This window comes from Somniosus microcephalus, chromosome 14, assembly GCF_052327205.1.
Source record: "Somniosus microcephalus isolate GS21.2 chromosome 14, FLI_Smic_1.0, whole genome shotgun sequence".
NCBI lineage: Eukaryota > Metazoa > Chordata > Chondrichthyes > Squaliformes > Somniosidae > Somniosus > Somniosus microcephalus.
Genome location: NC_141000.1, coordinates 122,423,020 through 122,494,772, shown reverse-complemented (window position 1 = coordinate 122,494,772; position 71,753 = coordinate 122,423,020). Strand labels below are relative to the sequence as shown.

The window sequence follows — 71,753 nt, the reverse complement described above, 5'->3', positions numbered from 1 at the left end:
CCAGCCCTAATAAAGAGGAGCACATCTGCCATTTACGCACCCTCTTTAGACGCCTCAGTCAACACGGCTTGATCATCAACCCGGCCAAGTGCCAGTTCGGCCTGCAGCAGATTGATTTCTTAGGCCATCGCATCACATTGGACGGCGCAATTCCCCTGCAAATGAAGGTGGAGGCAGTTACTTCTTTCCCGCGCCCGCAGACTGTCAAGGCCCTGCAGGAGTTCCTCGGGATGGTAAATTTTTATCACTGGTTCGTCCCTAATGCAGCGCTGCTCATGCAGCCCCTGTACGAGGCCCTCAAGGGCAAGTCCGGCAAGGATCCGATTAGCTGGACAGTCGACATGGACCGGGCGTTCGTCGACACAAAAGGCGCCTTAGCCAACGCAACCGTGCTGGCGCACCCGCTGCCAGGTGCCACCATCGCCCTTATCACCGACGCGTCAGACTACGCCATCGGCGCAGTGCAGGAACAGTGGGTGAATGGGACGTGGCAACCGCTGGCGTTTTTCAGCCGTCAACTACGGCGAAACGAACGGAAGTACAGCACGTTCGACCGGGAGTTGCTGGCCCTTTTTCTGGCCATCCACCATTTCCGGTTCTTGCTAGAGGGACGTCCGTTCACGGCTTTTGTGGACCATAAGCCACTAACGTTCGCTATGGCCAAGACCACCGAACCGTGGTCAGCTTGGCAACAACGTCAGTTGATGTTTATCTCAGAATTCACCACTGACATTCAGCATGTATCCGGTAAGGACAACCTGGTGGCGGATTGCCTCTCCCGCGCGACCGTTCATGCAGTCCAGCTCGGCATCGACTATGCCCTCATGGCTGCGGATCAAACCTCGGATCCAAAAGTCCAATCTTACAGAATCAACCCCTCTAGCCTCCAAGCGGCCGACGTCAAATTCCATGCCGCGGGCACTACGCTACTCTGCGACGTCTCCGTAGGAGATCCTCGCCCTATCGTGCCGGTCGCCTGGCGCCGAAAAGTTTTTGACGCCATACACGGGTTGTCGCACCCTGGCATGAAGGTCTCGCAATGGCTGATGTCGTCCAAATTCGTGTGGCGGGGCATGCACATGGATGTCCGCGACTGGGCCAACACCTGCGTGGTCTGCCAAAAGGCCAAGGTGCAGCGTCACGTCAAGGCTCCATTGGCCACTTTCGCTGTTCCGGAACGTAGGTTTGATCACGTGCATGTGGACCTGGTGGGGCCACTTCCGCCTTCGCACGGGTTTACTCATCTTCTTACAATGGTGGACCGCACCACTAGATGGCCTGAGGCGGTTCCTTTGTCATCCACCACTTCCGCAGACGTCGCCAGGGCATTCATCTTCTCTTGGGTCGCCCGTTTCGGGGTACCGGCGGACATCTCGTCTGAGCGTGGGCCGCAGTTTTCTTCTGAGCTCTGGAACGCTGTGGCTCAGGGGCTCGGCGTCAAGCTACATCGCACCACTGCCTACCATCCACAGGCGAACGGCCTGTGCGAACGATTCCACAGGTCGCTCAAAGCCGCACTGCGAGCCAGCCTTCAAGGCGCAAGCTGGGTGGACAGGCTTCCATGGGTCCTTTTGGGTCTTTGTACGGCACCTAAAGAAGATCTTCAATCGTCCTTGGCGGAGCTCGTATATGGCCAGCCGCTACGCGTACCAGGGGATTTCCTTCCGACTCCAACAGAGCCATGGTCCGCATCCCAGCAGCTCATCAGCCACCAGGAGGCAGCCAGAAGTTTTGCTCCAGTGCCTACGTCGCATCACGGCTTGCAGAGCTCCCACGTCCCAGCTGAGCTGAAGAACGCCGACTATGTGTTTATCCGCCACGACGCTCATCGGGATCCGCTCAAACCCCATTACACTGGTCCTTTCCGCGTGCTAGAGCCGGGAGACAAAACTTTTTCGGTCGATATCGGAGGTAAACCAGACCACATTTCGGTTGACTGGTTGAAGCCGGCACACTTGGACCTTGACCGCCCAGTCGAGATTGCACAACCGGCAAAACGTGGCCGACCGCCCACAGTCACCGTGCCAGATCAAACGCAACCGCCCGCCAGCTCGCCCGCTGTCCATCAGCTTCCACTTCAAGGCTACAGAAGTCGCTCTGACAGGCTTGTCAGGCCTCCTCGCCGTTTTACTTATGCTGTTAAAGACAATTCTGGGGGGACGCATGTGGCAGAGCCACTAAGGGACCCTGATCAATTGTATATAACTCCCTTTAATAATATGTTAGCTACAGCCTGAGTCTGTATCTTTGTTTTCACTGTTTACATGTACAGAGCGCGATCACTTTAATAGCGCAGGTAAACGCGATGACGTCACGCCGTTCATCACGTGATCCCCCACCGGCGGGGAAAAACGTGATGACGTCATGACATCAGCCATGGGACCGCCCAAGCTGTCCTCGTGGAGCCTCCGAACTGACTAGAGCTATTGATGGGCCTTCAATAACCACAAAACTAGAAGTTATAGACTTAAACAAGTTGGCTTTTAATCACTAAGATCAGAGCTAACATCTCAACACGCCGACTGGTTCACAGGAATGAGTCATACAGATCCTGGGATCTTTATGTAAGAGAAGTCAGGGGCAGAGCCAAGAGCCAAGACCTGGAACCTCCCAGGTTAGTCGGAAAAGAGGAAGTGAAACTATACACAGTGGGGGAGGGTAATATACATGAGTGCAAAACGAATACAGGATCAAGACAAACAGATTTCATTACATTCACCCCTTCTATAGATTTAGTCCATCGGAGTGATGTTTCTTAAAAGTTGGTATAAGTGATTCTGTCAGGAGGTTTTGCAGTACTCAGTGATCGGCGCAAAGCCGGTTGGGGTGCCTCTAGGGGAGTGGATTCTGGTTCCTCCACTGTCCGGGCCTCCGCAGTGTCTTCCAGGTTATCTGCAGTGTCCTCCAGGTTAAAGTTGGGTATTGATACCTCTGGGCGTCCTGTCTCTTTGTAGTGTAGGTCTTCATCGGGTAGTCTCCCATCGTTCTCTCCGCTCCCCGAGGGAGCGAGGTCTTTTATGGAAACAGTGTCCTCTCGCCCGTCAGAGTATTCGATATAGGCGTACTGAGGGTTTGCATGGAGAAGCTGTACCTTTTCCACAAGGGGGTCCGTTTTATGGCCTCTCACGTGCTTCCGCAATAGTACTGTCCCCGGAGACGTCAGCCACGCGGGTAGAGATATGCCTGAGGTGGATTTCCGGGGGAAAACGAACATCTTTTCGTGAGGGGTAGCGTTAGTGGCAGTACATAACAGAGACCTTATGGAGTGGAGCACGTCTGGGAGGACTTCCTGCCAGCGGGAGGTCGGAAGGCCTTTTGACTTTAAGGCTAACGTGACAGCCTTCCAAACAGTAGCATTCTCCCTTTCCACTTGCCCATTTCCCCGGGGGTTGTAGCTAGTGGTTCTGCTAGTGGCTATCCCCTTTGAGAGCAAGAACTGGCGCAGCTCGTCACTCATGAATGACGTCCCCCTATCGCTGTGTATGTAGTTTGGCATGCCAAACATGCAGAATAGATTACAGAGACACTTGATGACCGTGGCACTGGTCATGTCTGGGCAGGGAATGGCGAAGGGGAAGCGGGAATATTCATCAATGATATTGAGGAAGTATACGTTACGGTCGGCAGAGGGAAGGGGTCCCTTGAAGTCCAGACTTAGGCGCTCGAATGGCCGTGTGGCTTTGATAAGGTGTGCACGGTCAGGCCTGTAAAAACGAGGCTTGCATTCCGCACAGATGCGGCAGGCTCTGGTCATTGCCCTGACCTCCTCGATGGAGTGAGGCAGATTGCGGGACTTTATAAAATGGTATAGTCGGGTGACCCCTGGGTGACAGAGGTCGTTGTGGAGACCCTGTAATTTGTCCGTATGAATGCTGGCACACATTCCCCACGATAGGGCGTCTGGGGGTTCATTAAGGGCTCCCGGCCTGTACATAATATCATAGTCGAATGTGGATAGTTCGATCCTCCACCTGAGTATTTTGTCATTCTTGATTTTCCCCCTTTGTTTGTTATTAAACATGAAAGCCACCAACCGCTGGTCGGTGAGCAGGGTGAAACGTTTGCCGGCTAGGTAGTGTCTCCAGTGCCGCACTGCCTCCACTATAGCCTGTGCCTCCTTCTCGACAGAAGAGTGCCTGATTTCAGGTCCCTGAAGGGTTCAGGAGAAGAAGGCCACAGGTCTCCCAGCCTGATTGAGGGTCGCAGCTAAGGCAAAGTCTGACACATCGCTTTCGACTTGACAGGGAATGCATTCGTCCACTGCACACACTGCAGCCCTTTCAATGTCCTGTTTAATACTGGTGAAAGCCTCCCGAGCTTCAGCTGATAGTGGGAAGGACGTCGATTTAATGAGGGGTCGGGCCTTATCAGAGTAATTGGGCACCCATTGGGCATAATACGAAAAAAATCCCAGGCACCTTTTTAAAGCTTTGGGATTGTGTGGCAGGGGCAGTTCCTTTAGGGGGCGTAATCGGTCAGGGTCCGGTCCAATTACCCCATCTTCCACCACACAGCCGAGGATACAGAGACGGGTTGTGTTGAAGACACATTTGTCTTCGTTGTAGGTTAGATTCAGCTTTAGGGCAGTTTTTAAAAATCTCGCAAGATTTAGATCGTGGTCTTGCTGGTTGTGCCCATAGATAGTGACATTGTCCAGATAGGGGTAGGTAGCTTGTAGTTTATTCTCATCAACCATGCGGTGCATCTCACGTTGGAAGACCGAGACCCCATTTGTTACCCCGAAGGGCACTCTGAGAAAATGGTAGAGGTGCCCATTCGCCTCGAAGGCGGTGTATGGGCGGTCCTCCGTTCTAATGGGGAGCTGGTGATACGCGGATTTGAGGTCGATAGTCGAGAAGACTCGGTATTGCGCAATCTGGTTGACCATTTCTGATATGCGGGGTAAAGGGTAGGCGTCCAGCTGGGTATAAATATTAACAGTCTGGCTGTAGTCAATTACCATCCGTTTCTTTTCGCTATTTTTAACTATGACTACTTGGGCACGCCACGGGCTGGTACTGCATTCAATAATGCCTTCCCGCAGGAGTCTGTCCACTTCCGCCTTGATAAAGTGTCTGTCTTCCAGACTGTACCATCTACTTTTGGTCGCTATGGGCCTACAGTTCAGAGCGAGATTAGCGAATAAAGAGGGCGGGCTGATTTTTAAGGTTGATAGGCCACAGACTGTGAGTGGCGGCTGGGACCCGCCATATGCTAGCGTGACACTTTCGTGGTGGCACTGGAAGTCCAGGCCCAAGATTACATTAACACAGAGTTCTGGCATCACAAGGAGTTTAAAATCCTTGTAGTCCGTGCCTTTTACAGTCAGTGTTACCACACGGTAGCCCAAAATGTCCGAAGTGTGGGGTTTAGCAGCCATAGCAATTCTGCTCCGTGTAGGGGTTACCGTTTGTAGGGGGTTTCTCTTGCTCGTTCTGGTCTCCTACCAGGCTTCGTGCAATAATTACCCTTGAGTGGTTCGACCCACTCTCCCCTACGGTTCTAGACCTTGGACTTAGGTGCAGGGAACTGTAGTGCAGAGAAAGACTCAATAGACCAGGTTGAATAGCACGAAATGGATGCTTTTATTATTAAACAGTTTGCAACATTACAAAATACACATCATAAGCACAAATCAAAGCGACTACAAGCATGCACATATCTATAAACTTGATTCCATGGAAATGGGAAACACACGGCACATCGAAAAAGGGGAAACACATTACGATTACCCTTACCCTCTCCCTCCCCTTATACCTAAACTAAGTTTCGACTTGAGGAACTCGGGATCATGCTCACCACTTTCAAACTCGCGAAAAGGAGGGGTTCGCAGCCTTTTTGGCACAGCTTCCCGTCGTCACGTGGATTTGGAAACTTCTGGCGCAGCTTGTTTTTCTCTCTCTCTCAGGCGATGAGGCAGTGGACACAGCCTCGGTGAGCGCTCGTCATGGCTGAAATCCGCTACGTCTGTTGTGGATTTGGATTCATGGAGCAGTTTCTGCCACTGATGTGATATTGAATAACTGGATGCACATGGGAGAGTCCAGTGAGGAAAACATCCCGAGAATGGGATGTTGAGGCACGGGAGTGCTAGGGCGGAATGTCCTTTCCCTCCGGCCTGGATCGTCGGTTTTCCTGAGGGTGTCTTCTTCTTCGGCCTGGGTCGTCGATGATCTCCCGACAACGGTACCCGGGCCACCCTCGTCGTCTTCTCGTCGTGGCCGAGCCTTGTCTGGCTGAACGCCGACCACGTTGTCCTTTTCCGAAATGTCCGTCCGAAACGTCCTGATCGAATTCCGAAGCTACCGAGGTAGAAGAGGCGCTGATGGACTTTTCAAAATCCATAGTTACACCCTTTTGGGACAGCCTTATCTCCCGCCAGATCATAGTCCAGTCTTTGTAATATTTTTGGCGGGCAGAAATCTCTGCAGGGGCGCTTTGTCTTGTAACGGGAGCTGGTGATAGCTTTAACTGGCCTTCCTGGCCGATAATGTCTTTTACTTTGTCACCGTAACTCGGTTCGCATATTGACCAGTCTGGAGATTTCCCTTGATGGCTGTTAAACAGTTTTTCCTTTGTACATTAAATGGGTTTAAGTGTTCATTCATTGTCCGCCCATATCTTGATGGGCCCCATCCTGTTGCCTGAAACTGTCTTGTACTTAGAATCCAATTGAATATGTATGCCCATTTCCCTGAGTTTCGGTTTCCCGATACTGGCTTTCGCGGGCTTACTGTTCTCAATCCACAAGCCTGTCTGGCTTGCAGTAACAGAAATCAAATGGTCCAAGAAACTGATCACGAGGTCCGGCGGCCATTTTGTGTGCCCTTTTATCAAAGGTTTTATCTGTACAAGCTTCTTTTGGTCAATAAAGCTGTGTTATTAATCCTGTTGTCTCGTGTGATTATATAATGAAAAATTTCGAATCTTACACCGTTAATGAGTGCCGCCGTACCAGGCTAGGGTGGATAAAACTCTCGGTACTCCCACAGTCAATTAAACATTTCGTTAAATTCCCATTTACCTGTATGTCCATCAGGATTTTGCCAACGGGTGTGGCCTGGATTGATCCACCGTGATCGAAGCCACTGTTGGGCCCTGGGCGGCCGTTGAGTCGGGAAAAGATGGCGGATCCCAAGATGGCGGCCCGCACAGCACGCACGAGGCAGTGACGGAGTTGGAAATCGGATTCCCCCTGCAGACTTTGCTAAAATGCCCCTTTTTCTTACATTTGAAGCATGTAGCGTCTTTCGCTGGGCATCGTTGTCTGGGGTGCTTGGCCTGGCCGCAGAAGTAGCATTTCGGGCCTCGAGACATTGCCGCTGTAGTAGGACTCCTGGGTGAACTTCTGTGTGGGGACTCCGGCGGCGTAGAGCTGGTCTGAGACCTGGATGGGGAAGATGGCTGATTCCAAGATGGCAGCCCCCTCGGCGCGCACGAGGCGGTGAGGGCCGCATGGCCGGAAGAATAAGAGTCAGAGTTTCTCTGGGCCACGTCCAGCGATCGCGCAGTGGCCACTGCCTTTTTTAAGTCCAGGACCTCCTTCTCCAGCAGTCTCTGCCGGATATAATTCGATTTGAGGCCCGTGATGAAGGAATCACGGACCAATTCGTCAGAGTACGCGTTGGCCGTCATGGCCTTGCAGTTACAGTCCCGGACCAGGTCCTTTAGGCCCTGTAAGAAATCGTCCATTGATTCCTCTGGTCACTGCCTGCGTGTAGCCAGCAGATGTCTGGCGTACACTTCGTTTACCAGCCTCTGGTATTGGGTCTTCAGGATAGTGATGGCCTCCGTGTAAGAGGTGGCGTCCCGGATGAACGAATAAATCCGATGACTTACGCGAGTAGTCAGTAGACTCAGTTTATCTACCTTGCTAGCGGATGAGGCCCCCGCGAAGAGTTCGAAGCATTTGAGCCAGTGTCCAAATTGATTTGATGCTTCAGCAGAATGTGGATCCAAGTCCAGACGCTCTGGTTTTAGGAGTCGATCCATCCTAGTGTTCTTTAGTGATTAAAATTGATGGGCCTTCAATAACCACAAAACTAGAAGTTATAGACTTAAACAAGTTGGCTTTTAATCACTAAGATCAGAGCTAACATCTCAACACGCCGACTGGTTCACAGGAATGAGTCATACAGATCCTGGGATCTTTATGTAAGAGAAGTCAGGGGCGCAGCCAAGAGCCAAGACCTGGAACCTCCCAGGTTAGTCGGGAAAGAGGAAGTGAAACTATACACAGTGGGGGAGGGTAATATACATGAGTGCAAAACGAATACAGGATCAAGACAAACAGATTTCATTACACCTATATTCGATGTTCTCCTGTAGTTATCCGTTAAACTCTGTTAGTTTTCATTAAACCTCGTTTATTTGATCGCCTGAGTGGACCTCAGTCTTTTGATAGGAACTAGATATTCGTACACATTGACCTTTAGTCAGAACTGGAAAAAGTTAGAGATGTAACAAGTTTTAAGCAGGTGCAGAGGCGGGGAAAGGGGGGGGGAGGGGAACAAAAGGAAGGTCTGTGATAGGGTGGAAGGCAGGAGAGATTAAACGACAAAAGGTTTGATGGTGCGAGGCGAAAGGAGATGGTAATGGGACAAGTAAAGAAACAAAAGATGGGTGTAGAAGAGGTGTAAATGGGAATGACAGAATCATCAACAGCTGCCATGTGAAAAAATAGGGGCAAAGGTTCTGGTCTGAAATTGTTGAACTCGATGTTGAGTCCGGCAGGCTGTAAAGTGCCTCATCGAAAGATGAGGTGCCATTCCTCGAGCTTATGTTGAGCTTCAGTGGAACGGTGTAATAGGCCGAGGTGGGAGTGGAGCGGAGAATTAACTCCATTTACTCTGTTCCATATTGATACCCGTGCTTAACAAAAACCTATCCATCTCAGTCGTGAAGGCTCCAATTGTCCCCCAACATCCATAGCCTTTCGGGGGAAGAGAATTCCAGATTTCTACCGTCCTGTGTGTGGAAAAAGTGCTTCCTTATCTCGCTCCTGAATAGCCACGCTCTAAACTTTAAGACGATGCCCCCTTCGTGCCCTGCTCCTTTTGTTGCAAACTTACCCTTTACTATTTTTTATGAATCATCTAGATGTAGGCGTTGGGGGCACGATCTGCAAATTTGCAGATGATACCACGATATGTGTGAGTGTTAGGACTGTAACAACAACAACAGCTTGTATTTATACAGCACCTTTAACGGAGTACAACATCCAAAGGCGCTTCACAGGAGTGTTACGAAACAAAATTTGACACAGAGCCACCTAAGGAGAAATGAGGGCAGGTGACCAAAAGCTTGGTCAAAGAAGTAGGTTTTAATTAGCATCTTAAAGGAGGAGAGAGAGAGGTGGAGAGGCAGAAAGGTTTAGGGACATAAGGGCCTTGGCAGCTGAAGGCTCGGCCACCAATGGTTGAGCGATTAAAATCAGGGATGCTCAAGAGATTAGAATTAGAGGAGCGCAGATATCTTGGGAGATTGTGGGGCTGGAGGAGATTACAGAGATAGGGAGGGGCGAGGCCATGGAGGTATTTTAAAACAAGGATGAGAATTTTGAATTCGAGGTGCTGCTTTACCAGGAGCCAATGTAGGTCAGTGAGCACAGGCGTGATGGGTGAACGGGACTTGGTGCGAGTTAGGTCATGGGCAGCAGAGCTTTGGATGATCTCAAGTTTACGTAAGGTGGCATGTGGGAGGCCAGCCAGGAGTGCGTTGGAACAGTCAATTCTAGAGGTAACAAAGGCCTGGATGAGGGTTTCAGCAATTATGGTGCAGATACGTGGTCAGAAGCTCACTTCAGCATCACATATGACACCAAGGTTGCGAACAGTCTGGTTCAGCCTCGGACAGATGCGAGGACACCTGAATTTTTAAAAAATTCATTCATGGAATCTGGTGTCACTGGCTAAGCCAGCATTTATTGCCCATCCCTAATTGCCCTTGAGAAGGTGGTGGTGAGCCGCCGCCTTGAACCACTGCAGTCTGTGTGGTACTCCCACAGTGCTGTTCGGGAGGGAGTTCCAGGATTTTGACCCAGCGATGATGGAGGAACGGCGATGGTGTGTGATTTGGAGGGGAACTTGGAGGTGGTGGTGTTCCCATGCATCTGCTGCCCTTGTCCTTCTAGGTGGAAGAGGTCGCGGGTTTGGGAGGTGCTGCCAAAGGGGCCTTGGCGAGTTGCTACCGTGCATCTTGTAGATGGTACACACTGCAGCCACGGTACGCCGGTGGTGAAGGGAGTGAATGTTTAAGGTGGTGGATGGGGTGCCATTAAGCGGGCTGCTTTGTCCTGGATGGTGTCGAGCTTCTTGAGTGTTGTTGGAGCTGCACTCATCCAGGCAAGTGGACAGTATTCCATCACACTCCTGACCTGTGCTTTGTAGATGGTGGAAAGGCTTTGGGGAGTCAGGAGGTGAGACACTCGCTGCAGAATACATAGCCTCTGATTTGCTCTTGTTGCCACAGTATTTATGTGGCTGGTCCTGTTAAGTTTTTGGTCAATGGTGACCCCCAGGATGTTGATGGTGGGGGATTCAGTGATGGTAATGCTGTTGAATGTCAAGGGGTGGTGGTTAGCCTCTCGTTTGTTGGAAATAGTCATTGCCTGGCACTTGTGTGGCACGAATGTTACCTGCCACTTATCAGCCCAAGCCTGAATGTTGTCCAGGTCTTGTTATCTGAGGAGTTGCGACTGGCACTGAACACTGTGCAATCATCAGCAAACATCCCTTTTCTGACCTTATGTTGGAGGGAAGGTCATTGATGAAGCAGCTGAAGATGGTTGGGCCTAGGACACTGCCCTGAGGAACTCCTGCAGTGATGTCCTGGGGCTGTGAAGATTGACCTCCAACCACCACAACCATCATTAGCACTGTCGACGACACCTTCCATCATTTTGCTGATGATTGAGAGTAGACTGATGGGGCGATAACTGGTCGGATTGGATTTGTCCTGCTTTTTGATGACAGGACATACCTGGGCAGTTTTCCACATTGTCGGATAGATGCCAGTGTTGTAGCTGTACTGGAACAGCTTGGCTAGAGGTGCAGCTAGTTCTGGAGCACAAGTCTTCAGCCCGGCACAAGTCTCCAGCACGACAGCTGGGATATTGTCGGGCCCATAGCCTTTGCTGTACCCAGTGTGCTCAGCCATTTCTTGATATCACGTGGAGTAAATCGAATTGGCTGAAGACTGGCTTCTGTGATGGTGGGGACCGCAGGAGGAGGCCGATATGGGTCATCCACTCGGCACTTCTGGCTGAAGATGTTTGCAAACGCTTTAGCCTTGTCTTTTGCACTAATGTGCTGGGCTCCACCATCATTGAGAATGGTGTTATTCATGGAGCCTCTTCCTCCCATTAGTTGTTTAATGGTCTACCACCATTCACGACTGGATGTGGCAGGACTGCAGAGCTTTGATCTGATCCATTGATTGTGGGATCACTTAGCCCTGTCTATAGCATGCTGCTTCCACTTTTTAGCATGCATGTAGTCCTGTGTTGCAGCTCCCCAGGTTGGCATCTCATTTTTAGGTACGCCTGGTGCTGCTCCTGGCATGCTCTTCTGCACTCCTTATTGAACCAGGGTTGGTCCCCTGGCTTGATGGTAATGGTAGAGTGAGGGATATGCCGGACCATGAGGTTACAGATTGTGGTGGAATACAATTCTGCTGCTGCTGATGGCCCACAGCGCCTCATGGATGCCCAGTTTTGAGCTGTTAGATCTGTTCTGAATCTACCCCATTTAGCACAGTAGTAGTGCCACACAACACGATGGGGGGATATCCTCAGTGTGAAGATGGGACTTTGTCTCCACAATAACTGTGGTGGTCACTGCTACTAATGCTGTCATGGGCAGATGCATCTGCGACAGGTAGATTGGTGAGGACGAGGTCAAGTAGGTTTTTCCCTCGTGTTGGTTCGCTCACCACCTGTCGCAGGCCCAGACTGGCAACTATGTCCTTCAAGACTCGGCCAGCTCGGTCAGTAGTGGTGCTACCGAACCACTCTTGGTGAAATCCCCCACCCAGAGTACATTCTGTACTTTTGCTACTCTCAGTGCTTCTTCCAAGTGATGCTCAACATGGAGGAGTACTGATTCATCAGCTGAGGGAGGGCGGTAGGTGGCAATCAGCAGGAGGTTTCCTTACTTATGCTTAACCTGAAGCCATGAGACTTCATGGGATCCGGAGTTAATGTTGAGAACTCCCAGGGCCACTCCTTCCCGACTGTATACCACTGTGCCACCACCCCTGGTGGGTCTGTCCTGCTGGTGCGACAGGACATACCCAGGGACAGTGATGGAGGAGTTTGGGACATTGGCTGAAAGGTATGATTCTGTGAGTATGACTTTGTCAGGCTGTTGCTTGACTAGTCTGTGGGACAGCTCTCCCAATTTTGGCACAATTCCCCAGATGTTGGTGAGGGGGACTTTGCAGGGACTTTGCACGTTCGATGTCATCACCGTGCGCAGTGCCCCGTTTTCACCCCACCTGCAAAATTTGCCTGCACCCCCTGAATCCGTGCCGAGTGATGACAGCGACCGATTCAGGGGGCAGGAATGGAACAGCAGGCGGCTCACGGGGTGGTAATTAAAGGGGAGGTGACGGGGGGGGGGAAAAAATGGCCGACTTACTTGTCACGGCCCGTTGCCTCTTTGAACATGGGGCTCGCCCCGCTCCGCTGGTGATGATGACATCATCACCGTGCGCAGCGCCCCGTTTTCGCCCCTCCTTCAAAATCTGGCAGCCCGGCACTCCTCTTGTGTGCTGGGCTGCTGGCATGGCACCCGCTCCCCGGTAGTCCAGGTAGGGCTCCGCAGAGTTAAAAGAAAGACTTGCATTTATATGGTGCCTTTCACGACCACCGGACGTCTCAAAGCACTTTACAGCCAATTAAGTACTTTTGGAATGTAGTCACTGTTGTAATGTGGGAAACGTGGCAACCAATTTGCGCACAGCAAGCTCCCACAAACAGCAATGCGATAATGACCTGATAAACTGTATGTTATGTTGAGTTGTGGTCTTGGGCCTTCCCCTTTAATGAGGGGAGGAGCCCTTCCATGTGGCAGTGCTACGTGGCCCAGTGCGTAGCGCTGCAGAACGCACCGCCCTGATATTTGGGGTTAGCGCTCTAAGAAGGAAGTGGAGTGCTTGAATTAGCTCCACCTCCCTCTTGGGGCGCTAAAACTGAATTTAGCGATCGACGGTGCTATTTTTCGCCGGGTGCTAAGTTTAGCACCCAGGCAATGTTAGTGACCCAATGGACACTAAAAAAGTTTTCCCCTGGGATCTATGATAATCAACTTTTCATGCTTACGGTGAGGGTATTGGTGGAGGGGCACAAAAGTCCCAGGAAATTATGGTGCATCGTGAATAATGGCAAAACTCACTTACGCTGTCATTTCCTGGGACTTTTACAGTGTTAGACAAACCCAACGTCATAGGTGCGTGTTCCAATGGTCCAAGTCTTTAGGTAATTCTGGGCCATTGTATTTTCCATTTATTACAAACTTCTGGCTATCCTTCTCCATTCAGCAGTATGTTTTACATAGAAACATAGAAGATAGGAGCAGGAGTAGGCCATTCGGCCCCTCGAGCCTGCTCCGCCATTCAATGAGATCATGGCTGATCATCCAAATTCAGTACCCTGTCCCTGCCTTCTCCCCATATCCCTTGATCCCTTTAGCCTTAAGAAATATATCTAACTCCTTCTTGAATATATTTAATGAATTGGCCTCTACTGCCTTCTGTGGTAGAGAATTCCACAGGTTCACTACTCTCTGGGTGAAGAAATTCCTCCTCATCTCTGTCTTAAATGGCTTACCCCTTATCCTTAGACTGTGACCCGTGGTTCTGGACTCCCCGGCCATCGGTAACATCCCTTCTGCATCTAGTCTGTCTAGTCCTGTTAGAATTTTATAAGTTTCAATGAGATCCCCTCTCATTCTTCTAAACTCCAGCGAGTATAAGCCCAATCGACCCAATCTCTCCTCATACGTCATTCCTGCCATCCCAGGTATCAGCCTGGTGAATCTTCGCTGCACTCCCTCCATGGCAAGAACATCCTTCCTCAGATAAGGCGACCAAAACTGCACACAATACTCAAGATGTGGTCTCACCAAGGCCCTGTACAACTGCAGCAAGACATCCTTGTTCCTGTACTCGAACCCTCTCGCTACGAAGGCCAACATACCATTTGCCTTCTTAACCGCCTGCTGCACCTGCATGCTTACCTTCAGCGACTGGTGCACAAGGGCACCCAGGTCTCGTTGCACTTCCCCCTTCTCCCAATCTATTGCCATTCAGATAATAATCTGCCTTCTTGTTTTTGACACCAAAGTGGATAACCTCGCATTTATCCACGTTATATTGCATCTGCTATGCTTCTGCGCAATCACCCAACCTGTCCAAATCATACTGGAGTTTCTCGGCACCCTCCTCACAGCACACACGCCCAACCCAGCTTTGTGTCATCTGCAAACTTGGAGATATTACATCTAACTTGCTATCCCGTTAAAGTATATCAAGCCTAGGTAGCGTGTGAAATATTGGGAGGAAGCAGAAATGTGGTGGAGCAGGATTTCTGCCCGCTGCTTTGGCCTCACTATGAGCCTGTCCCAAATTCCGGGTATGGGGGTCATTAGAATATTTGGGTCAGCTGACCCGTGCTTGCAGCAGTAAAACAGAGGGGCTCATCCTGCTTTAGTGCTGGAATCTTGGAGCTGCTCCGATGGGAGCAACCCAAGGCCCTTAGAAGGCTGAAGTTCAAAGTAAATGAAACATTTTTAATGTCACTGCCAGGAAGTTTGCCCTGCCTTTTTGTAGACTGACCATGGAATCCATACCTGCTCTCAGCAGAAGTGGAATCCACAGGAAGGAAGAGGGGTGAAAGGGTAGAATTCTAGGGGGATCAATTCATAATGCTCGCTTTCCTCTGAGTTCACTAGCCTCCTATCCTCCCTTAATCTCTCCCTCCATGTAAACTCCACAACCCGGATTTAGGGCCACCCCCTCGAGCTTGCCATCTCTCATGGTGTTGCTACTCCCATTCGTGCCCATTCGTGTCAATCGCAGATAAAACCATCTCTGACCACCTTCTCGTATCGCTCTCCACCCACATCCCCGACTCCCCCTGCCAACCCTACTTCCTTCTGTGTCCGCCCCTGGAAAAAATTCTCTCCCAACTCTCTTACAACTTCACTTATGAAATCCCCTGTCCAGCCTTTGGCCCTCCATTCACCATATTTCTGCAGCTACCAATCTGCTCAACCACACTTCCACCACCACCTTTGATGCCCTAGTCCCTATTAAAACAATTACCCTCTTTCACCCTGGCCGTTCCCCCCCAGTATAGCCCTCATCTTTGCTCCCTTAAGTCCAAGGGACGCAGACTTCAACGGATATGGCAGACAACTGGTTTAGCCATTCACTGCCAGATCTGGCAGGACCACATAAAGCATCATCGGGTCCTGCTCACGACTGCCAAAATTGCTCACTATTCCCGAATCATTCTGGAATGCAAAGATAAACCCCGGCTTCTATTCTCCACAGCTAACTCTCTTCTTAAACCCTTCTCCTCCACCCTCACCTCCGACAACAAGTGTGAGGAGCTTGTGGACTTCTTTGTCTCTAAGATTGAGACCATCCATTGAGCTGCCTCCACCACTCCCTTCCTTTACCTAGCCCACTGGGCCAAACTTCCTCTAAGGTTCCCCAATTCCCCAGCCCTGAATTCGCATCTTTCTCCGATCTCCCCTCATGACCACTCTGCGCTCATCTTGTCCATGAGAACAACTTCCTGCTCCCTCGACCCTATTTCCACCAAATTGCTGACCACCCAACTTCCTTTTCTGTCTCCTATGTTAGCTGATATTGTTAACGGTTCACTCTCCTCAGGTTCTCTCTCCCTCTCCCTCAAATCTGTCATCATCACCCCCTCCATAAAAAAAACAACCCTTGATCCCTCTGTCCTTGCAAACTACAGCCCCATCTCCAACCTCCCTTCCCTCTCCAAAGTCCTTGAACGTGTTGTTGCCTCCCAAATCCGTGCCCCTCTTTCCCGCAACTCCATGTTTGAATCCCTCCAATCAGATTTCCGCTCCTGACAGCACCGAAACGGCTCTCATCAAAGTCACAAATGACATCCTTTGTGACTGTGACAAAGGTAAACGATCCCTCCTCGTCCTTCTTGACTTGTCTGCAGCCTTTGACATGGTTGACCACTCCATCCTTCTCCATCGCCTCTCCACCGTCGTCCAGCTGGGTGGGACTGCACTCGCCTGGTTCCATTCTTAACTATCTAATCGTAGCCAATCACCTGCAATGGCTTCTCTTCCCGCTCCCGCATTGTTACCTCTGGTGTCCCCCAAGGATCTATCCTTGGCCCCCTCCTATTTCTCATCTACTTGCTGCCCCTTGACGTTATCATCCGGAAACACAGCGTCAGTTTCCTCATGTATGCCGATGACACCCAGCTCTACCTCACCACCACTTCTCTCGACCTCTCCACGGTCTCTAAATTGTCATCCTGCTTGTCCGACATCCAGTTCTGGATGAGCAAACATTTTCTCCAACTAAATAGCGGCAGTTTTTTTGCTATGACCTTACACAGATGCTGCAATTCAAAAATCAACATGTTGGTATTTTGTTACATAATTTTAACAAAATGCTGATATATGAAATGTTGGGGTGAAAATAAATTCACATCTAAACCATGTAAAAGTAAAAAGATGCAGTTTATTATCAGAGCTCTGGGAGAAGTGCCTTAGACCCCGCGGTCTGTGTGAGCACCTTCTCAACTTTACATAGCTGTTAGGCTCCTTTTATACACTTCAAGGAGCTGAAAAAATACAGAAGATACATAAATTCACGTGGTTATTACATCACTGCTTAAGCAACAATTGTTCTCCAGTTAAAATCTTTAAGAAAAAAAGTTGATTGATTACAAAACCTAGTCTTTTAATTAATTCGACATTGTGTATTAGTTAATTAACCATATCTTATAATGATTCAGGCATCTAAGCCCTCGTGACCCATCTTGGTCTGCAATACTGGGCTGCAGGTCATAGGTTACTTACAAACAGTCTGTTTGTAACTGAGCCCCTTCTTTCTGTTTTGCTCCTTATCTCTGCCATTTGAACCATGAATGCAGTTCTACAAGCTGCCAGACCAGTTGATGTTTCTTTTCCTCTACCTTTCTAAAACTCAGAACCACATATATATATTTTTATTTCTTTATATTACTACTTCTAAGTTTAGCTGACATTTTATTAAATCTTTCTCACACTTTAGCATTGGCTGCGTGTAGCCTGGTGGCTACACCTTAACTTATTCTTGTACGGCTCCATTGTGCAAAGTCCTCGAATTGTACAGACTTTTTATCGCCACCTGGCTTCTCCGTAGCTTTAGTGAATTCGCACGTAACCTCTTTCGCTTTCTCTGTATTTTAAACACAAAGGATTTGCTTGCTTTTTAACCCTTTCAGAAATAAGTCCAAGTATCAGTTTAATTTAAAGTTTTTAAAATTAGTAAAAGTTAAAAAAAAAAATTTAATGTAATTTCAACGCAAGAGACAGAAAGAAGTTTCTGTGGGCGTGGCATAGATGTTGTGGGCATGTCTTCCCTTATGCATAGGCTGTCCACTGAGCTCACGAGCTGATGTAATATGCTGTGCACAGCTCCGCAGCACCGAACAGCAAGTCTACATGTGGGGTCTCGCACAAGGTAAGTTTGAATTCTTTGCGGAGGTCGGCAGCGTACTCCGTAGCTACGCCGCCGAATGCAATTTTTGGGCCATGGTATGAACTGGTGGAGCAAGTCAACTCTGGTAGCACTGTACACTACACATAGGAATTGCTCGACCAAGAAAGAGCAAGGTCCATCTAATTTGCCTTCCACCATCTTGGTTCGTCGCATGATACAATGATAATGGAGTTGTTGACTAATAATAACAATCAATCTATTTCAATTAGTCTACAAGCAGCAGAGACGCAGGTTTAAAATGGACAAGCCGAAAGCAAGATCAGAGATTAGAAGAACCTTTTCCCTCCAAGTATTGGATGCATGAATGTTTTCCTGAACAAATTATCTTCTGCATGAAAACGCTGGATAAATATCTAACTGTGAAAGGGAGTGAAGGTTTTGGGACAAGTGTAAACCAAACCCTCCATGGAACACAATGGGTACTCTGCTTTTATGGCTTGAGTGTTGCAAGAATATGTGGCGGGCAGTGGGCGAAGGTTGAAAAGTGGAGATGTAGAATCGATGAATACTCTGGATATTTTCATAACCTTTGGGATTGGGAAGTACTTACATAGAACTTTCCCTCTTGAGATTAAAATGGATGGGAAGGAATTCATGAGAGAGTAAATTTTATAGGATCTGTGGAGTAGGGCAGTGGTTTGAATGGGCTATTTAAATTTCACAAGTTATTGGCCCAGAAATTCGGGTCGGAGGCTTCCCGCGGGTGCAAGCCCCCGACTGGCACTTACCTAGCGCGCCGGCCGTTGAGCTGTGGGCCCACGTGGGATTCCGATCCTGGGCCTCCTCCAACTGCCGGTGCGCAGTGCTTGCGTATCCCAGGGGCGCAGTTAATTCGAAGCGTCCCCTGGGATCACGTGGGCCATGGAGAGCCAATCGTAGCAGGGAATCTCTAATCATAGATTTGACAGGAAGACCTGTCAAACCTATGAATACAGTTTGGCCCCAAAACATAACTAAAACTTCAAATAAATTTTTTTTAAATCACATTTTTAAAATAACTATAAATTACATTAAAACTATTTTAAACAATAATTTAAATTTTTGAAAAAATTAATTAGTTTTTAACAGGGCTAAAAATAAACTTACCTTTCTTTAAAGTATTTAAAAATAATAAACCTGTGGAAAAAATGTTTTAATTTTACTTAATTCACCACTTACCTTGTTAAAAGCAGGCCCTGCGACTGCTTTTTACAAGCGTAGCTGCTGGAGACTTACCCTCCCGGAGAAACCTGCAAAAAAAAACAGAAGTTCCAGGCGTACGCGCTGCCTCTCCGGCGCACGCGTTCGACCTGTGAACCCCTTCCTTTAAGGGAACGGAAGTTCCGGTTTCCTGCGCATGCGCAGTGCATGCACGAAACCGGCACTTTCGTTGGGCCTGTGTGTGAGTACCCAGCGCGTACTCACCCGTGGGGACCCGAATTTCTGGCCCATTATGTTCCCTGTGTATTTGTGATTCTGCCTCTCTGTGTCTGTATTTTCCCTTAAGTGCTCTTGGATACTTTCAGGTCACTGAACATGACTAAACAATCTTGCTGTAAATTCCTGATTAGATAAATGCTGAATTTTCTTACTTATTATTGTCAATATGGCTGACTGGTACTTTTCTGATTCCATCATCCTCTTCTGGATAAGTTGAGATACATTGGTCAGGTTTAGGGTGATATTCTGAGTGTCCCTGTAAGGGAAGAGGGAACAATGTTTTTATTAGTGGGAACATTTCAGATCAGAAACCCAAAGAATGAGTGATGACTGCAACAATTGATGCTTGTGCTGACATTGACCAGCAAATCATCTTGGAAGTGTGAAAATCCAGGGATTTTCAGCTATGCAGTTGAATCCAGGTTTGGTGCTGTTTCAGCTCAATCTGGGATTTTCAAAGCAGTCGGCATTCCAGTTCAGTCCTTCTGTTCTGGAGTCATCAGGGAGAATTTTAACCTACAAAAACAGGTGGGTTTGGGTCGGGTGGGATGTTAAAATGTTAAAAATCTCAAACCAGAACCCAACCCGCCTTGAACCAGCCCACTTCCGTGAGGGGGAGGTGGAGGTGACCAATCCACTCCCAGGAGGTGTGTTGCTCATTTAATTATTTTAATGGGGGCTGCGTGCCTCAGATTTTACCTCCATTTTAAATTCAACACTGGCCGGCCGTGTTTGCCGGGCCTCGGGAAACCCAGCAGCTGAATCGAGGCGAGGACTGCTGGATCCAGCAGGTAAGTGGCTTTCCAGCATTGCTTGTGGGCCAGGAGGAGCAGAAGTGCCTCCTCCCCAGCCCACCAGGCTAACCGGTTTCGCCCCCCGGCAATCGGCCATTCGCCTTTCCCCCCCGCGATCCGATCTCCCCCACAAGCCACGATCTCCCCTTGCCCCCCCATGCAGTATTTCCGATCACTCCCTTCCTCCTCTGTGCTCCCCGCCGAATCTTCCGATCTTCGCCTCCCCGGCCTTTCCGATCTCCCCCGCCACCGGCCTCCGATCTCCCCCGCCACCGGCCTGCGATTTCCTCCCCCGTCCTTTCCTATCACTCCCTCTGTCCTCCGCTCCCCGGCTACGGCCTGGTGCTGAAGGCCTACCCACCGACAGGCAGCCAGCCTTTCAATCTGATCCAATCCGATTTGGCCGGAAAAAGGAGCCAAAAAAGTGAATCAGTTCATGCAGTTAAATTCAGCAGGACCCGAGGGTAACCCATTCTTCCGGGATTCCCTCAGGTCTTGGAGTCATCGGGAAGAATTTTAACCCACAAAAATGGGTAGATTTGGGTTGGGTGTGATGTTAAAATGTTAAAAATTACAAACCCGAACCGCCTCGAACCAGCCTGGAAATATCGGGGCCATTGTCTTTTTATTAATATTATCCTATGAGTTTGCAGACTGGGCTCGCCCGTCTACATATATAGCGAGGGGAGGAGAAGGAACAGGTTCAGTCTGTGGAACATCCAACACTGGCATTACAGGGAAGTTTCAGGTTTGAATCATTTCAGAACTGGAAGAAGATGGAGATTCTGATGAAATATCATCACCCTGAAACGTTAACTGTTTCCCTCTCCACAGGCTGCCTGATCTGTAGAGCAATGTTCCCATCTAATTTTTTTTTCCGTGCACAGTCCCTTTAACTGGCTGCGCGGGCCATTCAAATTTTCATGCATACACGGTTTCTTCCATGTAAAAGATGGTGAGCGGGTCCTCCAGACCGGGGTGGAAGGGTGGTCTGTCTGTCTGTCTTAATTATATATTTAAAAGCTTTGCACTTAGCGCATGTCTGTCACTTCAAATGTTACACAGATACAATAAAATGTTATAAAAGGGAAAGCTGGTCACTTTGTGATGAGCTTAGAGAGAAACCAGGGACGTACACTAGCTGTAAATCTGAAGAATAACAACCAGTCATGCTCTAATTTAGGAGTGTCCAAGCCCTGGCAATCTGGCCCTCAAAGCTGAGACAACGCAAACTTAATATTTCTTATTTGCTGGTTTGTCTTGAAATCTCACTCTCCTCGAAATCACTGGAATAGTTCCTACAGGAGAGAGACTGCAGTCCTGAGGCAGGAGATGGTCTGCCACGTAATAGGGGAGAGTCAATCATGCACTGATCCATTTGTAATCAGGATGACATTGTCAATGACAATTTTATTCAAAATATAATAAAGACATTCAGAATAGAAACCCGTCCGGTCCCAGTAAAACCGGCAGAGCAGATTAAATCCGAGGCTTCCAGCCTCGTAACATATTTAAAATGCCAACCGCTTCCTGGGAGCGGGTTGGCTGCCCGCCCCTTGTCCCACCTCAGTAAAACCCAGAAATCGGTGGGTTGGAGTCAACTTCCCGACATGCTCGGAACTTTTGCCCATTTAACACCCACACCCAATCCTGCCACCCGCTCGCCCCTATAGAGCATCCAACATCTCTAAGCAGATACACAATATAATTACATCTTCCTTTCCAGAAAAAAACTTAGGCATCATGCCTAAGTCATTACATCTTTTTCAATAAAATTATCTGAAACATTCACATTTTACTGAATGGATACATTGGGGCAGGTTAGCGGTGTCTATGAAGAGAGAGGCACCCATGTTTTTTTTGGATTCTTGTTCATTTGCATGCCCTCCCCTGGGTGCAGACATACCCCTAGGAATTGGTGGATACCCAAAGAAAGAAAGAACTTGCATTTATATAACGCCTTTCCCAACCGCAGGACATCACAAAGTGTTTTACAGACAATGAAGTATTTTTTGAAGTGTCGTCATAGAAACATAGAAGATAGGAGCAGGAGTAGGCCATTCGGCCCCTCGAGCCTGCTCCGCCATTCAATGCGATCATGGCTGATCATCCAAACTCAGTACCCGGTCATTGTTGTAATGCAGGAAATGTGGCAGCCAATTTGCGCACAGCAAGCTCCCACAAATGGCAATGTGATAATGACCAGAAAATCTAATCTGTTTTAGTGGTGTTGGTTGAGGTATAAATATTGGCCAGGACATCGGGGAAAACTTATTCAAAATAGTGCCTTGGGATCTTGGGAGCCACTGGTTTGATCCAACGTAGATCAGAGGTTGGAATTGTCCTGCTGCTGTGGACCTTCCAGGCCTGCAACACTGATAAATAATGTCCACCGCCCATCAAATACAGCAGCTAGATGGGCCTCCATTTGGTTGTAATCTACCAAAATTCTCTGGATTCTGGAGAGGTCCCAGCGGATTGGGAAACACAAAGGGGGCAATATTGCCAGCCCTGGGGAGGCGGGTATGGAGGCGGGACTGCCAGGAAAATGGCAGAATCTGGGAGCGGGTACCCATCCCGCCTCCGTACCATCTTCCCAGGAGGTGGGTACCCGACCCACACCGTGTCCCGTCTTCGAGGTGGAAAGGGGATTACTGCCAATTAACAGGTAGTTAACAGGCAGTTTTTTGGCAAATCCCTATTTTGAGACCCAAAGTGTGGGCTTCCCGATGGCTCCGAACCTCGCCAGGGTCAGCGAGGCGAGGCAGGGGTCGGAGGGGCCGAAATGTCCGTTGTGCAAGTGAGTGACGAGGGTAAGTGTGTGAGGTGACTCTAAAGTATTTTAATAAGGTTACTTACCTTTGCTTCTTCCTCCAGGCTTCATCCCTTTAGGCTGCGGAGCTGCCTCATCTCACCGGCAGAGAAAGCAGAATGGCCGCTACATTCTTAAACGCAGCAGCCTCTGCTTTCTGCTCAGGAAGGCTTTCTAATTGAGTCTTGAGTAAAGGACTCAACTTAGAAGACAGATTGTCAGTGTTTGACAGCTTCACAGAGCCGTCAAACGATGACAATGCATCTGTCAAAAAGTCTTGACAGATGAAACGTCAATCGCTGACGTCATCCGTCACCGGCTTTCCCTTAATTGGCTGGTTAAGCCCACTGGGCAGGCTAATCAAGGGAAAATAGCGTGGGTTGGCCAGACGTCGATGCAGGCGGGAGTAAAACCCAACAAGCAGCAGTCCTGCCTCCATCACGTCCCCATTGACAAAATCACCCCCAAAGAGTCTGCAAAGGGATATAGATAGACTGAGTGAGTGGGCAGTGAGGTGGCAGATGGAGCATAATGTAGGGAAATGTGAGGTTATTGACTTTGGTAGGAAGAATAGAAAACCAAATGTTGGTGTTCAGAGAGATTTGGGTGTCCTCGTGCAAGAAACACAGAAAGCGAGCATGCAGGTACAGCAAGCAATAAGGAAGGCAAATGGCATGTTGGCCTTTATTGCAAGGGGGTTGGAGTATAAGAGTAAGGAAGTCTTGCTACAATTGTACAGGGCCTTGGTGAGACCACACCTAGAGTACTGGGCACAGTTTTGGTCTCCTTATCTGAGGAAGGATATACTTGCCTTGGAGGTGGTGTAACGAAGGTTCACTAGATTGATTCCTGGGACAAGAGGGCTGTCCTATGATGAGAGATTGTGTAGAATGGGCCTATACTCTCTGGAGTTTAGAAGTTTAGCGCCCCAAAAGAATTAGCACCCCCGCGGCCGTAATTCATCGGTAGCGCCCCAACAGGGAAGCGGGGCGATACTGGAAGCACCCCGCCTCAATCTTGGGGCACTGCGAGGGAATATCGCGGCACTACGTGCTGCAGCCCTTCCTCCCCTTCTTAAAGGGGAGGGGACTAGTGCAGCACGACCTGGGGCCCAGCTAGGCCACCAGGGATTGGAGTGCCAGCAAAAGAGCCCGGCCCTCAAGAGAAGTGCTGGGCTCACGGAGCGCAGCCAGCACTCCGCGGGGGAGCTGAAGAGGAGGCGGGGGTCGGCAATGGGGGCAGGTGCTGGCAGGCAAGCAGCAACAAAAGTGGCCGCCCTGCACCTCGCCTTTAATTAGCGCTGCCCCGGCTGCAGGTAGGCCCCCCTGACCCCGTTGGACATAGCGTCCGGCAGTAAGTCAGGGGGCGCTACCGAAGATCGCAGCTGGGGTGCAAGCGGGGTGCTGCGCACGGCGATGACGTCATTGCCGTGCCGCAGGGCGCTAGCAGTTACCGCCGCCGCTAACCTCCCGCTGAATTTCGCGGGAGGCATTGGCGGCACCGCGCCCAGGCGCTAGTTGCTTTGCGCCCCATTAGGGCACTCACGGGAGGCGCAAAGCAACCGAATTTTTCCCCCAAGTTGTTGTTTAAAAGTACCAATTAACCCTGAATTGACCTTCTCTGGTTCTCTCTCCACCATTCAATATCCTATGGAGAAAAATGTTTTTTCTCTAATCTCCAACTTTGCTTGAGTGAATTTTGTACTTATGTTCTCTAGTCCTATACTCATTCTCCAATTAGTTAAATAGTTTGTTTACAAGTCCTGTATCACAACGCTTCTCAGTCTTTTCACTGATGAAAATATCTTTAGTTGCTTGAGCCTTTCTTCATAACTTAGTCCTCTTTTTAGTAGGGTAGCCAAAAATACCCACCACACTCCAAACCAGACCCCATCATTCATCCATACAATGTCACTATAAATTCTTCGCACTTAAAATTTCATGTCCTTAATTTCTGTAGGTCCAGTTACCAATTGATCTAACTATATCTTAATAACCTCTGCAATGTGACAAAAGGAGTACTACTTTTGAGGGCTAAGGTTTTCTTTATGAAGGGTAACTCTGATTTGGACATCTGTGATGCTTAACATAATGCTGTCTTGTTGAGGGTCTAACACAATTCATGATACTCACAGGATTTAGGTTTCCTTTTCAAGTCCATTACAAATGAGTTAATTGACTCTCCTAGTGTTGGATTTTCCGATTATATATATGTTCCCTTCATATTTCACATTTTCATGCAGGGTCGAATGGTCTTCTTCAATATTTATAGCACCTCAAGCTTTTACCCTGATGGAAATGTTTTGTGCACACCAGGGGGGAAAAGTTCAGTTGCTTTGCGTCTCCCGTTAGCTCCTTAAGAGGGCGCTAATGGGGCGCAAAGCAACTAGCACCCGAGCGCGGCGATGTTTGCGCCACTCGCGAAATTGACCAGACATTTTGCGGCGGCACTAAACACTACCGCCACGATCTCCTGCACCCGCAGATTGTGACGTCAGTCGAACGTGCGGACCGGCTATTGAGTGGCGCCCCCTGCCTTACCGCCTGCCGCTAGCAATGACAGGTTAAGGGGAGCGTTTCGCAGTCGGGAAGGGACTGGGGGAGCGCTATTTAAAGGCGACCGCTTCCTGCCTTTTTTTGTCGGTGACATTTTTGCACCACGTATTCTGAGAGAGACTTCTGGAGAGATTCAACGCTGTGTGAAGGAGTTTTGGGTACTGAGCAGACTTTGCAGGTTCATTTTGATTTGACCTTCCTTGCATCGATTTAGAAGAGACTATGGGGGCTGCACTCGGAGCTCTTTCCCTGGACCTCTCCATTGTTCTTTCCAGCAGATTTGATGTACAGGTCTCTCCAGGCCGAGATTCAAGGCTGCAATGAGCAGGGTGTGGATGGAGAGCAAGATCGACCCTCCCCTTTAAGAACTGGCTGGCGCCATTGTGTCTGTGTTCCATTGCTGACTGACATCACATGAGCTTCACCAGCGCTCTGAGGTAGCGCCTCGCTCCTTGGTGTTAGTGCCTTGAGAGGTGTGTAGCACCTGATTTAGCGCTCCAATCACCTCCGGGGCGATAGAAGCCGAGTTTGCAGTCGGAGGCGATAATTAGCGCCAGGCACTAAACTTTGCGCCTGGTCGATAATTGCGCCCCAGACGGGGCGATAGCGAATTTCTCCCCCCCCCCCCCCAAGTGTCTCATCATTGAACACGTGATTGTTATTTATATGTTTACAGATTGTATCAGGGGTTTAGGTCTGAATTTTAATATGGCGGCGGGTTGGGGTGGGGAGGCTATAACACGGTGGGGAAACCTGGGAGAACGGGTCTCCCGCAGGCCCTGCCGAATTTAACGGCAGGGTCTGATTTGCATTTCAAACCTCTGTTTCCCACCCGCAGCCAGCCAAATGGAGCGGCTGGCTGGCTGCGGGCGTGTAGGCCTGTGGCACTAGGCCACAGCGAGGAGGGAGGGTTCGGGTGTGGGCAGGGGGCTGGTCAGGAGCCAGGGAAGGGAAGGGATGGGGCTGGAGCATCGGGGGGGATCATCAGTGACGTGGTGGGGAGGGCGGCGGCGAAGCTTTGGGGTCGGGCTGAGCATCATTAGGTGGGGGTGGGGAGGGAAGTCAGGGAAGACGATCGGAGGCCTAGGGGTGGCGGAGGCAATGTGGGGGGGGGGGGGGGAATCAGAGGCCTCGTGGGAGGTGACCGGCAGGGACGTGGTTCCAGGAGTTAAGTGCAAGTCCCCAATCCATATTCACGACCGCCCCCTCGACCTTGCCATCTCTTATGGCCTTGCTACTCCCATCGTGTCATCTTTGACCACTTCCTTGTATTGCACTCCACCCACAGTCCCCTTCCCTGCCCCCCGCAGCCCTTCTTCCTTCTGTGTCTGCCCCTGGAAAAAACTCACTCCCAACTCTCTTACAACTGCACTTACAAAATCCCAACTGTCCAGCCTTTGGCCCTCCATTCACCACGACATTTCTGCAGTTACCGATCTGCTCAACCACAACCTCACCACCACCTTTGATAGCCCAGTCCCTATTAAAACCATTACTCACTCTCATCCCGGCCGTTCCCCCTGGTACAGCCCTTATCTACGCTTCCTTAAGTCCAAGGGACGCAGACTTGAACAGATATGGCGGATAGCTGATTCAGCCATTCGCCACCAGATCTGGCTGGACCACATAAAGCAATATTGGGTCCTGCTCTCGTCTGCCAAAACTGCACTATTCCAGAATCATTCTAGAATGCAAAGATAAACCCCGGCTTCTATTCTCCACTGCTAACCATCTTCTTAAACCCCTCTCCCCTCACCTCTGACAACAAGTGCGAGGAGCTCATGGACTTCTTTGTCTCTAAGATTGAGACCATCCGTTCAGCTGCCTCTGCCACTTCCCTTCCTTCCCCTAGCCCACCGGCCCAAACTTCCTCAAAAGTTCCCCTCTGCCCTAGCTCGGAACTCGCATCTTTCTCCAGTTTCTCTCCGATCTCCCCTCATGACCTCTCCACGCTCATCTTGTCTGAGACACCCACTTCCTGCTCCCTCAACCCTATTCCCACCAAACTACTGACCACCCAACTTCCTTTTCTGGCTCCCATATTAGCTGACATTGTTAACGGTTCTCTCTGCTCAGGTACTGTCCCCCTCTCCTTCAAATCTGCCATCCAGCGGCAAGAGTGGGATCTGAGGAGCGACACCAGCGGGGATAAAAGGAGCTAGCCGGGAGCTGCGCGTACCAACCCGAGAGTGGGGGTGGGATCAAAGTGTGACATCACAGGAAAGCAGGTTGCTGATTATTTCTCTTTTTTCTAAACTTGGGCATTGGTTTAAATTAAGAGCCGGAATTAAAAACTAAACATAGATCATTGATATTTCAAAACTTGAAAACCTAATTAATTAAATAAAATATAACAGAGATGGCAGGGCAGGCGATGTGTTGCAGCTGTTGCATGTGGGAGCTGGTGGACCCCAGTGTGATCCACAGCGACCACATCTGCTGTAAGTGTTGGCGGCTCGAGGAACTTCGGCTCAGAGTTGATGAGCTGGAGTCCGAGCTTCGGGTACTGTGATACATCAGGGAGGGAGAGAGTTACCTGGACACTGTTCCAGGAGGCAGTCACACCCCTTAGGTTAAATCATTCAAATTTGGTCCGTGGTCAGGGACAGGAGGGTGTGACTATGAGTGAGGCAGGTATGGGGATCCAGAAGGTAGCATTGGAGGAGTCTCAGCCCTTGCACTTGTCCAACAGGTATGAGGTTCTCACTCCCTGTGTGGATGAGAGCAAGGACTGCAGGGAGGATGAGCAAACTGACCACAGCACCGTGGTACAGGGGGCCATTCAAGTTGGGGAAGTAAAAAGAAATGTAGTAGTGGTCGGGGACAGTATCGTGAGGGGGATAGATACTGTTCTCAGCAGCCGAGAGCGTGAGTCCCGAAGGCTGTGTTGCCTGCCAGGGTTAAGGACATCTCCTCTGGGCTGGAGAGGGAGTGGGAGGGGGAAAGGGAAAGATCCAGTTGTCGTGGTCCACGTAGGTACCAATGACATAGGTAGAACAGAGAAAGAGGTTCTGCTGAGGGAATATGAGCAACTAGGGGTTAAATTAAAAAGCAGAACCACAAAGGTAATAATCTCTGGATTACTACCTGAGCCACGAGCAAATTTGCATAGGGTAAATAAGATCAGAGAGATGAACGTGTGGCTCAAAGACTGGTGTGTGAGAAATGGGTTTCGATTCATGGGGTATTGGCACCAGTACTGGGGTAAGAGGGAGCTGTTCCGTTGGGACGGGCTTCACTTGAACCAGTGTCCTGGCAAATCGAATAACTAGGCCTGTAGAGAGGGCTTTAAACTAAATAGTGGGGGGGAGGGTTCAGGTGAGCGGGAATTTAAAAAGTCAAAGAGAAAGGAGAAGGCAATAGAGCAGGATAGCGATGGGGGTAATGGTAACCAGAGTGTGACAGGAAGGGACAGAACGTATAAAAATAAGAGTGCATCAGAAAGTGGGGTCAAAGCACGGAAAATAGTAAAAAGACAAAATTAAAAGCTCTTTATCTGAATGCACGCAGCATTCGTAACAAGATAGATGAGTTGACAGCACAAATAGATATAAATGGGTATGATCTGATAGCCATTACAGAGACGTGGTTGCAAGGTGACCAAGGCTGGGAACTGAATATTCAGGGGTATGAGACATTTTGGAAGGATAGACAGAAAGGAAAAGGAGGTGGGGTAGCTCTGTTAATAAAGGATGAGATCAGTGCTGTAGTGAGAAATGATATTGGCTCAGAAGAGCAAGATGTAGAATCAGTTTGGGTGGAGATAAGAAATAATAAGGGAAAGAAATCACTGGTGGGCAAAGTCTATAGGCCCCCTAACAGTAGCTGTTGGACAGAGTATAAATCAAGAAATAATGGAGGCTTGTAAGAAAGGTACAGCAATAATCATGGGTGATTTTAATCTTTATATTTATTGGCCAAATCAAATTGGCCAAGGTAGTCTCGAGGAAGAGGTCATAGCGTGTATCCGGGATGGTTTCCTAGAACAATACAGAACCAGGGAGCAGGCTATCTTAGATCGGGTACTGTGTAATGAGACAGGATTAATAAATGATCTCATAGTAAAAGATCCTCTAGGAAAGAGTGATCATAGCATGGTTGAATTTCAAATTCAATTGGAGGGGGAGAAAGTTGGGTCTCAAACCAGTGTCCTGATCTTAAATAAAGGCAATTACAAAGGTATGAAGGCAGAGTTGGCTAAAGTGGACTGGGAAAATAGATTAAAGGGTAAGACGGTTGATAAGCAATGGCAGACATTTAAGGAGATATTTCATAACTCTCAACAAAAATATATTCCAGTGAGAAGGAAAGACTTTAAGAGAAGGGAGAACCATCCATGGCTAACTAAGGAAGTAAAGGATGGTATCAAATTGAAAACAAAGGCATACAATGTTGCCAAGATTAGTGGAGGGCCAGAGGATTGGGAAATTTAAAAAAAACAGCAAAGGACGACAAAAAAATAAAGAGAGAGAAGATGGATTATGAGAGTAAACTAGCAAGAGCTTCTACAGGTATATAAAAAGGAAGAGAGTAGCTAAAGTAAATGTTGGTACCTTAGAGGATGAGGCTGGGAAATTAATAATGGGGAACAGGGAAATGGCAGAGACTTTGAACAAATATTTTGTATCAGTCTTCACAGTAGAAGACACTAAAATCATTCCAATAATACATAATCAAGGGGCTATAGGGAGGGGGGAACTTAAAACAATCACTATCACTAAAGAAAAAGCACTCAGTAAAATAATGGGACTAAAGGTGAACAAGATGGCCTGCATCCTAGGGTCTTAAAAAAAAGTGGCTGTAGAGATAGTGAATGCATTGGTTGCAATCTACCAAAATTCCCTGGATTCTGGCGAGATCCCAGTGGATTGGAAAACCGCAAATGTAACGCCCCTGTTTAAGAAAGGAGGGAGACAGAAAGCAGGAGATTATAGACCAGTTAGCCTAACATCTGTCATTGGGAAAATGCTGGAGTCCATTATTAAGGAAGCAGTAGCAGGGTATTTAGAAAATCATAATATGGTCAAGCAGAGTCAACATGGTTTTATGAAAGTGAAATCATGTTTGACAAATTTGCTGGAGTTCTTCGAGGATGTAACGAGCAGCGTGGATAAAGGGGAACCAGTAGATGTGGTGCATTTGGATTTCCAGAAGGCATTCGATAAGGTGCCACATAAAAGGTTACTACACAAGATAAGAGCTCACGGGGTTGGGGGGAATATATTAGCATGGATAGAGGATTGGCTAACTAACAGAAAACAGAGTGTCGGGATAAATGGGTCATTTTCCGGTTGGCAAACGTTAACTAGTGGGGTGCCACAGGGATCGGTGCTGGGGCCTCAACTATTTACAATCTGTATTAATGACTTGGATGAAGGGACCAAGTGTAATGTAGCTAAATTTGCTGATGATACAAAGCTAGGTGGGAAAGCAAGTTGTGAGGAGGACACAAAGTATCTGCAAAGGGATATAGACAGGCTAAGTGAGTGGGCAAACATTTGGCAGATGGAGTATAATGTGGGAAAGTGTGAGGTTATTCACTTTGGTAAGAAAAATAAAAAAGCAATTATTTAAATGGAGATTATAAAATGCTGCAGTACAGAGGGATCTGGGGGACCTTGTGCATGAAACACAAAAAGTTAGCATGCAGGTACAGCAAGTAATCAGGAAGGCAAATGGAATGTTGGCCTTTATTCCAAGGACGATGGAGTATAAAAGCAGGGAAGTCCTGCTCCAACTGTACAGGGTATTGGTGAGAGCACATCTGGAGCACTGCGTACAGTTTTGGTCTCCTTATTTAAAGGAGGGATATACTTGCATTGGAGGCAGTTCAGAGAAGGTTCACGAGGTTGATTCCGGAGATGAAGGGGTTGTCTTATGAAGAAAGGTTGAGCAGGTTGGGCCTATACTCATTGGAGTTTAAAAGAATGAGAGGTGATCTTATTGAAACATAAGATACTAAGGGGGTTCGACAAGGTAGATGCAGAAGATGTTTCCCCCCATGGGGGAATCTAGCACTAGGGGGCATAGTCTCAGAATAAGGGGTCGCCCACTTAAAACTGAGATGAGGAGGAATTTCTTCTCTGAGGGTCGTAAATCTGTGGAATTCTCTGCCCCAGAGAGCTGTGGAGGCGGAGTCATTGAATATATTTAAGGTGGAGATACAGGAAACTTTCTGGTATCCGGCACTGACGGGACCGAGCTGGTGCTGTCCCATCAAAACTGCCGTAGAAACCAGCGCTAATGTTAAAACATACGGAGCTTTTGAGCTCCGTGTGAATCAACAAACCCTGTTGCTTAGCAACAGCTTCAAAACAGTCGGCCGCAGCTTAAAAGCGTCTCTGTAGCTAAGCAACAGCTTCAGCTAGACCTTGCAGAGCCTGACTGGAGGGAAAAAAAAGCAACGAGAAGTAAAGAAACTTATAGGAAACGGCTCTTGAATTTTGCCGGTAGATAGAGCTTCCCGGACTTTTAACCTCTGGATAAACTAAAGTTTCCTGTAGACAGATTTTTGTACAATAAGGGAGTGATGGGATATGGGGAGCGGGCAGGGAAATGGAGCTGAGCCCAAGATCAGATCAGCCATGATCTCATTAAATGGCGGAGCAGGCTCGAGGGGCCAAATGACCTACTCTTGCTCCTATTTCTTATGTTCTTATCATCACCCCTCTCAAAAAACCAAACCTTAACCATTACGTCCTTGCAAACTACTGCCCCATCTCCAACCTCCCTTTCCTCTCCAAAGTCCTTAAACGTGTTGTCGCCTCCCAAATCCGTGCCCATCTTTCCCGGAACTCCATGTTTGAATCCCTCCAATCAGGTTTCCGCCCCTGCCACAGTACCGTAACGGCTGTTATCAAAGTCACAAATGACCTCCTTTGTTACAGTGACAAAGGTAAACTATCCCTCCTCATCCTTCTTGACTTGTCCGCAGCCTTGGACACAGTTGACTACAGCATCCTTCTCCAACGCCTCTCCACTGTCGTCCAGCTGGGTGGGACTGCACTCACCTGGATCCATTCTTATTTATGTAATCGTAGCCAGAGAATCACCTGCAATGACTTCTCTTCCCGCTCTCGCATTGTTACCTCTATCCTTGGCCCCCCTCCTATTTCTCATCTACATGCTGCCCCTTGGCGACATCATCCGAAAACAGTGTGTCAGTTTCCACATGTACGCTGACAACACCCAGCTCTACCTCACCACCACTTCACTGGACCCCTCCACGGTCTCTAAATTGTCAGACTGCTCCAGTACCGGATGAGCAGAAATTTTCGCCAATTAAATATTGGGAAGACCGAAGCCATTGTTTTCGGTCCCCACCACAAACTCCGTTCCCTAGCCACTGACTCCATCCCTCTCCCTAACATCTGACTGAGGCTGAACCACACTGTTCGCAACCTTGAATTTGACCCTGAAATGAGCTTCCGACCACATATCCGCGACATAACTAAGACCGCCTATTTCCACCTCCGTAACATTGCCCGTCCTTGCCCCTGCCTCAGCTCATCCGCTGCTAAAACCCTCATTCATGCCTTTGTTACCTCTAGACTTGACTATTCTAACACACTCCTGGCTGGCCTCCCAAGTTCTTTCCGAAGTAATCTTGAGGCTGCCCGTGTCCTAACTCGCACCAAGTCGCGTTTATCCATCACCCCTGTGCTCGCTGACCTGTATTGGCTCCCGGTTAAGTAGCGCCTCGATTTCAAAATTCTCATCCTTGTTTTCAATTCCCTCCATGGCCTCGCCCCTCCCCATCTCTGTAATCTCCTCCAGCCCCACAACCCTCCGATATATCTGCGCTCCTCCAATTCTGCCTTCTTGTGCATCCCTGATTATAATCGCTCAACCATTGGTGGTCGTGCCTTCAACTGCCTGGGCTCGAAGCACTGGAATTCCCTTCCTAAACCTCTCCACCTCTCTACCTCCTTTGAGACGCTCCTTAAAACCTACCTCTGACCAAGCTATAGGTCATCTGCCCTAATTTCTTCTTATGTGACTCGGTGCCAAATTTTTGTTTGATAACACTCCTGTGAAGCGCCTTGGGATGTTTTACAACATTAAAGACGCTATATAAATACAACTTGTTGTTGTAAAGGCACTTACCTCCTGGATCCACCGGCCCTTGCCTTATTTTAGCCGGCCGGTTGTCTGAGGCCTGAGAAACCCGACCAGCCACAGTTAAATTTGAATTGGTGGTTAAATCTGAGGCACACCAGCCTCATTATAATATTTAAATGGACAACCAGCCTCCTGACAGTGGGTTGGCTGCCCGCCCCCGTTCTGCCTCCGTTAAGGAATCAAGGGATATGGGGAGAAGGCAGGGACAGGGTACTGAATTTGGATGATCAGCCATGATCTCATTGAATGGCGGAGCAGGCTCGAGGGGCCGAATCCTGCTCCTATCTTCTATGTTTCTATGTAAAACCAGGAGGTGGGTTGGGGTTGGGATTCAGTGTTTTAACACTTTAACCTCCCACCCAACCCCAACCCACCCGTTTCTTTGGGTTAAAATTCTCCCCTTAGAAACTCCGCTTTGGTTTAAATTTTCTGAAATGAGAGTTGATATCCCTTGGCATTGCTTATGGCGAGTCGGAGGATATAGGTTGTCAGTCACATGTACCTGCGGGCCTGCTGGACCTGTCGCTGATCATTCATTTTCTTGCTTCCACTGTGGATAAATTTCCTGACGGACTCCTTCGCACGTGCATCCGCGGTATCTTGGGGAGATGGAAAAAAATATCTAAAATGATAAAATAATGAATACTGTTATCCACAATAACGAATGAATGAAAAATTGAAATAATGATTAACCAAGTTAGAATCAGCAAAGTATTAAAAATTAAGTTACATTAATAATTAGTACATAAATTAAAAATGTACAGATAATTAGGAATTGAAAATCTAAAAATGGTACAACTTACTAATGAGTAAATATTGATGAATTGAAATTTTAAAAATTGTACACAAATGTTAAAAATGATTAAAAGAATGAATATTTCGGAATTGAAATAAGTAAGTAGAAGAGGCCAACTGGGTACAAGGAAGCGCAGGTTCACTAGTTTCATCCCTTATGATGAACTTTAGAAGTTTACTCACAACAGAGGTAACACTAATTGGCCTATCAAGTCCCAGCTTGTATCTTTCCCCATTTTTGAATAGTGGTATAACATTTTTCACCCTCCAGTCTTTTGGCACAATTCATGTTTCTAAAGACCTTTGATAAATTATGGTTAGTGCCTCAAAGAACTCCTCCCCAGCCTCCTTTAGTATTCTGGGATGTAAACGATATGTGCTTTTATCTACTTTTAGTTTCATTACATTTTCAAAAACAGCTTCCTTTTGAATATTTTATCTCGAGTAGTGGCTCTTTCACGTTCTCCTCAGGTACTTTTACAAATCCACTTTCAGTATCCACTGTAAAAACTTCTAGCTTTTACCTGGATGCAAATATTTTGTGCACACCAAGTGACCACATGTAATAGTTATTTATACGGAGTGATGATTTGGCCCTCTCTGCGCACCAGTTTGGTACTGTGCATGCGCACTCGATCCGGTCGCACATGCGCAGTACCCAATGATGCAGCGGCTGCAGCCTGCACCGCCATGCTTACTTTGTGTGGAGACGGTCAGGGAATCGCATTGTGGGCAGGGGATGCTGGGGGAAAGAGGGGATCCAAGGCGGGTGGGGGGGGAGCGGGGAGAGAGGAGATCGAAGGGAGTGGAGAGAGGATCGCAGGGAGCGGAGATGGGGGGGGAGAGAGGAGATCGGAGAGAGGATCGCAGGGAGCGGAGATGGGGGGGAAGAGAGGAGATCGCAGGGGAGAGCTCGATGCTCGGAGAGGGGTGAGAAGCTCGGGGGGGGGGGGGGGTCAGGAGCTCGAAGTGAGGTCAGGAACTTGTTGGGGGGAGAGCACAGTGAGAACACTGCGGGGGGGGGGGGGGGCGGAGAAATGTGATCCAGGTTTAAAGGGGGGGCGGGGGTGGAATGAGTGCAAGAACGTGATCCAGATGGGAAGATAGATCATGTTCTCGCACCCTCTGTTAGGCCTGAATCACAGTCTTCCACCCCTACCCCATTTACACCTGCACCACATTCACCCTCTCCTCACCCCAGGCCGTAGCAGTTCAAGAAAGCAGCTCACTACCACACTTCTCAAGGGCAAGTAGGGATGGGCAATAAATAAATGAATTTTTAAAAATGTGACAGTATTCTGTGTTGGTCTCACAACATGCATAACATGATATTTGTGTGTTATTTGCCAGACTCGACTTATTCCAATGTCCTCCTGGCCCGCCTCCCATCTTCCACCCTCAATGAACTTGAGCTCATCCAAAACACCTCCTGCACCTCTCCTAAACACGCAGCAAGTCCCACTCACCCATCACCCCTGTGCTCGCTAAGCTGTTTGGCTGCACAGCTGTCTGGAGGTCCCGCGCAGCTCGTTAAAGCAACTGCACACCCCCCAAAAAAATTAGGTGGATCATTCAAATAAAATCAGCAAGTGCTGGAAATACTCAGCAGCATCTGTGGAGAGAGAAACAGTTCGGGGTCGATTTTAACTCAGGTGTGGGGAATTGGCGGGTTCCCTGAATTTAGTGTTTCCCACACGAATCTAAATGGGTCTGTGAGATTGATGCAATTTTAACTCAATTGGCCAATTGATTTCCAACGTGTGGGAAGCCTTGGCAATTGAGTATTTCCAGTCAGAAAGTCGCAGAATATGACGTCATCATTGCTGCTGCTTTTAAGGTCCACAGCAAGCCTTGCTTCTTCTGCAGGCTTCCAAACTTCACCATTGAGATGGCACAGGAGCCTGCAGGAGCAACGGCCAGCGGGAGGGCAAGAGCTGCCCCCAAATTTGATGAGGCTTCACTCCAGGCATTGCTGGATGGTGCTAGGGCCCACAGGGAGGTCCTGTTCCCTTCTTCAGGGAGGAAGAGGCCTCCCAGTCAGAGCAAGGCTGTGTGGCTACAGGTGGCAGGTCAAGTCAACTCCTTGGGGCTCACACGGCGCACCTGGATGCAGTGCAGGAAAAGATTCCATGACCTTCATCGCACTGGAAAAGTAAGTACTGTATGAAGTTTCCATCACCCTCAATCTGATCCCCATTGCCTTTCCTCACCAGCACTCAGCTTTAGCAATCTCTTCCTCCACAACCCACTAGACACTCACATCCATGCACCCTTACCCATTCCCTCTCTATGCTCACATTCACATAACTATTCCACCATGCTGCCCTCACACTCCCTCTGATGCTTTGAACACAACTGACAACACACAGGGAGGGCTCTTGGACTTGTAACCTCACTCCATCTTTGTCTCCTTCTAAGTATCTATGCTATGCAATCTCTGCACTCACTCCTTCATTCTCACTCAACCTCCACTTGTCTCCCTCATTGCAGGAAAAGAGAGCTCACAACAGGAGAGAGCGAGCCAGGTCAGGAGGAGAGCCACCCTCATTAGCCCAGCTCACCCCCTGGGAGGAAGGTGTCCTGGAGATTGTCAGGGCTGACAGAGATGCGGAAGTTGGGGAAGGACAGACAGGTGCAGCCCCGCAAGCTGGTGACAGAATAGTTTTCCATCTCTCTCATTGGCATTGCATGAGTCGCTGATAATGATTCTGAAGCTACATCATATGGACTTATGATCATCTGCAAAATGCAATGTGCATGTAACCTTGGCATCACATCTCTAACTTTTTCCTTGATCCCCCACAGGACCATCGAGAGCCCCCGTCCCCAGTGTGCAGGTGGAAGAGCCCGAGATGCCAGACTCCTCAGAGAAATCTGCAACCTCTGAGGGCGCAGGGTCAGCAGAAATAAGCGCACCCAGCACCAGCGCAGACACTCACCTCGGTGGGGCCTTTGGGACATAGAGTAGTTGTCACCTGGTGTATCACAGCTCACAAGTGAGCATCAGCAGATTGTGGAGACAGGGACAGCAGTGGAGAGTCCTCGTCGGAGGGCGCAGGACTCTGCCAGCTCGGCTCAGCTGCATGTCGACCCTCTGCCTCTGGGTCCATCCGTAAGATCAGAGGTGATGGAACTCCATGCACAGATGCAGCAGTCTCTGGCAGGTTTTGTCTCCAGGGTTGCTGCGAGTGTGGAGAGAATGGAGGAGCCATAGCGAACATGAGCAGAGCCTTTGTGGAGTCAGTGGCGCATGAATGCATCAACACGGAAAGGATGGCTACCTACGTGGAAATGATTGCTGCCTCCGTGGTAAGGCTGGCTACTGTAGAGGAGAGGATGGCTACGGCCATGGAGGTTAGTCGCCAGGGTATGGAAAACATGGTGAGTGTTCAGAATAGAATGACATCTCTTGAGGAGCGATGGGCATCTATTGAACAGAGAAACCAGACCTTCATGGAAGTCCTTCTGAGTAGGACTGCCATTGCAGATACGGGTCCCCATGCCCCCCCTGATGTGCAGCAAGGTGCTCTCAAGCCACTTGCAGGCACTGAGGGGGACCTGACTCATGAGAGGGAGGTTGGTGGCAGACCTCAAAGAAGTGGGGGCTCCTCTCCAAGCGCTCACACTTCCATGCCACTGCAGAGCCCTCGGTCAGAGCCCCGCCGGAGTCCACACCCAACTGAGATAGACGTCTCAACTCTTGCACAACCGCAGGAGCAGCAGACTGCCAAGCGAGCCCTCACAGCTTCGCAACCCCAGAGGACGCCCGCCAAAGGTGTCGAGACAGGAGCAGCAGGGAAGTGAGCAAGGGGCCGCCACATCTGCTGAAGCCACAGGGGAACCACTATGTAGGAGCACGCGTAAGAGGAAAATAAAGCACAAGGGTAGTCACTTGGGTGAAATGTTGTATATTTTGTAGAAATGCCATCAGTTATTTGTTTTGCATAAAAATTCTGATGGCAACTTCTGCAGTTGTGGCGTGTGTCATTTCGCGAATGGGGCTGAAGGTCCTCTAATGCCAAGAAGAGAAGGAAAAAAAGGCCTCCCAAGGGCCTGTTAAAATGGGATTACAAAGGCCAATGAGTGCTGTTTAAGGGCCCTAAAGACCAGTCCCACCTGTTGCAGGCAGGACTGATTTGGGACCATCAGACACGCCTGGGTTAAAATGGCTAGGTGTCGGGAACCAGGCGGGGGGGGTCCCGACCCACAGGATTTGCGATTTTAACCCCCCCCCACACGCCTCAAAGCCCACCTGGCGGCTGAGTTAAAATTGAGCCCATTAACTCTATTTTTCTCTGCACAGATGCTGGCTGACCTGCTGAGTATTTCCAGCATTTTCTGTTTTTAAGATTTCCAGTATTAGGGGGAACATTGTACACCAACACCTTGATGTTAAAATCCCTCCATGGCCTCACCCCTTTCTATCTGAACTCGGCAGTGTGAGTGCTCCTAAACGCACTGTTGAGCTCCGGAGCTGGCCGTCACAATGAATGGATCATATTACACATTACAAAGACCTTAATTACCCAGGCACAAAGGATCTAATTACACATTCCAGACAAACTGCTGGGTGTGTCTTGACCTCCAAGGGGACCAATCAGAAATCTGGTCTTGCAATCTGAACTTTGGTGTTACAAATAGTTGCAGACTTATTTATATGTTTACAACCCATCAGAGATTTAGGCCTGAATTTTAATATGTAGGCGGGTTGGGAGCATGGTTGGAGGGGGCTAGAAAGCGGTCTGGAAACCTGGGAGAACAGGTTTCCCGCAGGCCCAGCCAAATTTAGCGGCAGAGCCTGATTTGCATTTCAAACCTCTGTTTCCCACCCGCTGGCTGGCTGTGGGTAAGTAAGCCTGCGGCACTAGGCCGCAGAGAGGGAGGAGGGAGGGATCGGGTGTGAGCCAGGGGGTGGTCGGGGGCTGGAAGTCGGGGGGGAAAGGATCGGGGCCGGAGCATCGGGGGGATCATATGGAGAGGGGGGGCAAAGCATCCGGGCCAGCCTGAGGATCATGGGTGGTGGGAGGATGTGGGGGAAGCATCGTGGCCGGCCTGAGGATCATTGGTGGTGGGGTGAGCTTTGGAGCCGGCATGAGGGTCATCGGGGGGGGGGGGGGGGGGTGGGTGGAAGGGGAGCATCGGGGCCAGCCTGAGGATCATCAGGTGGGGCAGGGGCGAGGAAACATCGGGGCCAGCCTGAGGATCATCAGGTGGGGCAGGGGCGAGGAAACATCGGGGCCAGCCTGAGGATCATCAGGTGGGGCAGGGACGAGGAAACATCAGGGCCAGCCTGAGGATCATCAGGTGGGGCAGGGACGAGGAAACATCGGGGCCAGCCTGAGGATCATCAGGTGGGGCAGGGGCGAGGAAACATCGGGGCCAGCCTGAGGATCATTGGTCCGGGGTGATGGGGGAGGAAGCATCACGGCCAGCATGAGGATCGTCAGGTTAGGGGGGTGGGGGGGGACATTGGGGCCGGCCTGAGGAACATCGGTGTGGGGAGGGATGGGGGTTGGAGGCCTCGTGGAGGGTGTCCGATCGTGGGGGGTGGGTGAGGCAGGGATGCTAGATCCAGGAGGGAAGTGTAAAGGCACTTACATCCTGGATCAACCAGCCCTTGCCTTAATTTAGCTGGCGGGTTGTCCGAGGCCTGAGAAACATGACCAGCCAGAGTTAAATTTGAATTGGTGGTTAAATCTGAGGTACGTCGACCTCATTATAATATTTAAATGAGTGACCCGTTTCCTGGCAGCGGGTTGGCGGCCCGCCCCCCGTTCCGCCTCTGTTAAAACCAGGAGGTGGGTTGGGGTCGGGATTCAGCGTTTTAACACTTTAACCTCCCACCCAACCCCAACCCACCCGTTTCTTTGGGTTAAAATTCTCCCCATAGAAACTCTGCTTTGGTTCAAATTTTCTGAAATGCTAGTTGATATCCCTTGGCATTGCTTATGGTGAGTCGGAGGATATAAGTTGTCAGTCACATGTACCTGGGGTCCTTCTGGACCTGTCGCTGATAATTCATTTCCCTGGCTGCATGCCAGTTAAATGCCGTGAAGGGATCATTCGCATGTGGTGCCACGGTATCTTGGAAAACTGAAAATGGTGAAAATCTAAAATGATAGAAATAATGAATACTGTTAGCTAGAATAAAGAATGAATGAAAAATTGAAAATGATTTACCAAATAATTGAGTAAAATGTGGAAATGATTAATTAATGAAATGTTATAAAGAAAATATAGAAATGATGTTATGTAATGGGACAAAGTAGAATGTTAAAATTATCATTTTCAAAATGAATTGCAACCGAGTACAGTTCAATATGTGTGTAAAATAAAATGAACAGATATTTAGGAATTGAAAATCTAAGAATGATATAAATTAATGAGTAAATAGTGATGAATCAATTTTTTAAAAATTATATGAAAATGTTAATGATTAAATGAATATTTCCAAATTCAAAAAAGAATGTGAAGACACCAAATGGGTGCAAGGGAAGGTCCCGGAGCCTCGGTCTGGAATGTTCTGGAAAGCAGCTGTGCAGCGGGAACAGTCCAGATTCTAGAACTTGGGCAGGTGAATTTAAAGAAGTGAGTAAAAATAGAGATACAGGAAACTTTCGTTTAAATATCCGGAATGCTCTATCCACCGGCAAAATTCAGGAGTCGGTTCAGATAACTTTTTTTACTTTTCGTTGCTTTTTTTCTCCATTCGTGGCTCTGCGAGCGTCTAGCTGAAGCTGTTGCTTAGCTACAGAGACGCTTGCAAGCTGCGTCGACTGTTTTGAGGCAACAGGGTTTGTTGCTTCAGACGGAGCTCAGAAGCTCCGTATGTTTTAACATTAGCACTCGTTTTTCTGGCAGTGTTGATCGACCGGCACCAGCTCGGTCCCGTCAGTGCCGGATACCAGAAAGTTTCCTGTATGTTGATGTAATTCAATAATATTGTACAAATTGATGAATAAAGGTTTGGTGCGTGGCTGGGCCTGGATCCCCATTGCGAGTAATTACAATATTGTGGGAACAGCGTTACCTCCAAGTCACACACCTGGCGGATGTATATCACAGTTCCTTCATCGTCACTGAGTCACTGCATGGAATTCCCTACCTAATTTCCTTCCTAATTGCTTGCTGTACCTGCATGCTAACCTTTTGTGTTTCATGTACGAGGACCCCCAGATCCCTCTGTACTGCAGCGTTTTGTAGTCTCCATTTAAATAATAATAATTTGCTGTTGAAACTCCTGAAAGGCTTGGGTCCAGCAGGCCAAAAGGACATAAAAAAATTGGGGGGAAAATACACTCCAAAGGGGCTAACATAATAGAAGCAACCAACTGTTATCCCAGAGAAAGATTAGAACGTTAGAACCATGTACCTGTCTATATAATGGTGGTCTAGCTCTTGAGGACTTAAGCTTCACATACTGGTAAGAAGTGGAACATGACTAGGAGCCTGTGACCACGAGTAGCTGCTCACTTAATAATGGGGAAAACTATCCAGGCACTACTAGAGGCACAGCAGAAGTGGTGCATCTCACATGTAGCAAATTTAACATCTCGATATCGGTTTATAAGTGGCTGAAATTTTTTTTCTGGATATTCAGGAAATTATCCATTTTTGTTCAAGCTACAATTCCCAAGAACAGTTTTATTCAACAGTGAACAAGGTTTAATTCAGTCAAGAAGAAAAAATCAAACCATCTGTTGTATCCCCATGGTCAGTACTCCATCTAGTAGTTAGCAATGTCATTACAGGTAGGCCTGGTTCTAACCCAGGTTTCCTCCTTTAACTCATCTCCCAGATACTAATGAAGGTTCCCCAGCAGCAGCACTCACTATATAACTGAAGAAAACTTACCTGGAAAGGAGTTGCTTAGAATCCTGTGAATAAAAAGAGAGGACATCATTCAACACACAATCGAATAAAACAAAGGGAATGAGATTCAACGTAAAGAGTTGAGGGTCTGAGAGCAGGTAGAGTGAGTCACAGTAATTGAATAATGCGACATTTCTCCACAGGACATTCTGAGGCAGGTGTGAGCCAGCAGCAATGCTGGGGGCAGCAACAATGTGCAAATAATTAACATAAAAACATTTCAGGTCCTCGGAACGTTACAGATGAACAGCTTATAAGGAGAGACAGAACCAGGGAACGGGTGTGGGGAGGAGGGCGGTGGAAATGACCACATACACAAGAAAAGAAAAAGGATGATCTGCAAAGTGGTTAGGTAGAGAACAGGAGGTGGTAAAATGACAGAAGTGATGATAGCATATGACACAAGGAGACACGATAAGAGAAATTAAAGCCATATACGAGACGCAGAGGATGTGTGAATAGTGGACGAATAGCGGAGGGAAGCATGGAAAACTGGCCCGAGAGAGTGGCAGATAAGAAAGGCGGATAGAAACCAGGGGTGAGACCATCCTGCCGGCCATGATCCAATAGGGGATCCCCATACTGAGCACCAACCCGCCACAACCTCTCCCATGTCCCGAGTCCTGTTACACCCCTCCTACATTGCCAGCACCTGCTTTCTGACAGAAAACTGGAATGGTGGTTAAGGTCTGTTGTTGCTAAACTCAATGCTGAGTGGCGAGTAGAAAGATGAGGTGCTGGAGGAAGTGAGTGGAGTTAAAGGAAAAGTTGTTCATCCATGTGGAGGAGGGTGGTGTGAAGAGAGACTGGTTGGGCCACCATTCAAGGAAGAAGCGAAGGGCCCGCAGGTAAGGTTCCCTTTAATTATTTCTTGGGTGTATGACCCCTTTAAGAGATTCAATAGTAACTTTCAAAAGGGAATTGGGTAAATACTAAAAAAGAAAAAATATGCAGCACAATGCAGAAAGAGCAGGGAAGTGGGCCAAATGGTCACCTTCTGTGCTGCATGATTCTATGATTTCCTGTCTATGTGCCGGTAGCTGATCTCAGCCAAAGTAGCAGAGAGTGGCCGAGAGATTCAGTTGCACGGCTGAACGGTCTCCTATGCTTCAGTATGGTGGGCAGGCAGCGTGCGCACATTTCAGTCCAGAAGTGTGCTGCACACCATATTGGATAAGGTGGTTGCACCTTCATCGGGAGCGCAAATTGGGAACATTTAAAGGGGAAAATAATTTTTTCAAATTAGTGTCCTGCACGTCTTGTAGGACCCGTTCTCGGTTTGCAAATGCCCGAGTGTTTCACTCACCATGTGCCGAATCGGCAGGAAGGCCCATATACTTACCTGAATGTGGAGCAGGAGTCCAGAGTACGCGAGCCGCTCCCCTGCCCCCCAGCTACCGAGCCCCACGAACCGGCCCCCAATCGTATCCCCTGCCCCCTCCCAGACACTGATCGCCCCCCTCTGCCAAAGGACGGGTTCCTCCCACCTGCCAGCTTCCGATCTGCCTCTCCGGCTTCTGTTTCTCCATCACCCCAGCTCCCACTCCCCACCCAGCCTTCATTTACCCGAGGGCCGCTGCGACACGAGGAACGGCCTGATCTTGGTTTCCCCTTTGCCGGACGGCTCTTAGCGCCACACCGCCTCCATTGAAATGAGGCCCGAGGCTTAATATCGGGAGCGCCTCAGACCTCGCCATTCAGGCGCAGGGTTTGTAACCTTCCACCCACATGCCCCCGACCAAAAATGGATGCGCCCAAATTTCTAGGCCAGCATGTAATATTTGGCCTCAGCATCCCTGTGCTAGCGGGGATAAGTAAGCCAGAATTCCCATTCATTATCTGTTGTGAGAACCGAGTTGGGTTCGGCTGTGAAACCCTCCACAGTTCACTAGCCCACTGACAGATGCATTCAGAATGGTCACTCGAGGAAGACACTGAAGGGCTGCTGGTGGCTGTGGAAGCAGTCAGCAATGGTTCACAAGAGGGTGATAATTGGAAAAGTAAAGTGTACCTGAATAAAGGAGAGACAATCCCTTTGCAGTTGTTCCTGTGCTTCATCAGCTATTAATTGAATCTGTTCCATCTTTTTTGCCAGTGATTCTGAACAGTTCCTAATCTGTGAGAGCGCTCGAAGCTCCTCCTCGTTGATCAGTTTCAGTGCGTACTTTTCATCATCTACCAACTGTTTCCTCCATTCAGAGAACTTCTTCGACAGGTTTCCTTTCAGCTCATTGGTGCGTGTCTAAAAATCCAACCCACATTCTCATTACAAGCTGCCTTTACACAGAGCTGTTACCCTGTGAACACAGGCACTGTATAGGTGTAGGGCAATTATTCTTTTTATTAGTAATTACTTGCCCTGGTGGGGTGGGCCTTCTTGAACCGTTGCAGTCCATGTGTTGAAGGTACTCCCACAGTGCTGTTAGGTAGGGAGTTTCAGGATTTTGAGCCAGCGACGATGAAGGAACGGCGATATATTTCCAAATCAGGGCGGTGTGTGACTTGGAGGGGAACTTGAAGGTGATGGTAGATTATACACACTGCAGCCACAGTGGTGGAGGGTGTGGATGTTTAAGCCAGTGGATGGGCTGCTGATCAAGCAGGCTGCTTTGTACTGGATAGTGCCGAGATTCTCGAGTGGTGTTGGAGCTGCACTCATCCAGGCAAGTGGAGAGTATTCCATCACACTCCTGACTTGTGCCTTGTAGATGGTGGAAAGGCTTTGGGGAGTCAGGAAGTGAGTCACTCACTGCAGAACACAGACACTCTGACCCGGTCTAGTAGCCACGGCATTTATGTGGCTAGTAATTTGTTTTGTACCTGCTGAGAATCACATTTGGTTAGAACAGACTGGAATATTCCCAGTTTTTCCTCTGCATTAAAGCTGAATCCCAGGACAGGGATGTTAAAGTACAAAATGACAGGGACGTGACAGAAACAGGAAGAGCCCGTGTAAAACCACACTGACAGCCACACATTTCTGTATCAGGTTTCAGGTGAAGATTTAAACCCCAAGATCAAAAAGAGAACAGTTTATAATGATAGAAACCCCTGGAGTGTGTCACAGCCTTGTAACACACTTCCAGCAGCTTGCTGTTCCCTGTATAAATAGGAGTGGGGGTTGGGGCAGGGTGTGGAGCCTGAAATTCTGGGCATCCTGCTCCACCAAGTACAAGTGTGACGGAGCCCAACCACCTACCGGCGAAGTCGAAGCTGCAGATCAACATTCCCATTAAGCTGCACAGCCGCGCAGGGCTCTGCAGGTCCCGCACAGCCAGTGAGCCAGCTTTTAAATTGAAAAAACCGAGCATGCACGGAATTTTGAATGGGCCCCCAAAAATATTAACGGGTGCATTAGTGCAGATCCCTATCCCAAATCCAGTGGATGGTGTTATTCAAGTGGTCGGGCATGCTGCCTGCACCTGTAGAAGGACATTAGAGGTGCCGACTCCTGACTTGTGCCTTGTAAATGGTGGAAAGGCTTTGGGGAGTCAGGAGGTGAGACACTCGCTGCAGAATACCCAGCCTCTGACCTGCTCTTGTTGCCACAGTATTTATGTGGCTGGTCCAGTTAAGTTTCTGGTCAATTGTGACTCCCAGGATGTTGATGGTGGGGGATTCGGCGATGGTAATGCCGTTGAATGTCAAGGGGCGGAGGTTAGACTCTCGCTTGTTGGTGATAGTCATTGTCTGGCACGTGTGTGGCGCGAATGTTACTTGCCACTTATCAGCCCAAGCCTGAACGTCGTCCAGGTCTTGTTGCATGCGGGCATGGACTGCTTCATTATCTGAGAAGTTGTGAATGGCACTGAACACTGTGCAGTCATCAGTGAACATCCCCACTTCTGACCTTATGTTGGAGGGAAGGTCATTGATGAAGCAGCTGAAGATGGTTGGGCCTAGGACACTGCCCTGAGGAACTCCTGCAGCGATGACCTGGGGCTGTGATGATTGACCTTCAATCACCACAACCATCTTCCTTTGTGCGAGGTATGACTCCAGCCATTGGAGAGTTTTCCCCCTGATTCCCATTAACCAGTTTTACTAGGGCTCCTGTAAGCTGTCAATTCTTCTCCTCAGGACATTTGCCCAAGGTAAATGACTCCCTCTCGTGTCAAGACTTTTTGGGCCTTTCCTGGGGTTTTAGTGGGGGACTCATGTTTTCTCGCAGCTGACATCAATTCCCTTGAGATCTGAGAAAGACATACTGGGTGGAATTCCTGGGAGCGTCACCGTACACACCCCCACGAGGTGGGAGGATGAATGGCCCTAACCCCCACCCCGAACTAGAAATTAGCCAGCCAGAGTAAGCAGGGCCGAATCTAGGTGGAGCCGGATTACACCCCAATGGTGGAAAACATTTCTGTCCCTCCATGGGCTCAGGGCCTAAGTAACATATTCCTTAGCAACCACATCACCTTTCAAATCAGGCTTTTGGTCGAGACAGTTTCAGAGAACACAGGTGACCAGTGATGTAACATTCTGTGTGGGTGGAGAGGAGCAGCTCACCCCCACGTCAAACACATGGGGAACTCGGCGTTATCAGTGACACGTTCCAACAGGACCAGCCTGATTTACAAGGACTGTTTGAGGTTTATGCAGCTCTGAGGGAAATCCTTTCTAAATCTAGTTACACACAGTTTTCTCTACCTTGATTTCTGTTTCTGATTTCTTCAAATCTTGTTGTTGGATTGAACAATTGTTCTGAACACTATGAAGGTTCTCAACTTCTTTCTTCAATTTCTCCTATAAAAAGCAATTCCCAGAAGGAATTTAAAAAGAAAATGATTCAGTTGCAGGACTGGCTATAGAAAGTGGTTCAGGGACTTAAAGAAATTATTAGTGAAAAAACAGTAATAGCAAAATGAATGGGACTAAAAGTCGATAAATCCCAAGGACCGGATGACCTACATCCTAGGGTTTTGAAAGGTGGCCATTGGGATGATAGATACATTGGTTGTCATCTTCCAAAATTCTATAGATTCTGGAATGGTTCCTGCAGATTGGAGGATAGCAAATGTAACCCCGCTATTTAAGAAAGGAGGGAGAGAGAAAACAGGGAACTACAGACCTGTTAGCCTCACAGCAGTAGTTATGAAAATGCTGGAATCTATTACAGGAAACTTTGGTTTATCCGGAGGTTGTATGTCCGGAATACTCGATCTAACGGCAAAAATCAGGAGCCGTTTTCTGTAAGTTTTTTTAGGTCTCATTCTTTTCCCCCCCCCCCCCCAGTCAGCCACTGCAAGGTCTGTAGCTATAGCAACAGCTTCAGCTACAGACGCTTGCAGCTGCAGCCGATTCTTTAGAAGCTGTTGCTAAGCAACAGTGTTTGTTGTCAGATACGGAGATGAAAACCTCCGTATGCTTCAACATTAACTTTGTATGTCCGGCAGTTTTGATAGATCGGCAACACGCCGGTCCCGGATATCACAAAGTTTCCTGTATAAAGGATGCAATAACTGGGCACTTAGAAACTAATACACCTGTAGTAAGATTGGGCAGAGTCAACATAGATTTATGAAAGGGAAATCCTGTTTAACAAACCTATTGGAGTTCTTTGAGGATGTAACTAGTGGAGTAGACAAAGGGGAACCGGCAGATGTGGTGCATTTGGATTTTCAGAAGACCTTCGATAAGGTCCCACACAAGAGGTTGGTGACCAAAATTAGGGCACATGGAATTGGGGGTAATATACTAGCATGGATTGAGAATTGGTTAACAGACAGAAAACAAAGAGTAGGGATAAACGGGTCTTTTTCAGGATGGCAGGCTGTGACTAGTGGGGTACCGCAAGGATCGATGCTTATGCCCCGGCTATTCACAATCTATATCAATGATTTGGATGAGAGGACTAAATGTAACATTTCCAAATTTGCTGATGATACATAGAAACAAGGAGCAGGAGTAGGCCATTCGGCCCTGCTCCGCCATTCAACGAGATCATGGCTGATCATCCAAACCCTAGCACCCGGTCCCTATACCGACAGCCATCCCACCCAAGCCCTATCCCCGTAACCCCACATATTTAATCCCCCCTAACACTAAGGGCCAATTTTTATCATGGCCAATCAACCTAACCCGCACATCTTTGGACTGTGGGAGGAAACCGGAGCACCCGGAGGAAACCCACGCAAACATGGGGAGAATGTGCAAACTCCACACAGACAGTCACCCGAGGCCGGATTTGAATCCGGGTCCCTGGCGCTGTGAGGCAACAGTGCTAACCACTATGCCACCGTGCTACCCTATACAAAGCTAGGCAGCAGTGTCAGTTGTGAAGAGGATGTAAAGAGGCTTAAAAAGGGATCTCGACAGGCTCAGTGAGTGGGCGAGAACATGGCAGATGGAATATAATGTGGATAAATGTGAAGTTATCCACTTTGGTAGAAAAAACAGAAAGGCAGAGTATTTCCTAAATGGCAAAAGATTGGGGAATGCAGATGCTCAAAGGGACCTGGGTGTCCTTGTACATGAGTCACTGAAAGTGAATGTGCAGATGCAGCAAGCCATTAGGAAGGCAAATGGTATGCTGGCCTTCATTACAAGAGGATTTGAGTACAGGAGTAAAGAAGTCTTACTCCAATTATACAGGGCCTTGGTGAGACCACACCTGGAGTACCGTGTACAATTTTGGTCTCCTTACCCAAGGAAGGATATACTTGCAATAGAGGGAGTGCAATGGAGGTTCACGAGATTGATTCCTAGGATGGCAGGACTGTCGTATGAGAAGAGATTGAGTAAACTCGGCCTGTATTCTCTTGAATTCAGATGAGAGGGGATCTCATTGAAGCATATAAAATTATTACAGGGCTTGATAGGATGGATGCTGGGAGAATGTTTCCTTTAGCTGGGGAGTCTAGAACCAGGGCCCACAACCTCAAGATAAAGGGTAGGCCATTCAGGACTGAGATGAGAAGAAATTTCTTCACACAGAGGGTGGTGAATCTTTGGAATTCTCTACCCCAGAGGGCTGTGGAGGCTCAGTCATTGGGTGTATTCAAAACAGAAGTCGATAGATTTCTGACTAGTAAAGGGCATCAAGGGATATGGCGATAGGGCCGGTGAATGGAATTGAGGCAGAAGATCAGCCATGATCTCATTGAATGGCGGAGCAGGCTCGCAGGGCCGAATGGCCTACTCCTGCTCCTATGTTCTTACTGGTCTGTATAAATCGAGGCTTGTTGCTTTTCACTATTACACACATTAAACTGGTTGTAAACTGGTTAATCTAGGTTTTGGAATTAATATTTATCCTTCAATCAACATTACTTTAAAAACACAGATTACCTGGTCATTATCACATTGCTGTTTTTGGGAGCTTGCTGTGCGCAAATTAGCTGCCGCGTTTCCAACATTACAACAGTGACTACACTTCAAAAGTACTTCAATGTCTGTGCTTTAGAACACCCTGAGGCCGTGAAAGGCGTTATATAAATGCAAGTCTTTTTTACTTTATGATTATCAACAAATAGGGTCACAAAGAGTCACACCAACAAATTTTTAGAAAAATGAATTCCATCTTGTTACAGACACAGAGCGAATCACAGTTTTTACATCCAGTTCCTGATTCTCTACCATGCATACCATTTCCCTTTCCATCTCTGATGTTTGCTCATCTCCTGTTCAGATCAACACAGTATCGCTTGGTGGAACATTATTTTGGAGATCCATTGACCTGTGCCATGGAGTGCCAGCTCATCGGCAGGAGATGCCATGCAGAGTGGAGAAACAGTCAGCATGGGCCACTGTCACACATACTCCCAGTGGCCAGACAGCCTGCCCTCTCGCTACACTGCTACAGAGAACGGAGAACAAGCAAGGCCAATGAAAAAGAAGCCAGTGTCAGCAAGAAAATACTGGACTACTAACCCGCAATTAACTGCAACATCAGTATCTTTAAAAATTCTGATTCATCTTTAATTGTGTAACTCTTAAATTCTTAGAACTAAAGGGGATTTTTAACCTAAAAAAGCAGTTGGGTTGGGCTAGTTAAAATGTAAAAATTCTGAATCCCGACCTGAACCCGCCTCCAACCTGCCAACTTCTGGCTTTAACGGAGGCAGGAGGGGTGGGGGGGGGGGCAGGCAGCCAATCCGCTCCCAGGAGGGGGTCCGCATTTAAATATTGGGGCAGAAATTCCTCCCCAAACACGTGAGTACGGAAGGGGTACTCACGCGTTTGGCCGGAGGAAATGCCGGTTTTCAGCATGCACAGCGCATGCGCTGAAAACCGGCATTTCCTCTCCTCTAACCCAAGAGGTGAAGAGGCTAGCGTGTGCGCTGTAGGGGGCAGCGCGTGCGTCTTGGATTTCCTCTGTTTTGGGGGATTTGCGCATGTCTAAAGGCCTCCGGTCTTTACGCTTGTAAAAAGCACACGTAAGTATTTATTTTTACAGGTAAGTGGTGTTTTAGTGCAATTTAGAATTTTTTTTTCCCCCAACAGGTTTATTATTTTAAAGAATCTACAATAAGTTTAGTTTTAGACCCTTTTTATTAAAAAATTATTTTTTTCAAAAAAAAAAATTGTTTAAATTATTTTTTTAAACTTATTTATACTTAATTTAATGATTGGGATGTTTTTTAAAAATTTTATTTAAAGTTTAAGTAGTGTTTTGGGGTGCCGTACTTTTCATGAGTTTGACAGTTCTTACTCTCAAACTTATGAATGAAGTTTCCCCTCCCCTGATTGGCTGTACAGTGCTCACCTGATCCCAGCCAGCACATCGCACTAACTACACCGCTGGGTCAGGTTAGCACAGCGCGCCGACATCAGAACCGGGCCACTGACAGGAAATCCACTGCGGGCCAGGTTTCAGATGTCGGCGCGCAGGGTGACTGCACATCGGGGGCTTGCACGCGCAGCAAGCCCCCGACACCAAGTTCTGGGCCATTATAATGAGGCTGGAAGCCTCTGCTTTGGGGACTTGAGTGCATCGTCACCCCGGCCGGGGTGATTATAATTTAAATTGATAAGTTTTAAATATTAATCTAGCGCTTTTTTTAAGCTTTTTTTTTATAAAACAGTCCACCTGTTGGGTCGGGAGAGCGGGAGGCTCCGCTCGGTGATGCAGAGAGCCCTGCAGATGGAGAAGAATGCCAACCAGAGTCTGCCAGATCGGCACAAACCCTCCACGGGGAGCACTGACCCTCATCTGTGTGAATTCCTGGAGACCCGCTATCCGGATGAACAAGTGAAGACGACCAAGAAGCTTGGAGAGACTGTGGCCCCTGCCTTGCAGGCATGAGGGCTTGTGACTTAGTACAAAGAGCTGAATGAGCTCTGTAAATGTGATTTACTGTAAAATGTTCAATTTTAAAATTAAAAAAAACCCTCCATTTTGAATTTAACTGTGGCTGGTTGGGTTTTGCACGCCTCGGGAAACCCCCTAGCTAATGGAAGGCGAGGACTTTGGAACCGAGGAGATAAGTGTCTGTACACTGATGTCCTGAATCCAGGATCGCTACCTAACCCACCACTCGCGATCCGAGAACCCTGATGAGACCTCCGATTGCCCCCAGGCCTCTAGCCCATACCCCCCTCCCCCAGGCCTCTAGCCCATACCCCACCCCCCCAGCCCATACCCCACCCCCAGGCCTCTAGCCCATACCTCCCTTCCCCCCCCCACCCCTCTAGCCCATACCTCCCACCCCCCCCACCCCTCTAGCCCATACCTCCCACCCCCCCCACCCCTCTAGCCCATACCTCCCACCCCCCCCCACCCCTCTAGCCCATACCTCCCACCCCCCCCCAGGCCTCTAGCCCATACCCCCCCCCTCCCCCCCCAGGCCTCTAGCCCATACCCCCCCTCCCCCCAGGCCTCTAGCCCATACCTCCCTTTCCCCCCCCCCACCCCTCTAGCCCATACCTCCCATACCCCCCCTCCCCCCCCCCAGGCCTCTAGCCCATACCCCCCCCCCCCAGGCCTCTAGCCCATAACCCCCCCCCCAGGCCTCTAGCCCATACCCCCCCCCCCCAGGCCTCTAGCCCATACCCCCCCTCCCAGGCCTCTAGCCCATACCCCCCCTCCCCCAGGCCTCTAGCCCATACCCCCCCTCCCCCAGGCCTCTAGCCCATACCCCCCCTCCCCCAGGCCTCTAGCCCATACCCCCACCCCCCCCCCAGGCCTCTAGCCCATACCCCCCCCCCAGGCCTCTAGCCCATACCACCCCCCCCCGGCCTCTAGCCCATACCCCCCCCCAGGCCTCTAGCCCATACCCCCCCCCAGGCCTCTAGCCCATACCCCCCCCCAGGCCTCTAGCCCATACCACCCCCCCCCGGCCTCTAGCCCATACCACCCCCCCCCGGCCTCTAGCCCATACCACCCCCCCCCCCCCCAGGCCTCTAGCCCATACCACCACCCCCCCCAGGCCTCTAGCCCATAACCCCCCACAGGCCTCTAGCCCATACCCCCCCCCGTGCTGCACCCGGCCCCAATCTTCTAACGGTGCCCCTCCCTCACGCTGCTCCGGCTGCCCCTCGGCCAGCAAGCGATCTCAGTGTGGCCCAGTGCCGCAGGCCTACCCGCCAGAGCCAACCAGCCTCTCTCTGGCTGATGCGGGTGGGGAAACAGAGGCTTCCCATTCAAAACAGGCCCTGCCATTGAATTCGGCAGGGTTTGCGGGAAACCTGTTCTCCCGGGTTTCCCGACCGCCCCGGAGCCCCCAGCCGATTGTCCTCCTTTTATAATTTCATTTACTCGTCTCAATCCGGATAGTGACCTGCAATATAGACCTTGGCCCTTTAGCTAGCTTCTCAAAAAAAAGTCTCACCTTGATTTTAGCTTCTGCCTGATCCAGACTCAGCAGAGTGTGGGATTTGTGCTTCCCTATTACTGTACATGATATACACACACACGCTTCATCCTCTTCACAGTAGAACTCAAAAACTTTCTTATGATCCAGGCACTGCCTCGTTGTAAGGTCAGCTATAGGCTCGATCAGGGTGTGGTCTTTGTAAGTCTCCTTTGTCAAATGTGGTTTTAAATGAAGCGAACAAAAAGAGGTTTCGCATTTGAGACAAGTCTTCACAGCTGGAGACGGACTCTCGATGCAGTACTCACACAGAACAGGGGTACGTTCAGCAGCAGTCTGGGACTGGTTGTATTTCTCCACTATGTTACGCAGAGTGAAGTTTTTCTGCAGACTGGGCCTGCTGTTGAATTTCCTGCGACACTGAGGACAGTTAATTTCTGCTGCACATGCCCAAACATCACTGATGCATTTCAAGCAGAAACTGTGCTGGCAGGGCAGTATGACAGGGTCCTGGTACACCTGGAGACACACAGCACAGGTCAACTCCTCTGCAAAAGCTCCGGCTTCCATTCTTCCGACCCTTGAGAGAGATAAGTTACACAGCCCAGAGAGAATGGCATAAGCAGAGCCGGAAGTCAAAGAAAAAACAGCCTGGACGGAGGGAAAATATTTGCTTTCAGTTTCAGGATTTGGCTGAAGTTTAACCCTTTCAATTCTGCACTAGTTGAGCAGTAAAAATGCAAGAGGACTGATTTTAACTCCTGTTGTGTATATACCTTTAAGAGAGAACTGACTTTATACTGAAAGTACCAGCAGTGACCACACCTGTATATAAAGCCAAAGCAGGCTTCTGTACTTTCAGTTTAAGCTTACCCTCTGTTCAGTAAATACCTGTTATTATTGTTCTCCTGCAGTCCGTGTATTATTGATACGTGGACACTACACTGGCGACGAGCAGGTTCGAACTCACCTGCAGTACTGCATCACCTCACGGGGTTCTTTCCCTGAAAAGAAGCTTCTTGGAGGTCGAAGTCAGAGCAACGGGCGTCGACCGCGGGCAACCGCCCAGGGATCCATCGGAGTTCGGAGAATTGCAGGGGAGGCTGTGGAGAGCTGGGCTTGGCTCCCCAGTCAAGGTGTTCCAGCAAATCGTGCTGGTAGCAGGTAGTGCGCTGACCCTTCCGGACTGCGGCGGGCTCGAGCTCGATCGAGCGGCTCTGCAAAGGGGCCGTGCAGCGTCGTCGGGAGGAAAAGAGAGAAAGAGAGAGAGAGAGAGAGGGTGGAGCGCAAAGGGCGCGGTCGGTGCTCAAGAACCGGGCAGCGTAGAGAAAATAAAACGAGGGGAAGGAAAAGTGAGACGTGCCGAAGCTGCGGGTCGCCGCCATTAACCTGTAGAATGCTAGGAGCAGCGTGGCAGCAAGGGGAAGAAGGAAAAGCGCGGGAGGCGCCATTTTATTCCATTGGGGAAGAAGGAAAAGCGCGGGAGGCGCCATTTTAATCCATCGGGGAAGAAGAAAAAGCGCGGGAGGCGCCATTTTAATCCATCGGGGAAGAAGAAAAAGTGCGGGAGGCGCCATTTTAAACCACCCAAGATGCCGAAGAGTGGCAGTATCACTGCTTTCGACAACGAGGTAGAAGACTGGACCACGTGTGTGGAAAGAATTGAAGTGTACTGCAAGGCAAATGAGGTGGCCGATGGAAAGAAGGCGTCGGTATTATTAAATTTGATGGGCGCGAGAACGTACGGCCTATTACGGAATTTAATTACCCCAGCTAAACCAATGGAGAAAAGTTTTGAAGAGATTGTTAATATCTTACAGGAACACCTAAACCCTACACCGCTGCTGATAGCAGAAAGATTCAAGTTCCATAAAAGAAACCAGCACAAAGATGAGAGCAATGCTGACTATCTTACGGAACTACGCAAGTTATCGAAGCACTGCCAGTTCGGAGCAGGACTGGCAGACACCTTAAGGGATAAGTTTGTCTGCGGGCTCCAGAGTGAAGGAACCCAGAAACGACTACTTTCGGAAAAGGACCTGACGCTAGAACAGGCTTTCAGCGTGGCAGTATCCTACGAAGCAGCAGCATGGGGAGCTGCGGAAATACAACAGAAACCACAAGAATACAGCGCTAACGAAATGGCGTATGGAGCAGAAAAGTGCTATCGCTGCGGCAGAACAACCCATGATCAGAAGGACTGCTGGTTTAAGGACAAAGTATGCAGGCAATGTGGGAAAATGGGACACATAGCAAGAGTCTGCAGGTCGGGAAAGAAAACCAACATTAAAAGAACTACTAAGGAACAGTACAAGAAAGTAAAAAAAAATGACAGACAGTAGTTCAGAAGGTCAGGAGAGTGATAATGACTCCGGGAGCAGGAGACTAAGTTGTCTAAAGTTACACAACGTGATCGCAAAGGAGGATCACCGAACCATTTGGGTCACCCTCATGATAACAGGGTCCCAAGTAAAGATGGAATTGGACACAGGATCAGCCCTAACTGTCATGAATCGACGAGACTATGAGCGGCTATTCTCACACATACCCTTGAAGAACACGTCCATTGTATTGAAGACATACACTGGGCAAAAAGTCTACCCCAGAGGAAAAATAAGGGTGCCAGTTAAATACAACGGCAAGGAAACACAGAAGCTGTATCTATATATACTACAAGATGGAGGACCACCATTATTGGGACGTGAATGGATCTGAAAAATACAATTTGGATTGGCATTCCATTCAGGCGCTAACTGTGACTGAAAAAAAGGATGACGACGTCACGCCTGGACGACTGTCAAAAATTCTAACTGACGCGAAAGAGGTGTTCCAACAAGGACTTGGGACTCTAAAAGGAATAACAGCAATGATAAAAATCGAAGATAACGCAAACCCCAAAATTTTTAAGGCCAGACCGGTACCTTACGCGATCCGCCCAGCCGTTGAAGCAGAGCTGGAGAGTCTGGAGCGTTCGGGTGTGCTGTCCAAGGTGGACTGGAGCGAGTGGGCCACACCCATCGTTCCTGTAATGAAGAAATCATTGAGCAGCACGCCTGGGGAGCCGAAGAAGGTTCGCATCCGTGGGGACTTCAAGGTAACTGTGAACCCAGTCCTGCACACAGTTCAATATCCACTTCCACGGATAGAAGATATTTTCGCCTCAATATCTGGAGGGAAACGCTTTACGAAGATTGATCTGGCCCAAGCATATCTACAAATGGAGGTGGAAGAAGCATCTAGGAAATACCTCACGATAAACACTCACAAAGGTCTTTACCAGTACAACCGACTGGTATTCGGGGAAGCATCAGCCCCGGCTATTTGGCAGAGGGCGATGGAACAAGTCCTGCAAGGGATCCCGGGGACCCAGTGTTATTTGGACGACATCCTGGTTACGGACGAAAATGACAATGAACACCTTGCCAACCTGGAACAGGTGCTCACTAGATTACAAGAATATGCGCTACGAGCCAACTGCCCCAAATGCGAGTTCTTCAGGAGACAAATCTCATATTGTGGCCACATGATTGATGAGGAAGGGTTGCATATGTCCCCAGACAAGATTGAGGCTGTAGTCAAGGCTCCAGCACCGGAAAATGTGTCGCAACTGAGGTCGTTCCTCGGGTTGGTGAACTACTACCATAAGTTCTTGCCGAATTTATCTACAATTCTGCACCCACTGAACGCCCTGCTGCAAACTGGAGTAACATGGAAATGGAGTGATGAGTGTAAGCGTGCCTTTCAGAAATGTAAATGCCTAATCACTTCAAAAGAAGTATTGGCCCACTACAATCCAACACTACCGATTCGGTTGGCATGTGATGTGTCTCCCTACGGCATTGGAGTGGTGCTGTCGCACAAATTCCTTGACGGTTCAGAGAGGCCAATAGCCTTTGCGTCGCGCTCGTTAACCTCAGCCAAGCGTAACTACGCCCAGATTGACAGGGAGGCCCTCAGCCTGGTGTGGGGGGGTGAAGAAGTTCAATCACTATCTGCACGGGCAGAAATTCACCCTACTGACTGATCATCAGCCTCTGGTCCCCATTTTTAACCCAAAGAAGGGCGTTCCAGTGATGACGGCGCAACGGCTGCAAAGATGGTCACTTTTTCTAGGGGCACATCAGTACGAGGGTACAAAACACCACGGAAACGCTGATGGGCTGTCGCGCCTACCGTTGCCTACGGTGGAGGAAGCACCTGCAGTGGACCCTGTTGAGATATTCCATTCGACCATAGTCGAATGTCTACCTGTTACAAACTCAAGTATAGAGAAGGAAACCCGAAATGACCCGACACTCTCTCGGGTCTATGATTTGACGGTGAAGGGATGGCCAGCACATGGCGACTCACTGCCAGCATTCTCGCCAAGGAGAGGACAGCTGTCAGTGTGCCGGGGGACCTTGATGTGTGGATCCCGAGTGGTAATTCCACCCAAGTTGAGAGATAGAGTGCTCAATGAGCTTCATGAGGGTCATCTGGGAGGGGTAAAAATGAAGAGCCTAGCCAGGGCGTTTGTGTGGTGGCCGGGAATCGATAAAGAAATCGAGGATATGACCAAGAGATGCACAGGATGCCAGAAGGTCCAAAACGCTCCACCACAGGCCCCACTACACCCATGGGAGTGGCCCTCATCTCCATGGCAACGGGTACACATTGATTTTGCTGGTCCATTTATGGACTCAATGTTTTTAATCGCTGTGGATGCCCATTCGAAATGGCCAGAGGTCATCAAAATGTCCTCCACCACCACGGAGAAAACTATTGCAGTCCTACGGACCATCTTCGCCAGGAATGGCTTGCCAGAACAGATTTGCTCCGACAATGGGCCACAGTTTGTGTCCGAGGATTTCCGGAGGTTTCTGCGGAATATTGGGGTGAAACATTACACATCTGCCCCATATCATCCAGCCACAAATGGATTGGCTGAGAGGTTTGTTCAGACCTTTAAAAAGGCAATAAAGGCGATGTATAATGACGACATACCACTACAACACAAGGTGGATAATTTCTTGTTTGCTTACCGGAATGCGACACATGCAGTCCCCAACCAAGCTCCAGCCATAATGTTCTTCAACTGAAGGCTAAGATGTCGCCTGGATTTGCTCAAACCAAACATAAGACGAGATGTTGAGGATAAGCAATTCCAGCACATCAATGAGAAGCCAACCAGGAGCTTCAAGATAGGGCAACCAGTCTTGGCCCGCGACTACCGAACAGAAAAATGGCAGCCAGGAACGATATGCACACAGCAGGGACCACTAATGTACACAGTGGACGTTGGAGAGAGCATCGTGAGACGCCATGCTGACCAGATTCTAGAGTCACAGGAACAAGCCAAACCCATACCACGAGCATGTGCACCTGGTAATGAACCCGAAGTACAGATTGCGTCTACCTCAGAATCAGTGATATTGGAAGCTGACGAACCAACCAATGACAATGAGCCAGAATCGACTCCGCCGCAAGAACAGGATACTCGAGAAAGGCGCTATTCAGTCAGGATCAGGAAGCCTCCTCAAAGACTGAACTTATAAATGATTATTTCAGTTGATGTATATAGTACAGAGAAAATTGTAATTGTAATTAGTTATTAATTAATTGTTAAAAGAATGTTATGTACTGTTTATCTAAAAGGGGAGGAATTGTTGTGTATGTACCTTTAAGAGAGAACTGACTTTATACTGTAGTACCGGCAGTGACCACACCTGTATATAAAGCCATAGCAGGCTTCTGTACTTTCAGTTTAAGCTTACCCTCTGTTCAGTAAATACCTGTTATTATTGTTCTCCTGCAGTCCGTGTATTATTGATACGCGGACACTACAACTCCCTCCATGGCATGTAAACAGGTTGGTTCAGACCCGAGAATATCATGAGAAGACTTAGTGCCCCATTTACACTCTCTCTCTTAGGCAGTCCCTCGGAACCGAGGATGACTTGCTTCCACATTAAAAATGAGCTCACAGTGACTGATGAGTCCAATGCGGTGTTATGTTCATAAATAAATAGACATTATCATTATGAACAGCTAGCTTTTGCTAGTCACTTTATTCAGCCCTGTGGACTTCTTGTGCAGGCATCCATCTTGACTACTGCCTTCTGGGTAGCCCACTCTTCTCTCTCTCTCTCTCTCTCTCTATATATATATATATATACAGCTCCACCTAGTGTACCATTCTAGAATGACATGTTACTGATCATTACATCCCCCTTTCTTTGAGGTTAAACAAAATCAATATCAATCAACTTTCAAGAAACACGATAAAGATGATATCAGTAACACTTTTGTTAGTGCTCTATAAACAAACATTTTCACAACAGTCAACACATTTTCAAAGCTACTTTATACTCAAAGATTAAGTCTATCAGGCTTTTTTACTTCATGTGTGGATCTTCTCAGCACAGATAAGTCTGATGTGTTTGTGTTAGATTGTTCTGGTGGTGAGTTACAAGATTCAGTTGCGGCATTGTCATCGATTTGCTCTTGGATAGTTTCTTGTGTTTTCAGGAGGGAACGGCAGTTCCTCCTGAGAATCTGTCCTTCCTCAGTTCTAACAGTGTATGACCTTGGTCCTACTTCCTCAAGAACTGTAGCTTTCCTGTTCCATGCATTTGGATCCTCAATCCTGACAACATCATCCCTTGTCAATGGTTTCAGAGTTTTGGATGACTTGTCATAGTGTGATTTCTGTTTCAGCTTTAACAGTTGAAGTCTCTGTCTCAGTTCCTTACTTTGCTTTTCTTTTGCACAGCAGGGTAGCGTGGTGCGCAACTTGCGACCCATTAGGAGTTCAGCAGGTGAAGAACCAGAGTCTAAAGGTGAGGCTCGGTAGCTCAGCAGGGCGAGATAAGGATCAGACTTGCTTTCTGTCGCTTTCTTCAGTAGCTGCTTGAGAACTTGAACACCTTTTTCTGCCTTACCATTCGACTGAGCATACAGAGGACTGGATGTGATGTGTTGAAAGTCATAATGTGCTGCAAACTGTTGCCACTCCTTACAGTTGAAGCACGGACCATTGTCGCTAACGGCAATCCTGGGAATTCCATGTCTGGTGAAGATGGATTTAACATGCATTATGACACTGCTTGCTGATGTGCTTGAGAGCAGTGCCATCTCAGGATAGTTAGAATAGTAGTCAATCACTAATAGATAGTCTTTACCATTCAAATGAACAAGGTCCATACCAACCTTTTGCCATGGTGCTGTTGGTAAGTCAGCTACTATCATTGGTTCCTTTGCTTGTTTGTTTTGGTGTTTCTGACATGCCTCACATTTGCCTATCATGTTCTCAATGTCCTTATTTATGCCAGGCCAATAAACAGTGTCTCTTGCTCTCCTTTTGCATTTTTCAATTGCGAGGTGTCCCTCATGAATCCTTTTGAGCATGTCTTGACGTAGAGCCTGTGGAATGACTATTCTGTTCTGTTTTAGTAATAGTCCACTTGCGACACTCAATTCTGACCTAATGTGATAGTATTTTGGACAGGAACCTTTTGACCAAACATGATGAATGTTCTCTATTACTGTTTGTAACACTGTATCTTTTACTGTTTCTTCTGCTATTTGCTTTGATTTTGTGTCTGACACGGGCAGCGCAGCAGTGACCATACTCACATGAACATCTACGTCTTCCTCAGTAGAGCTCACATGACTCATTGTGGGTGCGCGGGATAGTGCATCTGCTAACACTATGTGTTTGCCTGGTGTGTAGATCAGTTCAAAGTCATATCTTTGCAGCTTCATCATGAGTCGTTGAATCCTTGGAGACATCTCATTCAGATTTTTTTTAATGATGGCAACCAGTGGGCAGTGGTCTGTCTCAACTGTGAAGGTGGGAAGTCCCTATATGTAGCCATGGAACTTTTCTAGTCCAACTACCAAGCCTAGACATTCCTTTTCAATCTGGGCATATTGACACTCAGAATCAGTCATAGACCCGGAGGCATAGGCAACAGGCTTCCAATCTTCACCCTCTGCTTATAGCAAGACCGCGCCTAGGCCATCTTTTGATGCATCCATTGACACTTTGATTCTTTTTGTTGGGTCAAAGAAGGTGAGTACAGGTGTGATTGTCAGCACTGTTCTGAGGTTCATCCACTCTTGTTCATGTCTTTCTGTCCATGCGAACTCATTTGTTTTACGCAGCAGGTTTCGCAGACAGGCTGTCTTGGCTGACAAGTTAGGAATGAACTTTCCAATGAAGTTTATCATCCCCATGATGCGTAGCACTCCTTTTTTGTCAGTGGGTCGGGGCATGTTGAGTATGGCATTTACTTTTTCCATATCTGGCTCTATTCCTTTACCAGATAGATTATCTCCTAGGAAAGTGACTTCCTGGATGCCAAACTGACACTTGGCTTTGTTGAGCTTCAGTCCATTCCGGCGTATGCTCTGTAGCACTTTAGTCAGTCTCTCATTGTGTTCTTTCAGTGTGGAGCCCCAGATGATGATGTCATCAACATAGACCCGAACACCTTCCAGACCTTCAATTATGTGTTCCATCGCTCTATGAAAGATTTCAGATGCAGATATTATCCCGAAAGGCATTCTGAGGAAACAATACCTGCCAAATGGTGTGTTGAAGGTACAGTATTTGGTGCTTTCTTCATCCAGTTTTAGTTGCCAAAATCCTTGTGAGGCATCGAGCTTTGTGAAGTATTTGGCACCTGACATTTCACTGGTGATTTCTTCTCGCTTGGGAATCTGGTAGTGTTCACGTTTTATGTTTGCATTTAAGTCCTTTGGATCTATGCATATTCTTAGATCATTGTTCTTTTTCTTTACACATACCATGGAGTTAACTTTGACTTTCCTGATGACTCCTAGTGTGGTCATTCTGTCCAGTTCTTTCTTGAGCCGGTCACGCAGGGATGCTGGAACTCTCCGTGGAGCATGTACCACTGGCTGAGCATCCTCCTTTAGCTGGATCTTGTAAGTGAATGGTAGAACTCCAAATCCTTTGAACACATCCTGGAAATTACTCACTACAGAATCCACCGAGTCATCTGGTCTGCTTATGGCACAGTTTATACGGTAGACTCTCTTGACCAGTTCTAAGTCCTCACAAGCTTTGTCACCTAATAGTGAATCAAGTCCTTCAGCCACAACAGAAAACATGAGATGATGCACTTTGTCTTTGACTGTCACTTTAAGTCTGCATACACCTAAGCTATCTATTTTCTGTCCATTATAGTCCTTCAGTAGTACTGACTTTTTCTGTATTTTGGGCTTTTCTTTCATGTTTTTAATGTCACTCATACTGATTAAGTTTGCTTTTGCCCCAGTGTCTAGTTTCAATGTAACTAATGCTCCATTTACCTGCAGTGGCATCATCCATTTGTCCTCTTTTACTGCATTAACTTTATGTTCAGCATTGTCCATTCCTGAGGGCTGCACATTTTCTGTATCCTTTTTGATATTGTCACATGACACCATTCCTACAAAAAGTGTCTCACTTAAATCAATGTCCTCAATCACATTGACTTGGACTTGTTGCCCTTTCTTTGTTTTTACTTTTGAAAAGCATTGTTTGGCAAAGTGATTCTTTCCATGACATTTTGTGCACATTTTTCCAAACGCTGGGCATTGTCGTGACTGGTGTTTGTAACCACAGCGTTTACAATGAAAAATTCCTTCCTCTGATTGCTTTTCATTTCTGTTCTGCCCATGTTTCTTACCGTTGTAGGACACAGCACCGACAGCAGCACTATCACTTACTACAATCGCATTATTATTAATTTCACTGAAAGTCTTTGTGTGCTGTTGAGCTAGCTCACTGGCATGGCATATTTCCACAGCATCCTCCAATGTTAGTTTGGTTTCTCTCAACAAACGTTCCCTGACTTTTTTATCATGAATACCAAACACAATCTGGTCACGAATCATGGATAATTTCAGTTCAGAGAAATTACATGTCTGTGCTTTCAGTTTCAGATCGGTCACAAAGCTATCAAAAGTCTCATTTTGCTGCTGTGTCCGTGAACGGAACACGTACCTTTCATAGGTCTCATTCTTTTTGGGAGAACAATGTGTATCAAACTTCTTTAGCACATCGTCCATTTTTTCTCTGTCCTCCTCTTGATCAAATACAAACATATTAAATGTCTCTATCACCTGCAGGCCTGCAACCGTGAGCAGTAACGCTATTTTCCTTGCATCTGGCTTCGTACCGAACCCGATGGCGGCAATGTAGAGTTCGAATTGTTTGAAAGTCCGCCAATTGCAGTCGACATTCCCCGTGAGTTTCAAACTCTCCGGTGGCTTCAAATGCTCCATGTCGCGTTTCACAATATTCAGCAGATTTTACCAATCCTGGTACCATGTTATGTTCATAAATAAATAGACATTATCATTATGAACAGCTAGCTTTTGCTAGTCACTTTATTCAGCCATGTGGACTTCTTGTGCAGGCATCCATCTTGACTACTACCTTCTGGGTAGCCTAGTGCATCATGGGTAGCCCACTCTTATATACATACAGCTAAACATACAGCTCCACCTAGTGTACCATTCTAGAATGACACGTTACTGATCATTACAATGCGGGACCTACAGTCTCTGTCACAGGTGGGGCAGACGGTGGTTGAGGGGGCGGGTGGGTGGGGTGCTTGGGTTGACGTGCGCTCCTTGCGCTGCCTGTGCTTGGCTTCCGCTTGCTCCCGGCGAAGAGACTCGAGGTGTCCGGCACCTTCCCGGATGTTTCTCCTCTACTTTGTGCAGTCTTGGGCCAGGGATTCCCAGGTGTCGGTGGGGATGTTACACTTTTTCAAGGAGGCTTTGAGAGTGTCCTTGAAGCATTTCCTCTGCCCACCTGGGGCTCTCTTGCCGTGCCGGAGCTCCGAGTAGAGCGCTTGTTTTGGGAGTCTCGTATCGGGCATGCGGACAATGTGACCTGTCCATCGGAGCTGATTGAGCGTGGTCAGAGCTTCGATGCTGGGGATGTTGGCCTGAGCAAGCACACTGACGTTGGTGCGCCTATCCTGCCAATGGATTTGCAGGATCTTGCGGAGGCAGCGTTGGTGGTACCTCTCCAGTGCTTTGAGGTGCCTGCTGTACATGGTCCATGTCTCTGAGGCATACAGCAGGGCAGGTATCACTGCTGCCCTGTAGACCATGAGCTTAGTGTCGGGTTTGAGGTCCTTGTAGTGTATGTGCCTTTAAGAGCCCCCTGTGTACTGTAATGCCGGTAATGGCCACTCAGGCTATATAAGCCTGTATATTGTGTTGTATCAGTTAGTTCCCCTCCAGACTTTGTTCAGTAAACACCTGTGAAACCAACTCCTGTCTTCAGTGTCTCTATTAACACACGGACACAACAGTGGCGACGAATTGGAAACGGACTTACCTGCAATTCGGCAGCACCTCAAGGACATCGATTCCTCTGGCATCCAAAGTCGAAGAAAAGCAAGAAAAAGAAAAAGCTGTTGTTTCACCAGCTAGCTGAGCTGATGGCAGGTACTGCAATAATCCTTCCTGGGCGTCGGGCTGGGGCTCCAGCGGCTGGCTCTGCAGCGAGGCCAAGCAGCGAAGGCGGAGGCAAGCAGTAACAGACGGGGAGGAAGCACTCTGGAGACGGCCGGCGCTGCAAGCAGGTCGGCGTTCAGACCTAGCAGAGAGAGTCCAGCGGGAACGAGTCTCCACCTGTAAATAAATAAATAAAAAGAAGGGAAACCCGCGGAAAACAGTGTGTCATCGGCAGCAGCGGCGGGGAAACGCCATATCTTTTCTGCAGAAAAGAAACAAAAGCGCGGGAAGCGCCATTTTTTTTCCAGGATGCCTAAGGCTGGTAATATTGATGCTTTTGATAACGATATAGAGGATTGGACCACATATGTGGAAAGAGTGGAGGTATATTGCACCGCAAATGGAATAGAAAATGAAAAAAAAGCATCAGTACTTCTAAATCTAATGGGCGCAAAGACATACGGGCTGTTACGAAACTTAATCACTCCAGCCAAACCAAAGGACAAGAATTTTAAAGAAATTGTTGATACCCTACAGGAGCACTTAAACCCAACACTGCTGCTGATAGCGGAATGATTCAAATTCTTCAAGAGGAATCAACACAAGAATGAAAGTAACGTTGATTACCTCACCGAATTAAGAAAGCTATCAAAGCACTGCCAATTCAGGGCAGGACTAGCAGATTATCTTCGAGACAAATTCGTCTGCGGTCTCCTAAGTGAAGGAACACAGAAAAGGCTGCTTTCTGAGAAAGATTTAACACTGGACAAGGCTTTCAGTATGGCTGTATCATATGAAGCAGCCGCAAGAGGAGCTGCAGAGATACAACAAAAGACACAGGACTTCGGCACCCATAAAATGACACAGGGTTTCGAGAGATGTTATTGCTGCGGCAGATCCACCCATGACCAGAGGGACTGCTGGTTCAAGGACAAAGCATGCAGGCAATGCAGAAAGATTGGACACATTGCACGGGTATGCCGATCTGGACAAAAAAAATCCACGGACAGGAAAAAAAAAAAATCAATAAAGAAAAGTACAGAAAGGTACAAATGATGACGGACAGTAGCTCCGAAGACCAGAAGAGCGATAGCGACTCCGAAAACAAGAGACTAAGCTGTCTCAAATTACATAATGTAATTGCCAAAGAAGATTACCAGACCATTTGGGTTACCCTCACGATAGCAGGGTCCCCAGTTAAAATGGAGCTAGATACAGGATCAGCTCTGACCGTCATAAATCGACGGGATTATGAGCGGCTATTTCCGCATATACCTTTAAAAGACACATCCATTATCTTGAAAACATATACGGGGCAGAAAGTATACCCCAAAGGAAAAATAAGGGTGCCTGTTGTATACAACGGCAAGGAAATACAAAAGTTGTATTTATACGTTCTACAAGATGGTGGTCCACCGCTGTTGGGACGTGAATGGATCAGGAAAATACGTTTAGACTGGCACTCCATTCAGGCACTGACGGTGACCAGTAAGGAAAAAAATGATGATGACGTCATACCTGAACGATTAAAAGACATCTTGGCCAACGGCAAAGAAGTGTTTCAAGAGAAACTAGGAACCTTGAAAGGCATCACCGCCTCAATAAAAGTGGAAGATGCGGCAATTCCCAAGTTTTTTTAAGGCAAGACCGGTGCCATACGCAATTCGTCCAGCAGTCAAGGCAGAGCTGGAGAATTTGGAAAAGGCAGGCGTACTATCCAAAATAGATTGGAGCGAGTGGGCAACACCCATCGTCCCAGTCATGAAGAAAACGTTGAATAATGATAAATCCGAAGAACAGAGAAAAATTCGCATCTGTGGCGACTTCAAGGTGACTGTAAACCCGGTCCTTCACACGGTACAGTATCCTCTTCCGAGGATAGAAGATATTTTCGCCTCACTATCCGGAGGGAAACGTTTTACCAAAATTGACTTGGCACAGGCATATCTACAGATGGAGGTTGAAGAGGCCACAAAAAATTATCTCACGATAAATAAACACAAAGGCCTGTACCAGTACAATCGACTGGTTTTCGGAGTAGCATCCGCTCCAGCTATCTGGCAAAGAGCTATGGAGCAAGTCCTCCAAGGGATTCCGGGGACTCAATGCTACCTAGACGACATCCTTGTAACAGGAGAAAACGACAATGAGCACCTTGCCAATTTGGAGCAGGTGCTCACTAGGCTGAGAGAATGGGGCCTACGAGCAAATCGCCCCAAGTGCGAATTTTTCCAGAATCAAATATCATATTGTGGCCACATAATTAATAAGGAAGGGTTGCATAAGTCACCTGAAAAAATTGAAGCAGTCATAAAAGCCCCAGCACCTGAAAATGTTTCACAATTAAGGTCGTTCCTGGGATTAATAAATTACTATCATAAATTTTTACCGAACTTATCAACTCTTCTGCGCCCTCTTAATGAACTGCTACAAACAGGAGTAATTTGGAAATGGAGCGAAGACTGTAAACGTGCCTTCCATAAATGCAAAGACTTGATCACATCCAAAGAAGTTTTGGCTCATTACAACCCATCACTGCCAATCAGACTGGCGTGCGATGCATCCCCTTACGGCGTAGGAGCGGTATTATCGCATAAATTCCCTGATGGCTCGGAACGGCCGATAGCTTTTGCGTCACGCTCATTGAACTCAGCTGAGCGTAACTATGCCCAAATCGACAGGGAAGCACTCAGCCTGGTATGGGGAGTGAAGAAATTCAACCATTACCTACACGGACAAAAATTTACCTTGTTGACTGACCATTAACCCCTCATCTCCATATTCAACCCTAAAAAGGGTGTTCCCATTATGACAGCGCAAAGGCTGCAGAGGTGGTCCCTTTTTCTAGGGGCACACCAATATAACATAGAATACAAAGGATCAAAACAGCATGGGAATGCTGACGGTTTATCGCGCCTACCGTTGCCAACGGTAGAAGAGGCACCTACCGTAGACCCAGTGGAGATTTTCCACTCTACCATAGTCGAATGTCTACCAGTAACAAATTCTGCCATTGAAAGGGAAACTAGAAATGACCCGACTCTCTCACGAGTCTACGATTTAACAGTGAAGGGATGGCCAGCACATGGCGAACCACTGTTGCCAGCATTCTCGCAAAGAAGAGAACAGCTGTCAGTGTGCCGAGGAACCTTGATGTGTGGATCCAGAGTGGTGATTCCACCCAAACTCCAGGATAAAGTTCTAAAGGAGCTTCACGAGGGGCATCTGGGTGGAGTGAAAATGAAGAACCTAGCCAGGGCGTTTGTATGGTGGCCAGGTATCGATGGAGACATCGAAGAAATGACCAAGAGCTGCCTAGGATGCCAGAAGGTCCAAAACGTTCCACCACAAGCCCCTCTACATCCATGGGAGTGGCCCTCATCTCCATGGCAAAGGGTACACATCGACTTTGCTGGTCCATTTATGGACTCAATGTTCTTAATCGCGGTTGATGCACACTCCAAGTGGCCGGAGGTAATAAAGATGTCCTCCACCACCACGGAAAAAACCATCACAGTATTAAGGACCATATTTGCCAGGAATGGGCTGCCTGAACAGATCTGTTCTGATAATGGACCGCAATTTGTGTCCGAAGAATTCAGGAAGTTCTTAAAAAAAACAATGGGGTTAAGCACTACACGTCCGCCCCATACCATCCCGCCACCAATGGATTGGCTGAAAGGTTTGTCCAGACCTTCAAGAAGGCCATAAAGGCCATGGGTAATGAAGACATAAAACTTCAGCATAAGGTGGATAACTTCTTGTTTGCATACAGGAATGCAACACATATGGTTACAAACCAAACTCCCACCATGATGTTCTTCAATAGAAGCCTAAGATGCCGGCTGGATTTGATCAAGCCAAACATCAGAAGGGACGTGGAGAACCGGCAATTTCAAGGCATGAATGAAAGGCCAACTAGAACCTTCCAGATAGGTCAACAAGTTTTGGCCCGGGACTACCGTACCGAGAAATGGCAGCCTGGAACTATCTGCACACGACTAGGACCGCTGATGTATACCGTGGACATCGGAGAAAGCATAATAAGGCGCCATGCTGACCAAATCATCGTCATCCGAAAAGGGACAACCTACACCACAACTCTATATGCCTAATGATGAAGTAGAGATACCCATAGTATCTACCTCCGATCCGGTGATACTGGAACCCGATGAACCCGACACTGGCATTCAAGCCGAATCAGCCTTGCCAAAAGAACCTACTACACCACCAGAAACTACTACACCACCGAGGCGTTATCCGGACCGAGTCAGGAAGCCTCCAGAGAGACTGACTTACAATTGATTAACTGCAGCAATGTGTAGATTATTTTTCTTGTAACATGTAATTAATGATTACTTAAAATATTATGTACTGGTTGGCTAAAAGGGGAGGAATTGTAGTGTATGTGCCTTTAAGAGCCCCATGTGTACTGTAATGCCGGTAATGGCCACTCGGGCTATATAAGCCTGAGTATTGTGTTGTATCCGTTAGTTCCCCTCCAGACTTTGTTCAGTAAACACCTGTGAAACCAACTCCTGTCTTCAGTGTCTCTATTAACACACGGACACAACAGTCCTGGTCTTCAAACACTCTCTTCCTCAGGCGACCGAAGGCTGCACTGGCACACTGAAGGTGGTGTTGGACTTTGTCGTCGACGTCTGCCCTTGTTGACAGTAGGCTCCCGAGGTATGGAAAGTGGTCCACGTTGTCCAAGGCCTTGTCGTGGATTTTGATAATCGGGGGGCAGCACTTTGTGGCGGGGGCAGGTTGGTAGAGGACCTTTGTCTTACGGATGTTTAGTGTAAGGCCCATGCTCTCGTATGCTTCGGTGAAGGTGTTTACGATGGTTTGGAGTTCAACCTCCGAGTGAGCGCAGACGCAAGCATCGTCTGCATATTGTAATTCAATGACAAAGGATGGGACGACCTTGGATCTGGACTGGAGGCGACGGAGGTTGAACAGTTTCCCGTTTGTTCTGTAAATTAGCTCCACTCCACTGGGGAGCTTACTGAGGGTGAGATGGAGCATTGCAGCAAGGAAGATTGAGAAGGGCGTTGGTGCGATGACACAGCCTTGCTTGACCCTGGTTCATACATGAATTGGGTCTGTGGTGGAACCGTTGGTCAGGATCACGGCTTGCATGTTGTCGTGAAGCAGGCGGAGGATAGTGACAAACTTTTGAGGGCAACAGAATTTGAGGAGAACACTCCATAATCCCTCACGGTTGACAGTGTCGAAGGCCTTTGTGAGATCAAAGAAGGCCATGTACAGTGGTTGGTGCTGTTCCCTGCATTTCTCTTGTAATTGACGTGCGGTGAAGATCATGTCCATTGTGCCCCTTAGTGGGCGGAATCCGCATTGCGACTCTGGGAAGAGCTGTTCAGCCACATGCTCTCCATGGCATGTAAACAGGCTGGTTCAGACCCGAGAATATCATTAGAAGACTTAGTGCCCCATTTACACTGGTGCTCTGGTCACCACCATCTTGGGTAGGGTGCTGAGATGGGCACCCAACTATTTCGGCAGGAGACCATGTAATAAACAAACCGGGGCACGGTAGGACTTCAATTGCATGTTAAAGATACAAATGCACAGATTTGCATCAATTTGCCAAGGCTTCTTCGGTAGCATCTCCCAAACCCACGACCTCTACCACCTAGAAGGACAAGGGCAGCAGGCGCATGGGAACACTATTGCATCTTGACCGAACAGTAATGAATAGAGGAGACGGAATGTACCTTTTACTATTTACTGAGTAAATGGGTGGACATTACAGCACATTGTCTGCATGGCAGAACCCAAACTCAAAGTGAAAGACAAAGTAAAACCGAGCCCCCCAGCACCCCCTTCAGGTAACACCCGGGAACTGGGACAAACTTAATTGAAGCAAAACTCAAAACAAAGCACTCCTTTCTCCCAGATAAAACCCCTTAGTCCTCCAGGCGTCTGGGACGGAATCTAACCCGACTTGAGCGCCGCTGGACAGGCATAGTCGGGGTGCCACTGCTAGCCGCAGGAAAACCTTCCTCCGTGGCTGATGACTCCATGACACCTTCTGTCGATGTGGCTTCCGTCGTCGTTGCAGGAAGCAGGCCGTCACTGCCTGGCAGAGGTGGCGGAGACAATAGCCTAGCCTGTGACGCCTCTGTTACTCTCACCGGAGTACGACCCCGTAGCTGGTCTACGTGGCGTCTCTGTAGCTGGCCATCAGGTGTACGGACGCTGTACGACAGGGGACCCGTGGCCTGCTCCACCACGGCAGGCATCCATTTGTCTCCTCCTGCATAGCAACGGGCAAACACAGTCTCTGATGGCTCGAACTGCCTGGCGGTGCCCTGGTGCTTCTTAGCCAGCTCTTCTTGCTTTGTGTGCATCTCATCCCTGTAGTCCGGGTGTAGCCGGTCCATTGCAGTCGTCAGCCGGCGACCCATCAGCATCTCGGCAGGACTCTTCCCCGTTGCTGAGTGTGGTGTGGTATGCTGTGATAACAGGAACCTGGCCAATCTGGTTTGCCAGTCCCCCACCGATATCCTCACCAGTGCCTCTTTTGTGGTTTGCACCATCCTCTCTGCCTGCCCGTTAGAGGAGGGGTGATAGGGCGCTGTGGTCACGTGGCGAATCCAATTTCTGCCTGCAAAAGCCTTGAACTCCGCTGACGTGAAGGCTGCTCCATTGTCCAAAACCAGCACGTTGGGGACCCCATGTATGGCAAACAGCAAACGCAACGTGTTGATCACTGCACTGGATGCCATGGAGCTCATGATAGCCACCTCCAGCCATTTCGAATGAGAATCCACCACTATCAAAAAGACCTTCCCCTGAAATGGCCCTGCAAAGTCAATGTGGAGTCTTGACCATTTACGAGTGGTCCACTCCCAGGGGTGAAGGGGAGCCTTGGATGGGCTATGGCGAGTCAGCTGACATGTCCCACAGCTCTTTACGACCTCCTCCACGTCTCGGTCCAACCCTGGCCACCAGACGTAGCTTCTCGCCAACGCCTTCATGTGCACAATCCCAGGGTGTGAGTCATGCAGCATTTTCAGCACCTCCTCTCTTGTGGCGGCAGGAACCACCACACGGCTTCCCCAGAGCACGCAGTTCTTGTGTGCAGACATTTCATGGCGCCTCTGAACGAAGGGCTTGAAATGCTCCTCCTGGACCTCGGAGGGCCAGCCATGCAGCAGCCAGCGTAGCACCTGTGATAAGACTGGATCTTTCTGTGTGAGGCTGCCAATCCGCTGGGCATGGAGTGGGGCCTCCGGAACCTCCAACAGTAGCAGCACCTCCAGGGGTGGTGGCATCTCAGCCATCGGCCGGTTCAAAGGCAAGCGACTCAGAGCATCAGCATTAGCCAGCATCTTCCCAGGCCTGTAGCAAAGTTCATAACTGTAGGCCCCCA

General features: G+C 48.4%; 1 protein-coding gene across 4 annotated transcripts; it reads right to left on the bottom strand.

Annotated features, from left to right (window-relative positions):
- Window positions 1-16,720: 16,720 nt before the first annotated feature.
- LOC147107887 (E3 ubiquitin/ISG15 ligase TRIM25-like) lies at window positions 16,721-53,584 on the bottom strand. 4 transcript variants are annotated; one of them, XM_086007266.1, is made up of 8 exons: window positions 52,907-53,577; window positions 46,785-46,880; window positions 44,146-44,376; window positions 42,117-42,139; window positions 40,250-40,372; window positions 33,970-34,089; window positions 19,338-19,441; window positions 16,721-18,995 (listed from the first exon to the last, which is right to left on the bottom strand). In XM_086007266.1, exons 1-8 carry the CDS (start codon window positions 53,456-53,458, stop codon window positions 18,955-18,957), a joined length of 1,290 nt encoding a protein of 429 aa, XP_085863392.1. In that variant the 5' UTR covers window positions 53,459-53,577; the 3' UTR covers window positions 16,721-18,954. The 4 variants fall into 4 exon arrangements, with proteins under 4 accessions (XP_085863392.1, XP_085863391.1, XP_085863393.1 ...); XM_086007265.1 differs by having other exon boundaries at window positions 16,721-17,442; window positions 52,907-53,572; XM_086007267.1 differs by lacking the exon at window positions 16,721-18,995 and having other exon boundaries at window positions 33,970-34,066; window positions 52,907-53,579.
- Between the last annotated feature and the right edge of the window lie 18,169 nt (window positions 53,585-71,753).

What these genes read in the sequence shown, in the direction of transcription:
- LOC147107887 (XM_086007265.1), bottom strand. Translation starts at nt 53,458, where the DNA reads ATGGAAGCCGGAGCTTTTGCAGAGGAGTTGACCTGTGCTGTGTGTCTC. An exon ending in AGGCAGAAGCTAAAATCAAG is followed by an intron (nt 46,881 to 52,906) that starts GTGAGACTTTTT and finishes TGCTTTTTATAG; the next exon opens with GAGAAATTGAAGAAAGAAGT. An exon ending in CAGGTCCAGAAGGACCCCAG is followed by an intron (nt 34,090 to 40,249) that starts GTACATGTGACT and finishes TTATCATTTTAG; the next exon opens with ATATTTTTTTCCATCTCCCC.